Source organism: Oncorhynchus tshawytscha, linkage group LG20, assembly GCF_018296145.1.
Source record: "Oncorhynchus tshawytscha isolate Ot180627B linkage group LG20, Otsh_v2.0, whole genome shotgun sequence".
Classification (NCBI taxonomy): Eukaryota; Metazoa; Chordata; class Actinopteri; order Salmoniformes; family Salmonidae; genus Oncorhynchus; species Oncorhynchus tshawytscha.
This window is the reverse complement of record NC_056448.1, coordinates 30480347-30533653: the sequence shown is the minus strand read 5'-3', so window position 1 is coordinate 30533653 and position 53307 is coordinate 30480347. Positions and strand designations below refer to the sequence as shown.

Genomic DNA, 53307 nt, shown 5'->3' with positions numbered 1-53307 from the left:
GGCAGGATGTAACCTCACCCACTTTGCCAAAGCACAGCCAACACACCGCTAGATGGATATCAACAGACCACCAACTTACTACCCTGAGACAAGGCTGAGTACCGCCCGCGAAGATCTCCCCCACTGCACGACATGGCCTCTTTGTTGGCCGCTTTGTTGACCTGTTGAGTCGTCTCACCAACAGCACACATGCATAAACATTCTTCTGTAAGGGGAAGCTGGTTTGATGTTGTGTTTTCCTGTGTACAAATACACCAGATATATTTGTGGGGGAGGTCCGGGGGAGGTGCTGATTGGACGGCTACATGGAGCAGGCCTTTTGTGACACGCTGCTTCAGTACCAGCCCCTCGTGGTGCTGAGACAGCCTGGGTGGAGGTACAAGCTGGTGGTGCTGATATTTGGCAGTCTCGGCCACATACACAGGCTTGCAGTGCGTGGCCTCCAGATTGCAGGCCTGACAAAAACTAGGGCAAACCAATTGGCTAGGTACTGCTCTGTTTCAGCTGTCATGGGCAGCCTAGCTGTTTGGAGAAGGAGGTGCTTTCTGTATCCTTGAGTGCCATGTAGACAGGGACCTTTGAAATGTTTGGATCCTTTTTGTGTGTGTGTGTGTGTGTGTGTGTGTGTGTGTGTGTGTGTGTGTGTGTGCACAGAAATCTTCACTCTGTTAACTGTAACACGTACAAAGACTTTGCAAGAGATAAAGTCAAATCAAATCAAATGTATTTGTCACATACACATGGTTAGCAGATGTTAATGCGAGTGTAGCGAAATGCTTGTGCTTCTAGTTCCGACAATGCAGTAATAACCAACAAGTAATCTAACTAACAATTCCAAAACTTCTGTCTTATACACAGTGTAAGGGGATAAGAATATGTACATAAGGATATATGAATGAGTGATGGTACAGAGCAGCATAGGCAAGATACAGTAGATGATATTGAGTACAGTATATACATATGAGATGAGTATGTAAACAAAGTGGCATAGTTAAAGTGGCTAGTGATACATGTATTACATAAGGATGCAGTCGATGATATAGAGTACAGTATATACACGTATGCATATGAGATGAATAATGTAGGGTAAGTAACATTATATAAGGTAGCATTGTTTAAAGTGGCTAGTGATATATTTACATCATTTCCCATCAATTCCCATTATTAAAGTGGCTGGAGTTGAGTCAGTGTCATTGTCAGTGTGTTGGCAGCAGCCACTCAATGTTAGTGGTGGCTGTTTAACAGTCTGATGGCCTTGAGATAGAAGCTGTTTTTCAGTCTCTCGGTCCCAGCTTTGATGCACCTGTACTGACCTCGCCTTCTGGATGATAGCGGGGTGAACAGGCAGTGGCTCGGGTGGTTGATGTCCTTGATGATCTTTATGGCCTTCCTGTAACATCGGGTGGTGTAGGTGTCCTGGAGGGCAGGTAGTTTGCCCCCGGTGATGCGTTGTGCAGACCTCACTACCCTCTGGAGAGCCTTACGGTTGAGGGCGGAGCAGTTGCCGTACCAGGCAGTGATACAGCCCGCCAGGATGCTCTCGATTGTGCATCTGTAGAAGTTTGTGAGTGCTTTTGGTGACAAGCCGAATTTCTTCAGCCTCCTGAGGTTGAAGAGGCGCTGCTGCGCCTTCTTCACGATGCTGTCTGTGTGAGTGGACCAATTCAGTTTGTCTGTGATGTGTATGCCGAGGAACTTAAAACTTGCTACCCTCTCCACTACTGTTCCATCGATGCGGATAGGGGGTGTTCCCTCTGCTGTTTCCTGAAGTCCACAATCATCTCCTTAGTTTTGTTGACGTTGAGTGTGAGGTTATTTTCCTGACACCACACTCCGAGGGCCCTCACCTCCTCCCTGTAGGCCGTCTCGTCGTTGTTGGTAATCAAGCCTACCACTGTTGTGTCGTCCGCAAACTTGATGATTGAGTTGGAGGCGTGCGTGGCCACGCAGTCGTGGGTGAACAGGGAGTACAGGAGAGGGCTCAGAACGCACCCTTGTGGGGCCCCAGTGTTGAGGATCAGCGGGGAGGAGATGTTGTTGCCTACCCTCACCACCTGGGGGCGGCCCGTCAGGAAGTCCAGTACCCAGTTGCACAGGGCGGGGTCGAGACCCAGGGTCTCGAGCTTGATGACAAGCTTGGAGGGTACTATGGTGTTGAATGCCGAGCTGTAGTCGATGAACAGCATTCTCACATAGGTATTCCTCTTGTCCAGATGGGTTAGGGCAGTGTGCAGTGTGGTTGAGATTGCATCGTCTGTGGACCTATTTGGGCGGTAAGCAAATTGGAGTGGGTCAAGGGTGTCAGGTAGGGTGGAGGTGATATGGTCCTTGACTAGTCTCTCAAAGCACTTCATGATGACGGATGTGAGTGCTACGGGGCGGTAGTCGTTTAGCTCAGTTACCTTAGCTTTCTTGGGAACAGGAACAATGGTGGCCCTCTTGAAGCATGTGGGAACAGCAGACTGGTGTAGGGATTGATTGAATATGTCCGTAAACACACCGGCCAGCTGGTCTGCGCATGCTCTGAGGGCGCGGCTGGGGATGCCGTCTGGGCCTGCAGCCTTGCGAGGGTTAACACGTTTAAATGTCTTACTCACCTCGGCTGCAGTGAAGGAGAGACCGCATGTTTTCGTTGCAGGCCGTGTCAGTGGCACTGTGTTGTCCTCAAAGCGGGCAAAAAAGTTATTTAGTCTGCCTGGGAGCAAGACATCCTGGTCCGTGACTGGGCTGGATTTCTTCCTGTAGTCCGTGATTGACTGTAGACCCTGCCACATGCCTCTTGTGTCTGAGCCGTTGAATTGAGATTCTACTTTGTCTCTGTACTGACGCTTAGCTTGTTTGATAGCCTTGCGGAGGGAATAGCTGCACTGTTTGTATTCAGTCATGTTACCAGACACCTTGCCCTGATTAAAAGCAGTGGTTCGCGCTTTCAGTTTCACACGAATGCTGCCATCAATCCACGGTTTCTGGTTAGGGAATGTTTTAATCGTTGCTATGGGAACGACATCTTCAACGCACGTTCTAATGAACTCGCACACCGAATCAGCGTATTCGTCAATATTGTTATCTGACGCAATACGAAACATGTCCCAGTCCACGTGATGGAAGCAGTCTTGGAGTGTGGAATCAGCTTGGTCGGACCAGCGTTGGACAGAGTACAATATAAGCCATGAGGCTTTAGATGTGTTCGTGTGCATGCGAGTGTGTTTGCTTCGTGTGTGAAGTGTGTTCTTTTATTGATTTCTAACACACAGGAAGAGTTGCATCACAGACACAGTGAGAATCTCAGGGTGGTATGGTTGGTGTTATTTCATCGGGATGACTCCAGTGGTCAGCAGAACCACGATGACCATGGCAATGATAACGATCACCGCGGTCACTATGCCAACGATCAGCTTGATGTTCTTCCTGCGGTAGGAACGAGCCACCGCTTCACACTTCCTCTCAAAGAGCTTTGACTATAAACACACACCAGAGAGAAAGAGATCGGGGAGAAAAGAGAGAGATGTACAGTAGTCTATGGCATGTGCTGAACTCAGAGCAGCAACTGCTACCAGGTGGGGGTGAGGAGGGTGAGATGGAGGGGATGGAAATCTACTAACCGAGTCCTGGAGGTTTTCTGCTATGGAGGTCATGTGATCCCGTCTCTCTCCTCTGCAACATGTTCTCTGTGTTCTGTTTCAAGTTAAATTTAGTTGATTTTACTTCACACTGCTCTTATTTGCATGTTCAAAATACAATCTTATCTGCAAACAGTTGTGTAGTTGCAGGCTTTTGCTCCAGCTAAAGCAGTATCACCTAATCATAGTCTTCAAAAAATAAGATCTATAAGGGCTCTATTCAATTCGTAGCACTGAAGAGCCGCTTTATAGCCGATTGACAATTAAAAGGCAATGTTCCTGAGGTTGCGGACACTGCATTCAGGTCAACACTGCATATGTCAATTGGAAATGACCTTTAAGTTGTTCGCTGCTCTTCCTGGGATACTTCGGTGATGCTGATTGAATAGTGCCCCTCGTTGAATCAGCTGTGTAACTGTCTTGGCTTAATGTGAAAGCCTACATCTTCTCTGGTCCTCCCTCCTCACAGGGTAAAACACATTCAGGGTCGAATAAGAGAATACATGTTGAATACCATACACTATTCACACTCACCAGCTCATCTTCCATGACCAAAATGTCCAAACTCTCAGCGATCACCTAGAAAAATTCAAATTTGGTAGGAGTGATAGGGTACTCCATTGTTATAAATTGGTTTGGGATATTTAGTCAACATCTTCCTGATTATTCAGTCATCTCTTACAGTCTACTGTGTGTGTGTGTGTGTGTGTGTGTGTGTGTGTGTGTGTGTGTGTGTGTGTGTGTGTGTGTGTGTGTGTGTGTGTGTGTGTGTGTGTGTGTGTGTGTGTGTGTGTGTGTACGTGTGTGTGTGTGTGTGTGTGTGTGTGTTTTTTTCCGGGATGTGAGAGAAAGATTAGACAGTTTTAGTTTGGTCCACTAGATGGCATCAGAGTGAAACAGATGCTTGTTGTTGAAGAACAGAATCAGTCCTCATTCTCCTCTTCTTCCTCTCAAATGGATGTGACACCGAGGGCAGAGATGGCCTTAAACAAACCGATAATGGTCTGATTTCTTCCACTGAGAGAGAGAGAGGTGGAGTGAGAGGGTAGGGAGAAAGAGAGATGGAGAGAGAGGGCCTGGGTCTGGAAGACTATATAACAATGAACAAAAGATGAGCCAGCCTGAGAGGACAGGACAGAAGGGGACAAAAGATGAGCCAGCCTGAGAGGACAGGACAGAAGGGGACAAAAGATGAGCCAGCCTGAGAGGACAGGACAGAAGGGGACAAAAGATGAGCCAGCCTGAGAGGACAGGACAGAAGGGGACAAAAGATGAGCCAGCCTGAGAGGACAGGACAGAAGGGGACAAAAGATGAGCCAGCCTGAGAGTACAGGACAGAAGGGGACAAAAGAAAGAGGGATGTGGGAAAGAGAGCAAAACTGAATCAATTACAGATTCAGATATAGAAATGTAAAATTAACTTCCGATTGAGCCGACATTTGCAGCATTTACCATAAATGCAGTCTCCATTAACGTGGAAACATTGTTTAAAAGAAAGGAATGAAACAGGACAACAGTCAGCTAAACAAGCGAGGAAGGAATATATTAAAGCTGAGAGATCAGAAGAGAGAGAGCGGGAGGGAGAGAAAAATAATGTGGAAGAAAGAGGGGAGGAGTGAGTTGTCTGGTATCATTCAGAGCTGCTAAACCTTTGGCTAATCTGAGTGTCTGTCTGTCCCCTCTGTGTGCATGCAGGTGCATGTTTATGTGTGTACTTGCAGGTGTGTCTCTATGCAGGTGTGTGTTATTTGAACTTGCCCGCTTTCTGAACCCTTCATCCCTCCCTCCATATCACCCAGCTCTTCCACAGGCTTTAGAAGTGTGAACATCAGTTCTGAACAAACAGACACCTGCACCTGCACTCTTGAAGTGGGTGATACAGTAACTGTCTGAAAAAAACTAGAAAAGAAACTCTTGCGAAGAGATGTTTGTGTTTGCATCACACAGATGCCACAATCCCTGGTTTTCAGGTTATGCTATAAAATGCACTTGTAATTCACTAGCAACGCACATATCAACATGACGCATTGGACAGAGCGACAACAGAACAACTAATTTAGTGGACGTTTTCTCCAATGATCAAGTGTCTCCAGTATGGTGTCAACCAATGACGGACAGTATTTGCTTTAATGTATTCATGTGTGCATGTGTATGTGTTGCTGTTATATGTGGCACGTTGATATGAGAGCTACACTCAGTGGCCAGTTTATTAGGTACACCCATCTCGTTCTGTGTCGGACCCCCCATTGCCTCCTCCTACTGTATTCTTCAGGGCATAGAAACGTAGCTAATTTGGTATCAAGGGACCAAAAGTGTGCTATTCCCTACACCATTACACCACCAGCCTGTAGCTTTGACACCAGGCAGGATGGGGCCATGGACTCAAGCTGTTTGGCCAAATCCTGACTGGATTCGTCGGCAATATTTTTCTACTCTTCAATTGTCTAGTGTTGGTGATGGCGTGCCCACTGCAGCCGCTTCTGATCGGAGTGGAACCTGGTGTGGTCATCTGCTGCAATAGCCCATCCGTGACAAAGACAGATGAGTTGTGTGTTCCGAGATGCCGTTCTGCAGACCACTGTTGGACTGCGCCGTTATTTGCCTGTTTATGGCCCGCCTGTAAGCTTGCTTAACCCAGAACTGTCGTGCGTGAAAAGCCCAGGACGCCAACCGCTTCGGAGCTACTGGAATCGGCACGCCTGGCACCGACGATCATACCACACTCAAAGTCCCTTATGTCACTCATCTTGTCCATTCTAACATTTAGTCGAACAGTAACTGAATGCCTCGATGCCTATCTGCCTGCTTTATATAGTAAGCCACAACCACGTGACCATTGTGAACAGAGTGGTGTACCTAATAAACTGTCCACTGAGTATATTCAGCTATTGGCAGCTTCCTGTCTCTCTTGTCCTCCGACTCTGGATATCTATAGGAAATGACCTGCAATTTATACACAAGTACGTGTTCACACACTAAAGCAGATGGGTTCACATAGAGTACCTGTAACCATAACAACCTGGCCTAGCCAAACAGAAGACCCCCACCCGTTCTCAATACCAGCTCTGTCACACCGTCTGGTCGGAACACAGAGGAGCAGTAAAAGGATCTGTCATTATTGAATAATAACACAGGAGTAATGTCATATCTGTAGAAACAACCGGCCTGGTCTCCTCTTCATTTACACACCAACTGCCAACACAACATAACAGCTCCCAATCACTATCAGCTCCCAATCACTATCGTAACTCACACGAACGGACACACTCATCATGGCAGAACATGCAGTCACAGATGGTAAACAATAGCCTCATTTAATTTACAATCAATTGAAATGAAAATGTGCGCTCACTTAGACTGTTTGCTTTATCAGGAGTTTTAACTGCCATAAAATCAGTGGGACGGTTTAGAGTTAATAGCAACTGACTGAATTTTGGCAGACCTACAATGAGATCAGACTGGAGTTGTTGTTCCTGTGGAACAAGTTCTTCCAGACACCTGTTGACGTTCAGAGCTCGTCTCAGAGACCACCTGACAGACAGACAGATGGGCAGGCAGACAAGACAGACAGAGACAGACAGAGACAGACAGATGGGCAGGCAGACAAGACCAACACAGACAGTCAGATGGGCAGGCAGACAAGACAGACACAGACAGACAGATGGGCTGGCAGACAAGACAGACACAGACAGACAGATGGGCAGGCAGACAAGACAGACACAGACAGACAGATGGGCAGGCAGACAAGACAGACAGACAGACAGATGGGCAGGCAGACAAGACAGACACAGACAGACAGATGGGCAGGCAGACAAGACAGACACAGACAGACAGATGGGCAGGCAGACAAGACAGACAGACAGCCAGATGGGCAGGCAGACAAGACCAACACAGACAGACAGATGGGCTGGCAGACAAGACAGACACAGACAGACAGATGGGCAGGCAGACAAGACAGACAGATGGGCAGGCAGACACAGACAGATGGGCAGGCAGACAAGACAGACAAGACAGACAGATGGGCAGGCAGACAAGACAGATGGGCAGGCAGACAACAAGACAGACACAGACAGACAGATGGGCAGGCAGACAAGACAGACACAGACAGACAGATGGGCTGGCAGACAAGACAGACACAGACAGACAGATGGGCAGGCAGACAAGACAGACACAGACAGACAGATGGGCAGGCAGACAAGACAGACAGACAGACAGATGGGCAGGCAGACAAGACAGACACAGACAGACAGATGGGCAGGCAGACAAGACAGACAGACAGACAGATGGGCAGGCAGACAAGACAGACACAGACAGACAGATGGGCAGGCAGACAAGACAGACACAGACAGACAGATGGGCAGGCAGACAAGACAGACAGACAGACAGATGGGCAGGCAGACAAGACAGACACAGACAGACAGATGGGCAGGCAGACAAGACAGACACAGACAGACAGATGGGCAGGCAGACAAGACAGACAGACAGCCAGATGGGCAGGCAGACAAGACCAACACAGACAGACAGATGGGCAGGCAGACAAGACAGACACAGACAGACAGATGGGCACGCAGACAAGACGGACACAGACAGACAGATGGGCAGGCAGACAAGACGGACACAGACAGACAGATGGGCAGGCAGACAAGACAGAGACAGACAGACAGATGGGCAGGCAGACAAGACAGACAGACAGCCAGATGGGCAGGCAGACAAGACAGACACAGATAGACAGATGGGCAGGCAGACAAGACCAACACAGACAGACAGATGGGCAGGCAGACAAGACAGACACAGACAGACAGATGGGCAGGCAGACAAGACAGACACAGACAGACAGATGGGCAGGCAGACAAGACAGACACAGACAGACAGATGGGCAGGCAGACAAGACGGACACAGACAGACAGATGGGCTGGCAGACAAGACAGACAGACAGTCAGATGGGCAGGCAGACAAGACCAACACAGATAGACAGATGGGCAGACAGATGGGCAGGCAGATGGGCAGGCAGACAAGACAGACAGACAGCCAGATGGGCAGGCAGACAAGACAGACACAGATAGACAGATGGGCAGACAGATGGGCAGGCAGATGGGCAGGCAGACAAGACAGACAGACAGACAGATGGGCAGGCAGACAAGACAGACAGACAGCCAGATGGGCAGGCAGACAAGACAGACACAGATAGACAGATGGGCAGGCAGACAAGACCAACACAGACAGACAGATGGGCAGGCAGACAAGACAGACACAGACAGACAGATGGGCAGGCAGACAAGACAGACACAGACAGACAGATGGGCAGGCAGACAAGACAGACACAGACAGTCAGATGGGCAGGCAGACAAGACAGACAGACAGTCAGATGGGCAGGCAGACAAGACAGACACAGACAGACAGATGGGCAGGCAGACAAGACAGACACAGACAGACAGATGGGCAGGCAGACAAGACAGACAGACAGCCAGATGGGCAGGCAGACAAGACCAACACAGATAGACAGATGGGCTGGCAGACAAGACAGACAGACAGTCAGATGGGCAGGCAGACAAGACCAACACAGATAGACAGCTGGGCTGGCAGACAAGACAGACAGACAGTCAGATGGGCTGGCAGACAAGACAGACACAGACAGACAGATGGGCAGGCAGACAAGACAGACAGACAGCCAGATGGGCAGGCAGACAAGACCAACACAGATAGACAGATGGGCTGGCAGACAAGACAGACAGACAGTCAGATGGGCAGGCAGACAAGACCAACACAGATAGACAGATGGGCTGGCAGACAAGACAGACAGACAGCCAGATGGGCAGGCAGACAAGACCAACACAGATAGACAGATGGGCTGGCAGACAAGACAGACACAGACAGTCAGATGGGCAGGCAGACAAGACCAACACAGATAGACAGATGGGCTGGCAGACAAGACAGACAGACAGTCAGATGGGCAGGCAGACAAGACCAACACAGATAGACAGATGGGCTGGCAGACAAGACAGACAGACAGTCAGATGGGCTGGCAGACAAGACAGACAGACAGTCAGATGGGCTGGCAGACAAGACAGACACAGACAGACAGAGATTTGAATGGATTTACTAATCAGACGAATAGATGGGCTGTTCACAGCATCTCTCCATACAGACAGCCTGTCCTCCTGTGGAATGGATTGTCTGGGACTCACAGACAGTTAACTTTCCTCATGTTGTTGTCGTCAGGTCCCTTCCCCATATACTGCACTACTTTCCAGGTTTTCTGATCAGACTGATGGATATGCTGAACACAGACAGTATGTCCTCCTGTGGAATGGATTGTCCTAAAGTCTAGGATGTCTGTCAAGACAGCCATTTAGAGAACGTCAACATTCCAAGTTAACGTTCCTCATTTTATCTTGATATAATGTACTACTTTAGAAAGTTTTCTGTATCACAAATATGTTTATTTGTGGTGTATCAGCAGGATTCTTCAGATAATTCACAACTTTTACTATTTTGACAGAATGATGTCTAGCTACTGTTTGATACAGTAAATAATATGTAATCATACTTCAGTCAGGTAGAAAAATATAATGGTCTGTCACGACTTCCGCTGAAGTTGGCGCCTCTCCTTGTTCGGGCGGCGTTCGGCGGTCGTCGTCACCGGCTTTCTAGCTGCCACCGGCTCCCATGACCTCTTTGCTGAAGGGGGGACTGGTGCGACTGCAGTGGATAGCTGGGGCGAACAGAGCTTTTGTCAACTGAAGGCTCTGTTTACCTTGGCTCCTGTGTTGGCTCATCCTGATCCCTCCTTAGCATTCATAGTTGGGCTCACACGTCACCCTCCTCTGGTCATCCTGGCATCAGTCGGACACTGCTCTGTCTTAGTGGGAAGTACTGGTGGCCCACTTTAGCTAAGGACGTGAGGGTGTATGTTTCCTCCTGCTCGGTGTGCTCTCAGTGCAAGGCACCTAGACACCTACCCTGAGGGAAATTACAACCCCTACCCATTCCACAACGGCCGTGGTCCCACCTGTCGGTGGATTTAGTGACGGATCTTCCTCTGTCACAAGGGAACCACGATTCTGGTTGTTGTGGATCGGTTTTCTAAGTCCTGCCGTCTCATTCCTTTGCCCGGTCTCCCTACGGCCCTACAGACTGCGGAGGCCCTGTTGACACATGTCTTCCGGTACTACGGGGTGCCTGAGGATATAGTGTCTGATCGGGGTCCCCAGTTCACATCAATGGTCTGGAGGGCGTTCATGGAACATCTGGGGGTCTCGGTCAGTCTTACCTCAGGGTTTCACCCGAAAGTAATGGGCAGGTGGAGAGAGTTACCGCAGTAAGGCCCTGGTGTATGCACCGGGAGACCGGTTCTGGCTCTCTACCCGAAACCTGCCCCTTCGCCTGCCCTGCCGGAAGCTGGGTCCGCGGTTTGTGGGGCCATTTAAAGTCCTGAGGAGACTGAATGAGATATGTTATAGGTTACAACTTCCCCCAGATTACTGTATTAACCACTCGTTCCATGTGTCTCTCCTCAGGCCGGTGGTGGCTGGTCCGCTCCAGTAGTCCGAGGTGCGGGAGGTTCCTCCGCCCCTTCTGGACATCGAGGGGGCCCCGGCGTATACCGTACGAGCCATCATGGACTCTAGGCGTCGGGCGAGGGGCCTTCAGTACCTTGTGGAGTGGGAGGGGTATGGTCCGGAGGAGAGATGCTGGGTGCCGGTGGAGGAGAGATGCTGGGTGCCGGTGGAGGAGAGATGCTGGGTGCCGGTGGAGGAGAGATGCTGGGTGCCGGTGGAGGACATCCTGGACCCTTCCTTACTACAGGAATATCACCGTCTCCACCCGGATCGCCCTGCACCTCGTCCTCCGGGCCGTCCCCGAGGCCGGTGTCAGCGCGCTGCTGGAGCCGCTCATCAAGGTGGGGGTACTGTCACGACTTCCGCCGAAGTTGGTGCCTCTCCTTGTTCGGGCGGCGTTCGACAGTCGTTGTCACCAGCTTTCTAGCTGCCACCGATCCACATTTCTTTTTCCATGATGTTTTGTGCGTGATTGTTCCTGATTTGTGTTAGTCTTGTGTGTTAGGGTTTTTATCCCTACGTGGATTTATTGAACTGTTTATTTTTCCAGAGTAAAGTACGTTATTTTTACTCAGTTCTGTTTCCTGCGCTTGACTCCGTCCTCACCTATACACCACTGACATGGTCACAATGTCATTCAATACAACACGAACATGAAGACTGTAAAACTCTGGGCAACATATTTTGATGCACAACAAAACCAAAGATAGATACACCTGTATATTCAGTACAGAGTCACCATACCATAACACATTAAATTGTTTCACTTTTCATGTTAATTTATGTAAACACAGGACACACTCAATAAGAAGAAATAAAAATGACTATACTTTATAAAACATTGTGTGCCATGACAATCATGGAGGAAATAATATTCTCAGTTCAGGTAAATCAGTTGAAATAGTTTGTTTACCTTCTAAATTAAACGGTCACAGATATGTCCAGTTTTTTTGTGACAATCATGCATCAATCACACTGGCGCTTATCCTCATGCACAGATAGCTGAAACAAAGCATGACAATCAGTGTGTGTGTGTGTGTGTGTGTGTGTGTGTGTGTGTGTGTGTGTGTGTGTGTGTGTGTGTGTGTGTGTGTGTGTGTGTGTGTGTGTGTGTGCGTGCATCATTGTTCAGACACACACACACACATTGTAGGAAAGGAGCAGTTGGTGTACGCTCAGTCAGGTGTTCAAAGCAAGACACACACACACACACACACCTGGGCATTGAGTGACACTTGGCATGTCATACCTGGCTGTGATACGTCAGCCACCAGCTGTGGCAGTGATTTTAAGTACCAGTGTTTGTGTGAACCAAGCATGTATATAGAGAACATACGTACATTATACATACACATTCAATCCTAGACACATACTAAGTAACATACTAAGTAACATTCTAAATAACATACTAAGTAACATACTAAGTAACATTCTAAATAACATACTAAGTAGCATACTAAGTAACATACTAAGTAGCATACTAAGTAACATACTAAGTAACATTCTAAATACCATACTAAGTAACATTCTAAATACCATACTAAGTAACATTCTAAATACCATACTAAGTAACATTCTAAATAACATACTAAGTAACATTCTAAATAACATACTAAGTAGCATACTAGGTAACATACTAAGTAACATTCTAAATACCATACTAAGTAACATTCTAAATAACATACTAAGTAACATTCTAAATACCATACTAAGTAACATTCTAAATAACATACTAAGTAACATACTAAGTAACATTCTAAATACCATACTAAGTAACATACTAAATAACATACTAAGTAACATTCTAAATAACATACTAAGTAACATACTAAATACAATACTAAGTAACAGACCAAATAAAATACTAAGTAACATATCGACACACACACACACACACACACACACACACACACACACACACACACACACACACACACACACACACACACACACACACACACACACACACACACACACACACACACACACACACACCCCCCCATGGCCCTGCTCCATACTCTGTGTGTGAACAGATGAGGTAATACAGATAACTACATAAATATGAATATAATATAATACAGATGGGGGCTTAGAGAGGCGGAAGAGTATACTGTTTTTCCTCTACCTCTCCTCTCTTCCTACTGACACCTCTCACTCTGATCCCTCCTCTCTTCCTACTGATACCTCTCACTCTGATCCCTCCTCTCTTCCTACTGACACCTCTCACTCTGATCCCTCCTCTCTTCCTACTGACACCTCTCACTCTGATCCCTCCTCTCTTCCTACTGACACCTCTCACTCTGATCCCTCCTCTCTTCCTACTGACCACTCTCACTCTGATCCCTCCTCTCTTCCTACTGACACCTCTCACTCTGATCCCTCCTCTCTTCCTACTGACACCTCTCACTCTGATCCCTCCTCTCTTCCTACTGATACCTCTCACTCTGATCCCTCCTCTCTTCCTACTGACACCTCTCACTCTGATCCCTCCTCTCTTCCTACTGACACCTCTCACTCTGATCCCTCCTCTCTTCCTACTGACACCTCTCACTCTGATCCCTCCTCTCTTCCTACTGACCACTCTCACTCTGATCCCTCCTCTCTTCCTACTGACACCTCTCACTCTGATCCCTCCTCTCTTCCTACTGACACCTCTCACTCTGATCCCTCCTCTCTTCCTACTGACACCTCTCACTCTGATCCCTCCTCTCTTCCTACTGACACCTCTCACTCTGATCCCTCCTCTCTTCCTACTGACACCTCTCACTCTGATCCCTCCTCTCTTCCTACTGACCACTCTCACTCTGATCCCTCCTCTCTTCCTACTGACACCTCTCACTCTGATCCCTCCTCTCTTCCTACTGACCACTCTCACTCTGATCCCTCCTCTCTTCCTACTGACCACTCTCACTCTGATCCCTCCTCTCTTCCTACTGACACCTCTCACTCTGATCCCTCCTCTCTTCCTACTGACACCTCTCACTCTGATCCCTCCTCTCTTTTGAATGACCACTCTCACTCTGATCTCTCCTCTCTTTCAACTGACCCCTCTCACTCTGATCCCTCCTCTCTTCCTACTGACCCCTCTCACTCTGATCCCTCCTCTCTTTTGAATGACCACTCTCACTCTGATCCCTCCCCTCTTTCAACTGACCCCTGTCACTCTGATCCCTCCTCTCTTCCTACTGACCCCTCTCACTCTGATCCCTCCTCTCTTTTGAATGACCACTCTCACTCTGATCCCTCCTCTCTTTTGAATGACCACTCTCACACTGATCCCTCCTCTTTTCCTACTGACCACTCTCACACTGATCCCTCCTCTCTGTCAACTGACCCCTCTCACTCTGATCCCTCCTCTCTTTTGAATTACCACTCTCACACTGATCCCTCCTCTCTTTTGAATTACCACTCTCACACTGATCCCTCCTCTCTTTTGAATGACCACTCTCACACCGATCCCTCCTCTCTTCCTACTGACCCCTCTCACACGATCCCTCCTCTCTTTTTGAATGACCACTCACTCTGACCCCTCCTCTCTTCCTACTGACCCTTCTCACTCTGATCCCTCCTCTCTTCCTACTGACCCCTCTCACTCTGATCCCTCCTCTCTTTTGAATGACCACTCTCACTCTGACCCCTCCTCTCTTCCTACTGACCCCTCTCACTCTGATCCCTCCTCTCTTCCTACTGACCACTCTCACTCTGATCCCTCCTCTCTTCCTACTGACCCCTCTCACTCTGATCCCTCCTCTCTTCCTACTGACCCCTCTCACTCTGATCCCTCCTCTCTTCCTACTGACCCTTCTCACTCTGATCCCTCCTCTCTTTTGAATGACCACTCTCACTCTGATCCCTCCTCTCTTTCAACTGACCCCTCTCACTCTGATCCCTCCTCTCTTTTGAATGACCACTCTCACTCTGATCCCTCCTCTCTTCCTACTGACCACTCTCACTCCATTCCCTCCTCTCTTCCTACTGACCCCTCTCACTCTGATCCCTCCTCTCTTTTGAATGACCACTCTCACTCTGATCCCTCCTCTCTTCCTACTGATCCCTCCTCTCTTTCAACTGACCCGTCTCACTGTTTTCCCTCCTTTCTTTCTCTACTCTCCTCCCCCTCTTCTAGACTCTATTTGTGTCCCCCTCTTTCCTCTCCTGTCTATATATATCTGACCTTTGCCCTGACCAGGCAGACAGAGTACTGCTCCTCAAATTGTCGTCTCTGAGCAGTAATCCCTGACAACAGGTGCTGAACCAACACACATCACCTCCCGGAAAAAACACACACACACACACACACACACACACACACACACACACACACACACACACACACACACACACACACACACACACACACACACACACACACACACACACACACACACACACACACACACACACACACTTGCATGAAGAAATGAACACACACCCTGCCTGACTCTCACACAAAAACACTCACACAAAAACATCAGTGTTTTCTTAGGGAGAGCTGTGGCTGCCATTGATGCTAGCTGAAGCGATTTGGTGAGTGTTCCAAACACAGCCCTAATCAGCCCTAGGGTTCTGGAATGATGGAAAGAATCCTTATGAGCTGCCTGGTCAGATATATTAGACGAGAATAGAACACTACACTAGGTTCAAGGCCCCAAAACCATGTCTGTCTAAAGAAAAGCGCTAGACTCTAGCCCAGTTTGATATACACTGATTGTACAAAACATTTAGAACACCTGCTATTTTAAAGACATAGACTGACAAGATGAATCCAGGCAAAAGCTACGATCCCTTAATAATGACACTTATTAAATCCACTTCAATCAGTGGAGATGAAGGGGAGGAGACAGGTTAAATACTGATTTTTAAGCATTGAGACATGGATTGTGTATGTGTGCCATTCAGAAGGTTAATGGGTAAGACTAAATATTTAAGTGCCTTTGAACGAGGTATGGTAGTACAGTAGGTGCCAGGCACATCAGTTTGTGTCAAGAACTGCAACGCTGCTGAGTTTTTCACGCTCAATAGTTTCCCGTGTGTATCAAGAGTAGTCCACCACCCAAAGGACATCCAGACAACTTGACACAACTGTGGGAAGCATTGGAGTCAACATGGGCCAGCATCCCTGTGGAATGGTTTCGACACCTTGTAGAGTCCATCCCCCAACGAATTGAGGCAGCCCTAGCCGATGTTGTGTCGGCATTAGAATGTGTGAGAATAGAGCACTAGCCCAGGCTATAGTGCACTAAACCACGTATAATCTCCCGTGGACAGTACCTACAGTAAACATAACTGGTACAGTACACCTGTCGGCATAATATGGGATACGAGCAGCATTAGTTCTGGGGTTTGGGTTTTCATCACTGTTTATTTGGACATATCAGGATTGGGTGAAGGCGGTGCTTAAACTGCTTTATTCGGCGGATGATAACCACCAGTGAAAATATCAGAAGGTGGTGGGAGGGATTGACTGAGATTTTCCTTTTGTGAGAGTGGAGACAAAACATAAATCTCCATTTCTAACACACTTCCCCCTAGAACCTAATCGAGCAGCTGACCAAATGACGTAACATTTTAGTTCTGGGTTAAGTGAGATGAAACCACGACTAATCCAGTTAGGCGTTTGTTAGGCCACTAGTCCATGTTATGTCTGCCGTAGTAAGCAGGGCTGTCGGGGGGGTTGAGGGCTGATCGTGAGGCTGAGCCGTTGGAGGTGGAGGTGAGCTCCATGGTTGTCTGGGTGATAGGGGGGCTGGCTGGCTGCTCTGCCCCACAGCGCTCCTCCTCAGTGGGCTGCAGAACTGTTGACATACTGGTCTCCATCCGGCTGGCCCGGTACACACTCATCTGGAAACAGAGATAATTGGGACAGAACTTAAAAATACACACTCATACTAGTAACTGAAAGGTTGCAAGATCGAATCCCAGAGCTGTCGTTCTGTCCCTGAACAAGGCAGTTAACCCACTGTTCCTAGGCCGTCATTGAAAATAATAATTTGTTCTTAACTGACTTGCCTTGTTAAATAAACAATACACACACCCAGAAAGAAGAGGGAATCTATACACACCTGGGTCTGTAGGTAGCGGGTGGACTTGAGTTCCAGTCCCTCGTAGGAAGCGGCAGGAACACACGGACACCAACAGAACACCTGCTGAAAGCCTGCCCTGAATCTGAACAGAGAGAGGGTTGAGAGAGAAAGAGGGAGAGAGGGGGGAGTGAGAGAGAGAGTGAGAGAGAGATGGGGAGAGAGAAGGAGAGACTAATGGGTCAAATGGGTGTGTGTGTGTGTGTGTGTGTGTGTGTGTGTGTGTGTGTGTGTGTGTGTGTGTGTGTGTGTGTGTGTGTGTGTGTGTGTACATGCCTGTTGTGTTTGCGCTTGGTGTGTGTACCACAGGAGGCTGGTGAGGAGAGGACATATAATATTAATGGCTGGAATGGAGTGAATGGAATGGTATCAAAGACCATGTGTTTGATGTGTTTGGTACGACTCCTATCAATCCATTCTAGCCATTAGTATGAGCCCATCCTCCACAATGATGTGCCACCAGCCACCTGTGGTGTGTACAGTCACCTACCTGTCATTGAGACAGCAGTAGATGATAGGGTTGTACATGGTGGAGCTCATGGCCAACCACAGAACAGCCAGGTAGACCTGCTGGATGTAGCGCCACTCAAACAGCTGCATGGGGTCAGGGTGGAACTGCTGGAGCAGGAAGTAGATGTGGTAAGGCAGCCAGCACACTGCAAACGTACACACCACCACGATCATCATCTTCACGACCTAGAGAGAAGGAGGGGGGAGGGAGGGACAGTTGAAAGCAATTTAGGGATTTGCCTAAGAATATTCACTTAAGAGGTTCCCTGCTGTGTGTAAGCATGCATGAGTGTGTGTACATAAAGGTATTGTGTTCTGCCTGTGAGTTTGAGTGTGTGTGTGTGTGTGTGTGTGTGTGTGTGTGTGTGTGTGTGTGTGTGTGTGTGTGTGTGTGTGTGTGTGTGTGTGTGTGTGTGTGTGTGTGTGTGTGTACCTTGCGTTTGGCGATTAGCTGCTCTCGGTAACGGTGGGTGGAGTCTCCAGGGATAGTCCCCGCCCACAGGGACGAGCCCACCACCAGGTAGGCACATCCCATAATGCACAGCGGCAGGAAGTAGTACAGCAACACCACAGACACAGAGTACCTACACAGACAGAGACACACACACACACACACGCACTAATGAGATTGTTAGACTGGGGTCTCAGGTCTCGTCTAGTCAACCCTGTTCTGATTTGATTCCTTATCTCTGCCTCCAAACATACGTACACACACACAATGTCTGCTGATCCCTTATCAGTCTTGCTACAGGGAGTAGCGGCCCAGAAGATCAGCTCTCACTGAAAGATGTGAAATCAATTTACTGAGGAAGACAGAAGAGAGAGGCCTAAATCAAGCCCTAGCCCCTAACTCCTAACATCAGACGAACTACAGGGACTCAGCTGCTTATGGAAATTACTTAATTATATGGTGTATATGTATACAAGACAGGTATACAATTCTTATCTAAACATAAAAGAGCATACAGGAACAACAAGACCCAGAGTTCTGGGTGCAGAACAAATAATACAAAACACGACATACAAAACAAGGACACGTAGAAAGAAAGAGGGAAGATTTCCCCCCCCTTATCCACCCCCCCCCAACTGCTCGGGTAGCAGGGCCAGCACATGCTGCCCAAAGGTAGATTAAAATATTACAATTGAGAGTGCGTTAATAAGTACAAATTCACAGCGCCGACTCGTCCAAGTAGGAGAGGAAAGGCTGCCAGATTTGATCGAATGTTGATAATTTATTGTTCAGAATATATCGAATTCTTTCTAAGTGTACAGTGTTTGCCAATTCACTGAGCCATAATTTGGTAGAGGGCACTTCCCTCCTTTTCCAAAACAACACGATTAGTTTTTTTGCCGAGATGAGACCGTACGAGATTAGTTGTTTTGGGGGGTTGGTTAATCCGTTTAGGGACTCAGATACTCCCAGGATTATCAGAAGCGGGTCTGGATCTATTGAAGTCTCCAAAACTTCAGAGAGGATCCCAAAAATTCCACACCAATAACCATGCAAGCTAGAGCATAGGGCAAAGCAGTGGAGTAGTGTACCCTGCGTAGCCTGACATTTATCACATGTAGGGGATGTGTCAGGAAATATCCTATGCAGTTTAGTTTTGGAATAGTGTAATCTGTGTAATACCTTGAATTGTATGAGACGATGTCTGGAATTAATGGAGCATGTGTGGATATACTCCAAGCTCTCTTCCCAGTCTGCCACCGAGATGTCAGTCCCTAGTTCTTCCTCCCATTTTGCCTTGATGGCATCTGTAGAAGGTGTGCTAACAGATTGAAAAGCATCATATAGACGCGATATCAGTTTATCTGAGGTGGGGCATATTTTTATGCATCCGTCAAACATGGAAGGTTTAGCATTCCCAAATGTTGGGAGGTGTTTTCTAACGTAGTCTCTAATTTGTAGGTATCTGAAAAAATTACTTCTGGGAAGATTATAAATTTCCCTCAGCAACTCAAAGGAAGCAAAGGTCCCCTCTATGTATAAATCCCCTATGGTACTTATCCCCAACTCTCCCCATCGCTCAAAGGTGTTATCAAGGTTAGAAGGGGCAAAGGAGGGATTCCTGGCGACAGGGAGCATGAATGACATTGGTCTAAGCTCAAAGTGGACTTTAATTTGCTTCCAGATTCGGACTGTGCTATGTATAATAGGATTGTTACAATAAAGTGACATCTCCAGATTGACAGGCGACAAAATCACAGCGCCAATAGAGAAGGGGTGACACTCCTCACGTTCCATAGTAAGCCAGCTGGATGCCGGAAGTACGTTGTCCAACAGAAACGTAACAACGCGGAGGTTAGCGGCCCAGTAATAAAATATAAAATTTGGTAGAGACAATCCTCCTTCCATCTTGGATTTACAGAGGTGTTTTTTACCTATCCTGTGTGTTTTATAATCCCAGATGAAAGGATTGATAATTGAGTCCAGTTGTTTATGAAAGGATTTAGGTATGAATACTGGGATGTTGTGATATAGGTAGAGCAGTTGTGGGAGGAAGACCATTTTAATGGCATTAATTCTTCCGAGCAGAGAAATTGGTAGAGTTCTCCAAAATAGTATGTTTGCTTTGAGTTTTTGTATCAGAGAGGGGAAATTCTCTTTAAATAGTAAAGAGTATTGTTTGGTAACTACAATTCCTAGGTAGGTAAATTTTTCTGAAGATGTTCTAGCCAGGAGGTATTTTGCGACCGTATGGGCATTAATTCACTCTTGTTCCAATTTATTCTGTATCCCGAGAAGGTACCAAACAAATTGATCACATCAAGAATAGCTGGGATACTAGCCTGGGGTTCTGTTACATAGAGGAGGATGTCATCTGCGTATAGGGAGATCTTATTTAGCGTATCTTTAGTATTATAGCCGTGTATTGCTGCATGAGATCTAATCGTCTGAGCGAGCGGTTCGATAATTAGGGCGAAGAGCATAGGCGACAGCGCACAACCCTGCCTTGTCCCCCTATTGAGGTTAAATCGGGGCGACAATGATTGGTTAGTGAGTATTCTGGCACAGGGGTTCCTATATAAAAGCTGGATCCAATTTATGAACCTATCTCCAATATTACATTTCTGTAGGACCTTGAATAGATAGGGCCACTCAACTTGGTCAAAGGCCTTTTCGGCGTCAAGAGATATGACGGCAAGGTCCACGTTGGGTAACCTCTGAGAATACATAATATTGAAGAGGCGCCTGAGATTGAAGAATGAGTTTCTGTTAGGGATAAAGCCGGTCTGATCCGAATGGACCAATTTGCCAATTAAAGTGCTAAGCCTGTTAGCCAGAGTTTTTGCTAAAATCTTTTGGTCTGTATTAAGGAGAGATATTGGTCTGTATGACCCTACCTCTTCTGGATCTTTACCCTTCTTATGTATAACTGTAATGAACGCTTCGTCCAAAGTAGAAGGGAGAGCTCCATCCTCATTGGCATGAACCAACATTTTGTGCAGGTAGGGAGAGAGCATGTTGCTGAATGTTTTATAGAATTCACCAGGGTATCCATCTGGGCCCGGGGTCTTGCCACTCTTTAGAGATTTAATTGTTTCTCGAATTTCATCAAGAGATATTTCCTTATTCAGGAAGTTAGAATCTTTCTGGTTCAGGGCAGGAAGATTACAGTCCTCCAAAAATGTTTGCATAATTAAGGGGTTAGGATCCGCTTTAGATGTATATAGAGTCTCATAAAACTGCCGGAATCTGTCATTGATGTCTTTGGGGGAAGAGAGTAATTCCCCAGATGCAGATTTAACCCTGTGAATCATTCGGTCACTCACATTTTTTCGAAGTTGTCTGGCGAGTAATTTGTGTGGTTTGTCACCAAACTCAAAATATTTTTGCTTGGCATTGAGAAAAGATTTAGCAATTTTAGCTGAGAGAATCTGATTATATTCAAATTTTAAAGAGGTAATTTTTTTATGTTTCTCCATAGATGGCTGACTAGCATTCTCCCTATCCAGTAAGTGAATTTGTCCCTCCAGTTCTTCCAGTTTTCCTCTGTTTTGCCTACTCCTGGCAGCCTGAAAGGAGATGATACAGCCTCTCAGATAAGCCTTCAGTGTTTCCCACAATAATGCTGGGGAGGTCTCTGTGTTGTCGTTGGTATCAAAGAAAAATGTAATTTGGTCTTTAAGATATTCACAGAATGTTGGTTCTGTGAGGAGCTGAGGATTCAACCTCCAGACCCTCTCGTTTGGTACAATGTCACCCAATCTCAGGGAGAAGGTGAGTGGACTGTGGTCCGAGATTATAATATCATGATACCTCACATTACAGGTATAGGGGAGTAGTCTAGCAGTCACAACAAAAAGTAGTCAATTCGAGTGTAAACCTTGTGAACATGAGAGTAAAAGGAGTATTCCCTACCCGTAGGGTTAGCGATCCTCCATATATCAAATAAGTTTGAATTTTTTTATGTAGGTATTCAAGAATTCGCTTGAATAGGAGGTAGGGGATCGCCGGGTAGAGGATCTATCCAAATATTGGTTTAGCAACACAGTTAAGGTCCCCTCCAATGACCAGGTTAGTATGGGAGATATCTGGAATCAGGGCAAGGACTCTTTTGAAAAAAGAGGGGTTGTCAATGTTTGGCCCATAGATATTTAGTAGAGTTACTGAGGTAGAGTGGATTTCTCTTATTACGATCACATACCGACCCTCTTTATCCGCAATAGTGGTTTTATGTAGAAAGGGAATTCCTTTCCGTACCAGAATCGCTGTGCCTCTCGTTTTGGCAGAGAAGTTAGTGATACACTTGCCCCACCCACCTATACTTAAGTCTGCTATGAGAGTTATTCTTCAGATGGGTTTCTTGCAAAAATATAATATCAGACGAGAGTGCTTTCAAGTGGGCTAGGACCTTGCCCCTCTTAATTGGTTCATTTAAACCCTTGACATTCCAGGAAGTGAATGTAAGCCCCGCCCTCCTCTCGTTTGTAGTTCCTATGGTGGCCTGCATACCATGTAACTTGATAAAAAGGTAAGAAAGCGCACCAAACCATCACGATCAGCATATGTAGCACCTACACCCGAGCAGTATCCAATCCACCCCTCCTCCCCTGCAAGCACCTTTACTTCCCACCCTGTACCCCTAATTTCCCCAACACTTACCCCCCCCATCAACCCACATTTAACAGGCATGTACAAACAGGAGAAAAAAAAAGGAAAAATAAAAATAATAAACACATTGTCTGGCCGATGCCAAAAAAGCACGGCGCGACCTCGAACAAGAGGTAAAACAAAAATAAAATCCCAACTATACGTTCACCTCTCACTATCCTAGAACTTCTACTAACATATGAACTGAGGAGGCTCCCGCGAGTTAAGTGTTCAGTTAGCATCTAATAAACCTAAACCGAATAAGTTGCAACTTAAACATATTGTGCATTTAAGCGTCATCCTGGGTCAATCCCAGAGATAAGCAAGATATAGCCTCAAGATTATATTGCTAAGCACTGCCGGTCAAAAAATAAACCATCCGCAACCGACATAGTCAGCCGTACCTTTACATACTGTGGGTCAGGAGATCGGAACAAGGATTTGTTAAATTAAACGTTCCCCCCATAAAAAACATGTTTAATAAGAAAGAAAGAAAAATATATGCATACATATATATATACATATACATACACATACAAACATGTACACACATACATACATACATACATACATACATACATACATACATACATACATACATACATACATACATACATACATACATACATACATACATACATACATACATACATACATACATACATACATACATACATACATACATACATACATACATACATACATACATACATACATACATACATACATACATACATACATACATATACATACATATATATACATACACACACATACACACATGTACACACATACATACATATACATATATATATACATACACACACATACACACATATACATACATACACATACATACACACATATACATACATATATATACATACACACCTATATACATACATATACATGTATGTATACATACCCACACAAAAAAATCATATATAAAAATATATATTTAAAGAATATGTATATACATCCACATGCACACATACACATACACACATTCATACCCCAGAATAACAATCTACACTGATTTAAAATATACACATACATAATACTAAAATGCTAAGAGAAAATAGTAATAAAGTACAAATAGTAATTATATGTACGCACACCTACACAGACATAAGCACTGCAGAGGGCTGGTGGGACTCTAGTCGGGAGAGAGGCCCACGGCCAGACAAAGGCAGAACGGCACAGAACATCAACTTGCTAACCAGGTGTCTGCCCCCTCCCAACCATCACCCCCAGTCCCCTGCAAGCAATAAATAAATGGTATGGTAGTAAGAGTGATGTAAGGATTGTAAAATAAATAACGAAACAAAACAAAAGTGGGGGAATATAAGTATATCCGTCCGAAGGTGTCAGTGATCAAACCTGGAAGTAAAAAATATGCATCGCTCTGAGCACAGCCGGGATGAAAGTGAATTTAACGTTAAATGAGAGCTCTGACCGCCATTCATTGGTCTGCTCAGCGTCTTACATGTTCGGTAGCCCTTGTTGAGCCCGTTTAATACGTTTTCACCCAATATGGTATAGTATGGATTCGAGTCCTTGAGCAGACCCTAACACGCAATAACTAGGCACTCTAACCTGTACGGGGGATTGGTGTATATCCCCGGATAAACTTCTCTGCGTCCAAAACCGAGGAGAGCCAAATCTTCTCACCGGAAGGCGGGGTAATTCTTAGTCTTGCAGGGAAGAGTAAGGCTGGGTGCGAAGATGGAGTTTGTAGAGTTTGGTCATGACATCTCTGTAGTCGGCGCGATGCTTTGCCACATCGGGCGCATAATCCTCATAGACACGGAATGGATGCCCTTTATGTGACAGGTTGCCCCTCATTCGAGCTTCACGCAGGATAAGATCCTTGGTCTTGAAACTGTGACAACAGATGATTACTGGGCGAGGACGTTGGCCCGGTCCAGGCACTGGGACAAGGGAGCGATGTGCGCGGTCCAGCTGGGGATCCGAATCCAAAACATCCGATCCCATTGCATCCTTCAATAGCTTGGCGAAGAAGTTGGTGGGGCGAGAGCCCGCCTCTACCCCCTCTGCCAGACCAACAACGCGAAGGTTATTACGTCTGGATCGGCCCTCCACGTCCACCACTTTCACAGAAAGCCTCTGCAGAGTATCCTGCAATGACGTGCATAGCTTCTCTAACTCGTCGATCCTACCAGCGTTGAATTCAGAAGCTTTCTCAAGGTCCACAATACTCTGGCCATGCGAAGCGACCGTTCGAATGATGCTCTCGATTTTGGTGTCCAGTTCAGCAATAGTGGCCTTAAGATCCTCAGCTATAGCAACACGTAGCTCCCCCAAAAGCCCGGGTAAGTTCTGTAAGTGTCACGTTGTTGCATGTGCCTCCCGCCATGTCTGTCTCGTTGTTTAGTGGGGAGTAGGCCTCCGCTGTGGATTTATTGTCCTTTGGTCGCTTATTACTCGGCATTTTCATATAAAAAGTTACAATCTTGTATTAGAAAGAAACGTTTGTTGTAAAAAGTGCCATAAAGTAGGTTAAATTAGATTATTTCGCAAAAACGTTGCAGGAGCCTCTCACGCACAGCCGTTCACTCCAACATGCTAGCTCTGCCCCGGCATTACGACTTTTAAAGGGAATTTCAGATTGTGCAGCATATGCAATGTTTTCCTTGGAATGGGATCTCCACGAACGAGAGGAACATTGCCTTTAAAATTTGCTATGCTTATAACCTGCGATCAGATTGAATCCGGGCCTTAGAGAACTAGGAAAATGTCAGGACCATAACGACAAATAATTAGTAGGGCTGTTAAAAAAATTCAAATAATTAATTGAGTTAAAGGCATTAGTTAATTGCCCTAAATTTGGCCCTAAAGAAAAATATATATATTTAAAAAGTAGTGCATTGAGTTACAGGTATACTAAGCATTGAAGGGACACCAAATTATCTACATGAGAAAGTTTTAATAGCATTTTCACCATAAACAACATGCAAGACATGAATATAGCTACAGCTATTAATGCTCCTAATGCTTCAGTAGGCCTACTCCCTCTTATTAATGTTTCAGTAGTCTACTCCCTCTTATTAATGTTTCAGTAGGCCTACTCCCTCTTATCAATGTTTCAGTAGTCTACTCCCTCTTATTAATGCTTCAGTAGGCCTACTTCCCTCTTATCAATGTTTCAGTAGGCCTACTCCCTCTTATCAATGTTTCAGTAGTCTACTACCTCTTATTAATGTTTCAGTAGGTCTACTCCCTCTTATCAATGTTTCAGTAGTCTACTCCCTCTTATTAATGCTTCAGTAGGTCTACTCCCTCTTATTAATGTTTCAGTAGGCCTACTCCCTCTTATCAATGTTTCAGTAGACCTACTCCCTCTTATCAATGTTTCAGTAGTCTACTCCCTCTTATCAATGTTTCAGCAGCCCTACTCCCTCTTATCAATGTTTCAGTAGTCTACTCCCTCTTATCAATGTTTCAGCAGCCCTACTCCCTCTTATCAATGTTTCAGTAGGCCTGCTCCCTCTTATCAATGTTTCAGTAGTCTACTCCCTCTTATCAATGTTTCAGCAGCCCTACTCCCTCTTATCAATGTTTCAGTAGTCTACTCCCTCTTATCAATGTTTCAGTAGTCTACTCCCTCTTATCAATGTTTCAGTAGTCTACTCCCTCTTATCAATGTTTCAGCAGCCCTACTCCCTCTTATCAATGTTTCAGTAGTCTACTCCCTCTTATCAATGTTTCAGCAGCCCTACTCCCTCTTATCAATGTTTCAGCAGCCCTACTCCCTCTTATCAATGTTCTTGAAATTTAACAGCTGCGCCATAACCATGTCATAATATGTCATAAAAGCTGACATAACTTGTCATAACCTGTCATAATATGGTCATAAAACTGTCATGACCGACATACACCTGCAGTGACATATATTGCGTTATTTTATGGCTGTTTATGACACCTATATAAGAGTTTGGAAAGTTGCCAGTAAGAAAGGCATTTCACTGTACTAGTGCACATGCAGCAGTGTAAAGTACTACTTAGGTTGTTTTTTGGGGTATGTGTACTTTACTATTTATATTTTTGACAACTTTTACTTTTACTTCACTACAGAAAAGAATGTACTTTTTACTCCATTCATTTTTCCTGACACCAAAAGTACTCGTTACATTTGGAATGCTTAGCAGGACAGGATAATCGTCCAAATCACACAATTATCAAGAGAACATCCCTGGTCATCTCTACTGCCTCCGATCCTCTGGACTCACTAAACACAAATGCTTGGTTTGCAAATCATGTCTGAGGGTTGGAGTGTGCCCCAGGCTATCCGTAAATAAAACAATATGAAAATGGTGCCATCTGGTTTGCTTAATATAATGAATTTGAAATGATATGTACTTTTACTTTTTATTTTGATTCTTAAGTATATTTTAGCAATTACATTTACCTTTGATACTTATGTATATATAAAAGAAAATACTTTTAGACTTTTACTAAAGTAGTATTTCACTGGATGACTTTCACTTTTCCTTGATTCCTTTTCTATTAAGGTATCTTTACTTTTACTCAATTGGGTACTGTTCCACCCCTGTGCACGTGACAATTAAAAACTTGAAACACACATCCTCTCTCACACAATCATACACACCCCACTCTTGCAAATGCAGCCCACCTTTGAAGCATCTCTTTGAGGAGTCTATTCCTGTTCAGTTCGTCCTGTGCCATCTACATTTGTGCATAGCCTAGTCAGTGGTCATGTTATCAGGTTGCTAGCTAGCTAAACAATGTTGTTTGTTATCAAACCCCAAAAATAGCGGCTCGCGAGTAGTTAAAAACGACCCGTGACATACGCACCAATCCGTGGAAGGAAAAACAGACGCAATTCACGCCGCCAAAACAAATGTACACGTTAGCTTTGACAGCCATGAAAATGAGTAAAGTCAATTCTGAGTGAAGAACGTTTTAATAGCTAAACCGTCTAGTCTGTGTTTTTTAATTGCTGCATTGTTGACTAATTATATCAAACTGTTATCATTCATAGAGAACAACTTATATTTCACAGTTTGGAACATGGCTGTCTAGGAAGTCTAGACTCTTAAAGATGGTTATTCATCTCTTTAATATATCATTGATTTGAATTGTCTTGTTTTCTGTGTTATAAATAAAATGCTATATATATAGAGAGATGATCACACAGCATCACTAAACAACACAACAAAACAGAAAAACAATCATAACAATGCAATTCATGAAAGTCCTTGAAGTCCGAGGACCTCTGTCTAACAATGGTTATTCATAACAAATAACCCCCACAGACTGAACACCTGTTATCTGTTTGGTTCTAAATCAGTCTCCTGGCTAATAGAGGTTGGATAGATTCATGAATCATTCCACTAGGATGTTACATTACAAGGAGACAAACAGCAGAAAGACGCTCGGCCTATTCATCCAGAAGTTGTGAGACAGAAAAAGGATGTGAGTAGTGAATCAGATTCTACAGACAGAAAATAATTCAGTTTCTTCTCTAATGTGTAGTGAACCTCCTGAAGATTACGCTTCCTTCAAACACCTTTGTGTGTGTGTGTGTGTGTATGTGTTTGTCTCAGTACTCACATCTTTTTGAAGTCCATGGTTGTGTCATTGGTGTATTCAGGCCATTGGATGTAACAAACAGTCCTACCAGGCAGCTGGTCAGTAGCTGAATAGTAGTACTGGGGGAAGGCCAATAGTAGAGCTAACACCCAGATCCCTCCGATCACTACACGGGTCTCTGCTGAAGACAACCTCTGCCTCAGCGGGTGGATGATAGCCATGTACCTGGAACACACACAAAAACACACACAAAGTGACTAGTTATATACACACACACATGTGGGATAGGAATTTTTGCACTAACTCTCTTGCACTGACTTTATGCACAAACACGAGACTCTACCAACACACTCACACATACACCCCAAGACACACACACACATACACACACACACACACACGCACACACACACACACACGCACACACACACGCACACACACACACTCATACACACACACTCATACACACACACTCACACTCACATATGCTCTCTCTCTCACACACACTCACACACTCACTTTCCCGTCATTGTTACTCATTATTCACTGTGTATTTAATCCTCCTGTCACTATTTTGTTGTTGTATCTTTCTCTCTGCATTGTTGGGAAGGGCCCGTAAGTAAGCCTTTCACTGTTATTCTACACCTGTTGTTTATGAAGCATGCGACAAATACAATTTGATTTGATTTTAATTCGATTTTGACACACAGAGGTCAGTAATACACACACACACACACACACACACACTGTAATACACACACACAGATATCAGTACTACACACACACAGATCAGTAATATACACACACACAGAGAGATCAGTAACACACACACACACACACACACACACACACACACACACACACACACACACACACACACACACACACACACAGAGAGGTCAGTAATACACACAGATCAGTAATACACACACACATAGTAATCAGTTATACACACACGCACACTGTTATACACACACACGCACACACACACTGCTATACACACAGGCACATTACTGTAACACAGACACACATTTATATATACACACACGCTCACTACTGAGGGGACACCAGGGGATACAGACATGGCTCCGATTAGTTTTACATTCCACTGGTTTAATTTAATTGGCAATTACTGATAGTTCAACTTCTTTAGCACAACAGCTACATTCTGGTGACAGATGGAGAAGAGACACTGCACTGTGTGTGTGTTCCTCTAAGCTCTAATGAAAGGTAATCATGCAGAGTTGATGTGAGTGTATCTGATCCTTCTCCTCTCCTTCTCGCCTCCTCTACCCTCCTCTCCTCCTCTCCTCTCCTCCTCGCCTCCTCTACCCTCCTCTCCTCCTCTACCCTCCTCTCCTTCTTTCATCCTCTCCTCTCATTGTGTTGCTTCACTGATGTGATTTACTTTTCTAATCAAGAGAAGGAGATGGGGTGATGCCAAAACTATCATCTCCCTTCCTCTCTTTCTTCACCGTTTCTCTCTTCTTCTCCCTTCGCCCTTTCTCTCCTCAATCCCTTCCACCCCTTCTCCTCCTCTCTTCCTCTCTTCCCCTCTCCTTCCCTCTTGATTATCACACCTTCCCATTTGTTCTCTCCCCCTCCCTCTCACTCTCCCTATCCCTGCCTCCCTCTCTATCTCTCTCTTTCTCTGCCTGTTGAGGTAAAATCGATCCTCTTCAGACACAGCGGTTTACAAACACACCTGTTGTTAACACTCCCGGGGAGCCTGGGGTCATCTGGGGGAAGGGCTGCTCTCTTTCTCTCTCTACTTCACTAATGCAAGAATGTTCAGATTGTTCTGACACACTGAAGAAAGGGGATCTGTGTTCTGACAGTGAGCCCAGACTGATGGACAGTGTGGGAAGGATGGAAGGGAGAGGAGCAGGGATGATGTGAAGGAAAACGCAGCTCTCACACACTGAGGCTGTGGCGACACACTGATGACATTATATGAGAGAGAAGCAGGGTTGGAGAAGGGATCTCTACAGCATTTAGGGCCGCTTACCGGTTCCGAGCTATGGCAGTCATAGAGTAGATTCTAGTGAAAACAAACACACAGTAGAGTGCACCCATGCACGGACACACACACACACACACACACACACACACACACACACACACACACACAGCTCACCTTTCCAGTGCTATGGCGGTCATGGAGTATATGCTGGTGAAGACTGCTGCAATGGGGAAGAAGTTATGGAACCGACAGTAGCCCAAACCAAAGTACCACTCGTTATGGATGCTGTATGCAAAGTTTATCACTGTGTTGAAGGCAGACATAGATGCCTCTGCAAAGGCTAGGTTCACCTGGGAGGAGAAAAGAGGAATCAGACACAGACAAACGGACATACACACCAAGTTCACATTCACTGGTGATATTTTAAAAATAAAATACATTAATTTGGAAATGATTACATAACGTCTGTCCTAGCTCTCTCGTTCTTTATCATTTTACATGTGTTTGTTTACCAGGAAGTAGTTAGTCACGGTCCTCATGCGTTTGTGCGCGAGGATGATCCAGATGACCACCAGGTTACCGATCACCGAGACGCACACCATGCTGCAGTAAGCGATGGCCCAGAGAGCGATCTGCCAGATCGGCTGCACGAACTGGTTATATCCCTCTGTGTCGTTCAAACCGGAGCCGTTAGTGGCGTTAACGGAAAGGTAGTTATCCGTGGTGTTCAAAAACGAGTCCATCTTTAGATCTCGGAAATGTTGTGTTGAAAGAGTAATAATCCAAATAGTAATAGCTAAAATAATAAATATTATATTTGAAGAATAAATAGAGATATTCCCAGTAGCCTAACCTTGTGTGATCGTTTCACAACAAAACCATCTGCTGAGGTTTAGCTTTGATGCTGAGGGTTATAAACCCCCAAATATGTTGATAGTGACCGAAAAAGAAAGTGAATGGAATGTTGATCTGGGAGAATATCGCAGTAGTAAAAACAGTCTAGTTAATTTCTTCTGTTGACCGTCTCACTTGTCAGATTTACGCACTTCTCTCTCCCAAATGGACAAGAAAGTTTTGTCATTTCAGTTACAGGTGAAAAGCTTTGTGATTGAAATGGTCTTCGTTCTCCATATTCGTGTTTACTTTCCCGTTAACAGTAAACCTGGTTTTCTTGTTGCGCACAGGCTGGGAAGGACGCACACTATGCGCTCATCACAAAGCCAAGCATTTGACATACCCATGCCGCACACAGACACTCGAGTCAAATACGCACGCGCGTAAAAGCCACAGCCACACACACATACACACACACACACACACACACACACACACACACACACACACACACACAACGAGGAATATGTTTGAGGTGAAGTGTATATATAAGAATGGTTTATGTATTATTTTGTGATTTCCCTCAGTGAGCAAGGTAAGGTGTAGATTGAGTCAGATGGAAATCTCTGAAATGTCTCTCTTTCTCTCTCTGGAAGTAGTGTTTTCTGCATCTATGAAATAGCCTATGGTTGTCACGCCTTGGTCTTAGTATTTTGTGTTTTCTTTATTTATTTGGTCAAGCCAGGGTGTGACATGGGTTTATTTTGTGGTGTGTTTTTGTATTGGGGTTTTAGTAGGTATTGGGATTGTGGCTGAGTAGGGGTGTCTAGCATAGTCTATGGCTGCCTGAGGCGGTTCTCAATCAGAGTCAGGTGATTATCATTGTCTCTGATTGGGAACCATATTTAGGTAGCCCGGGTTTCACTGTGTGTTTGTGGGTGATTTTTTCCTGTCTCAGTGTTTTGTATTTCACCAGATAGGCTGTATAGGTTTTCACGGTCCGTTTGTTGTTTTGTATTGATCGTGTTTTATTCTACATTAAACATGTATCGAATTAACCACGCTGCATTTTGGTCCGACTCTCCTTCGACGGAGGAAAACCGTAACAGAATCACCCACCACAACTGGACCAAGCGGCGTGGTGTCAGGCATTGACAGCAACAGCAGCGAAAAGAGGAATGGACATGGGAGGACGTTATGGACAGCAGGAGTATGGACTATACTACTTGGGAGGAAATAGACAGGTGGGCGGTCGACCCAGAGAGAGTGCCGGAGCCCGCCTGGGATTCGCTGGAGCAGTGCGAGGAGGGCTATAGGAGAATGGAGTTTAAGAGAAAAGCACGGCGGCGCAGAAGGAAGCCCGAGAGTCAGCCCCAAAATTTATTGGGGGGCTCAGGGAGAGTGTGGCAGAGTCAGGGTTCAGACCTGAGCCAACTCCCCCTGTTTATCGTGAGGAGCAGCGATCACAGGACTTCTGGACTTGGGAGGAGATATTGGACGGAAAAGGACCCTGGGCACAGCCTGGAGAATATCGCCGCCCCAAAGAAGAACTGGAGGCGGCGAAAGCGGAGAGGCGCTGGTATGAAGAGGCAGCACGGCGACGCGGATGGAAGCCTGAGAGTCAGCCCCAAAAATTTATTGGGGGGGGGGCTCACAGGGAGTATGGCTACGCCAGGTAGGAGACCTGCGCTAACTTCCTGTGCTTACCGGGGGGCTAAAGAGACCGGGCAGGCACCGTGTTATGCTATGGAGCGCACGGTGTCTCCAGTGCGGGTGCATAGCCCGTTTCGGTACATACCAGCTCTTCGTATTGGCCGGGCTAGAGTGGGCATTGAGCCAGATAAGGTTGGGCAGGCTCGGTGCTCAAGAGCTCCAGTGCACCTGCACGGTCCGGTCTATCCAGTGCCACCTCCACACACCAGTCCTCCGGTGGCAGCTCCCCGCACCAGGCTTCCTGTGCGTGTCCTCGGCCCAGTACCACCAGTGCCAGCACCACGCACCAGGCCTTCAGTGCGCCTCGCCTGTTCAGCGCTGCCAGAGCCTTTCTCCTCTCCAGCGCCGTTGGAGTCTCCCGCCTGTTTAGCGCTGTCGGAGTCTCCCGCCTGTTTAACGCTGCCAGAGCCTTCCTCCTCTCCAGCGCTGCCGGAGTCTCCCGCCTGTTTAGCGCTGCCAGAGCCTTCCTCCTCTCCAGCGCTGCCGGAGTCTCCCGCCTGTCTAGCGCTATCAGAGCCTTCCTCCTCTCCAGCGCTGCCGGAGTCTCCCGCCTGTTTAGCGCTGCCAGAGCCTTCCTTCTCTCCAGCGTAGCCGGAGTCTCCTGCCTGTTCAGCGCAGCCAGAGCTGCTAATCTGCATGGAGAAGCCAGAGCTGCCAGTCTGCATGGAGCAGCCAGTCTGCATGGAGCAGCCAGAGCTGCCAGTCTGCATGGAGCAGCCAGAGCTGCCAGTCTGCATGGAGCAGCCAGAGCTGCCAGTCTGCATGGAGCAGCCAGAGCTGCCTGTCTGCATGGAGCAGCCAGTCAGCCAGGATCTTCCAGATCCACCAGTCAGCCAGGATCCGCCAGTCAGCCAGGATCTTCCAGATCCGCCATTCAGCCAGGATCCGCCACTCAGCCAGGACCTGCCAGTCAACCAAGATCTGCCGGAACCACCAGCTAGCCAGGATCTGCCAGAGCCTACTACCTGCCTGAGCTTCCTCTCACTACTGGGCTTCCCCTCAGTGCTGAGCTTCCCCTCAGTGCTGAGCTTCCCCTCAGTGCCGAGCTTCCCCTCAGTGCCGAGCTTCCCCTCAGTCCCGAGCTACCCTTCAGTCCCGAGCTACCCCTCAGTCCCGAGCTTCCACCTTAGTCCCGAGCTGCCCCTCAGTCCAGTGGGGTCTTTGGTGAGGGTTATTAGGCCAAGGTCGGCGGCGAGGGTCGCCAATCAAAGGACGCGTTACAGGGGGACTAAGACTTGGTTGGAGTGGGGTCCACGTCCCGAGCCGGAGCCGCCACCGTGAACAGACGCCCACCCGGACCCCCCCTATGGGTTTAGGTGTGCGGCCGGGAGGGGGGGGGGTCCTGTCACGCCTTGGTCTTAGTATTTTGTGTTTATATATTTATTTGGTCACGCCAGGGTGTGACATGGGTTTATTTTGTGGTGTGTTTTTGTATTGGGGTTTTAGTAGGTATTGGGATTGTGGCTGAGTAGGGTTGTCTAGCATAGTCTATGGCTGCCTGAGGCGGTTCTCAATCAGAGTCAGGTGATTATCGTTGTCTCTGATTGGGAACCATATTTAGGTAGCCCGGGTTTCACTGTGTGTTTGTGGGTGATTTTTTTCCTGTCTCAGTGTTTTGTATTTCACCAGATAGGCTGTATAGGTTTTCACGGTCCGTTTGTTGTTTTGTATTGATCGTGTTTTATTCTACATTAAACATGTATCGAATTAACCACACTGCATTTTGGTCCGACTCTCCTTCGACGGAAGAAAACCGTAACAATGGTCTTTTGAGTGGGTCACATTAATCGATGCCCTTATCTCCAGTCAGACATCTGGAGTTCAGTCTGCTATTTCAACTCTTTCTCTTAATTTCCTCTCTCCCTATGTTGCTCAATTTATCTCTCTGCAATGAACATGATGGGAGACAGAGAGCTGGTTTCAAGCACAGGGCGCAGCAGGTGTTTATTTGTAAAGGACCACAGGAGGAGGCAGGTAGCTGGGTCCAGGGGCAGGCAGAAGGTCATACACAGGGGGTCCAAAAAGGCAACAGTACAGGCAGGGAAACGGCTAGTAACGTCGTCTGGGAGATCAGGCAATGGGTAGATAACAGGAAATCCCATAAAGTACAGACAGGGAATAGGCTAAATGTGTCGTTAGTGAGGCGGGCAAAAACTATCATACAAGGGAGGATTCAATTACGGGAAGAACAGCGCTCCAAATAGAAGTGTGTCACAAAACAAACAATAGCTCACAATGATGGGGTGCAAAGAACTGAACTAAATAGTGTGTGATAATGACATACAGGTGTGTGAGAATTCAGGTGATTGTGATCTGGAGAGGGAGCTGCGTTCAGGGGATCTACGTGTTTGAGAGTGCGAGTTGGAAGCAGAAGTTACACTCTCATCCTCCCTCCAATCATTCTCCTCCTCTTTACCAGAGAGAGTAAGCATCATTAGGAAGAGTGGTCTGTGTAAGTTCCCTACATAAATATTCTGATGTCTGGATATCAAGGCTGGGGAGATGTCAAGCCTCATTTACAAGACAGGGGCTGCATTACTATTATATAGTAACATTACTCTATTCTGTCTCTATCTATCCTCTCCCTGCTCACTCTCTATCCTCATTTCCTGTCACTCAGTCAGCACTCAGTCGGCTCTGTCGTCTCTCTCTCTCTCTCTCTCTCTCTCTCTCTCTCTCTCTCTCTCTCTCTCTCTCTCTCTCTCTCTTCTTTCTTACACCAAAACAGAGTTATCATCAGAATGTACAGCAGGGAAATGGAAGCCAATTTCACCTACTGCTACTCAACTACTCAGAACTACAACACAATCCACCTTGAGAGAGGGGAGGTGAGGAGAGAGGGATGAGGAGAGTGGGATGAGGAGAGGAGGGAAGTGTAGGAGGGGAGTAGACTGGAGGAGAAGAAAGGAGTGGAGGGGTAGATGAGGGCAGTGGATGAGAAGAAGATGTAGGATCTTAATTTGATCACCCTGTTGCAGGAGAACTTTCCTGTAATGTAGAACATTTAAACACCAGTGTATTTGAGGTTTAACAAAAGGCTTCTGAAGTTTGTAAAAAAATAAAATATTTTCCACAAATTTCAGACATGATTTTTATTTGATTTTTTCTTTCGAAAAATGTATCAAACTCTACAAAAATGTCCATTAATCATAATCCACATAGTAATCCACATTTCATGTCGCTGCTGGATTACTTCACTACTCTATTAAGATCGTACATCTGTAGCAAGGAGAGGGAGAAAGAGAGAAGAAGTGAAGAGCAGGAAAGTTACAAAGAGAGGGTTTTAATCTATGTGGGATAGATAACACAACATTTTTCATCTTCCTGACAAATCCTCGACACACAGGTCCTCAATCTGAATGTACGAAAGGGATGAAGAAAGACATCTGAATGTGAGAAACAGCGATAGAGAGAGGTAGAGGATGGAGGAATGGAGTGAATGCATAAGTACCTGAAACCTTGGGCTAGTCTCTCAGCCTCCCAGTCACACATAGGTGATTCAATCTAACAGCCCGATAAATAGATAGAATGAAAAGGGGGGGAGGGAGAGCGAGAGAGAGAGAGAGAGAGGGAATAATGAGGAGGGAAGGAGAAAGGAATAGAATCTTGTTCAAAGAGGTTTGATTTGATATACTCAGGCATTTTTTTTAATTTTTTTTTATTTCACCTTTATTTAACCAGGTAGGCTAGTTGAGAACAAGTTCTCATTTACAACTGCGACCTGGCCAAGATAAAGCATAGCAGTGTGAGCAGACAACACAGAGTTACACATGGAATAAACAAATTAACAAGTCAATAACACAGTAGAAAACAAAGGGGGAGTCTATATACAATGTACAATGTGTGCAAAAGGCATGAGGAGGTAGACGAATAGTTACAATTTTGCAGATTAACACTGGAGTGATATATGATCAGATGGTCATATACAGGTAGAGATATTGGTGTGCAAAAGAGCAGAAAAGTAAATAAATAAAAACAGTATGGGGATGAGGTAGGTGAAAATGGGTGGGCTATTTACCAATAGACTATGTACAGCTGCAGCGATCGGTTAGCTGCTCAGATAGCTGATGTTTGAAGTTGGTGAGGGAGATAAAAGTCTCCAACTTCAGCGATTTTTGCAATTCGTTCCAGTCACAGGCAGCAGAGTACTGGAACGAAAGGCGGCCAAATGAGGTGTTGGCTTTAGGGATGATCAGTGAGATACACCTGCTGGAGCGCGTGCTACGGATGGGTGTTGCCATCGTGACCAGTGAACTGAGATAAGGCGGAGCTTTACCTAGCATGGACTTGTAGATGACCTGGAGCCAGTGGGTCTGGCGACGAATATGTAGCGAGGGCCAGCCGACTAGAGCATACAAGTCGCAGTGGTGGGTGGTATAAGGTGCTTTAGTGACAAAACGGATGGCACTGTGATATACTGCATCCAGTTTGCTGAGTAGAGTGTTGCATAATTAGAATAGAATGTTCCTCTAATAGTGTGTGAGATTAAGACAGAGAAACAACAACCATTCCTCACGCAGAGAATAAGAAATATGTACAGATTCTGTCAGTGGATTTTTGCACAAAAGCACAAACATTTAATGCAACCACACAGCCTGGAGTGGAGCTGAGTGCTCAGGGACCTCTTATCCAGCTGTGCTCTGGCACACTTACCTGGAGAGAGAGACAAAGAGGCTTGGGGACAAAATGGGGGAAAGAAAGAGTGCATTAGTGAAAGAGAAGCCTACATGATGAGTGATGAGTTTGTGTGATGAGTGTTTGTTGAGAGAGCATACCCATGTCCAGTTAGACCCCAGTTTTAAACCCCATGTTCAGTTAAACCCCAGCTTTAAACTCCATGTTCAGTTAAACCCCAGCTTTAAACCCCATGTTCAGTTAAACCTCAGCTTTAAACCCCATGTTCAGTTAAACCCCATGTTCAGTTAAACCCCATGTTCAGTTAAACCCCATGTTCAGTTAAACCCCATGTTCAGTTAAACTCCATGTTCAGTTAAACCCCAGCTTTAAACTCCATGTTCAGTTAAACCCCATGTTCAGTTAAACCCCAGCTTTAAACTCCATGTTCAGTTAAACCCCATGTTCAGTTAAACCCCAGCTTTAAACCCCAGCTTTAAACTCCATGTTCAGTTAAACCCCAGCTTTAAACTCCATGTTCAGTTAAACCTCAGCTTTAAACCCCATGTTCAGTTAAACCCCATGTTCAGTTAAACCCCAGCTTTAAACCCCATGTTCAGTTAAACCTCAGCTTTAAACCCCATGTTCAGTTAAACCCCATGTTCAGTTAAACCCCAGCTTTAAACCCCATGTTCAGTTAAACCTCAGCTTTAAACCCCATGTTCAGTTAAACCCAAGCTTTAAACACCATGTCTAGTTAGATCCCATCATTAGATCCCATGTCCCCTATAGGGTCCCTCCTCCCCTCAGACAGACACTATAGGGTCCCTCCTCCCCTCAGACAGACACTATAGGGTCCCTCCTCCCCTCAGACAGACTCTACAGGGTCCCTCCTCCCCTCAGACAGACTCTACAGGGTCCCTCCTCCCCTCAGACAGACTCTACAGGGTCCCTCCTCCCCTCAGACAGACACTATAGGGGCCCTCCTCCCCTCAGACAGACACTATAGGGGCCCTCCTCCCCTCAGACAGACACTATAGGGGCCCTCCTCCCCTCACACAGACTCTATAGGGTCCCTCCTCCCCTCAGACAGACTCTATAGGGTCTCTCCTCCCCTCAGACAGACACTATAGGGGACCTCCTCCCCTCACACAGAATCTATGGGTCCCTCCTCCCCTCAGACAGACACTATAGGGTCCCTCCTCCCCTCAGACAGACACTATAGGGGCCCTCCACCCCTCAGACAGACACTATACGGTCCCTCCTCCCCTCAGACAGACTCTACAGGGTCCCTCCTCCCCTCAGACAGACTCTACAGGGTCCCTCCTCCCCTCAGACAGACTCTACAGCGTCCCTCCTCCCCTCAGACAGACACTATAGGGGCCCTCCTCCCCTCAGACAGACACTATAGGGGCCCTCCTCCCCTCACACAGACTCTATAGGGTCCCTCCTCCCCTCAGACAGACTCTATAGGGTCTCTCCTCCCCTCAGACAGACACTATAGGGGCCCTCCTCCCCTCAGACAGACACTATAGGGTCTCTCCTCCCCTCAGACAGACACTATAGGGTCCCTCCTCCCCTCAGACAGACACTATAGGGGCCCTCCTCCCCTCACACAGAATCTATAGGGTCCCTCCTCCCCCCAGACACACTCTACAGGGTCCCTCCTCCCCTCAGACAGAATCTATAGGGTCCCTCCTCCCCCCAGACAGACACTATAGGGTCCTTACATGTAAGCTGAACAGGTATAATAAGAACTCCTTCATGTCTAAATCCATCAAATACCTAAACAGCAATAAATAAAGCTGAGCTGGGTACTATAAGGGTCATGTGCAATGTGTGTTTGAGTGTAATGGACAGTGTTGTATACAGCAGTACTGTGTGTCGAAGAAAGATGTGTGTTCAACAGAAAGATGTTAAAGGTGTTCAACAGAAAGATGTTAAAGGTGTTTAACAGAAAGATGTTAAAGGTGTTCAACTGAAAGATGTTAAAGGTGTTTAATAACAGAAAGATGTTAAAGGTGTTCAACAGAAAGATGTTAAAGGTGTTTAATAACAGAAAGATGTTAAAGGTGTTCAACAGAAAGATGTTAAAGGTGTTTAATAACAGAAAGATGTTAAAGGTGTTCAACAGAAAGATGTTAAAGGTGTTTAATAACAGAAAGATGTTAAAGGTGTTTAACAGAAAGATGTTAAAGGTGTTTAACAGAAAGATGTTAAAGGTGTTCAACAGAAAGATGTGTGTTCAACAGAAAGATGTTAAAGGTGTTCAACAGAAAGATGTTAAAGGTGTTTAATAACAGAAAGATGTTAAAGGTGTTTAATAACAGAAAGATGTTAAAGGTGTTTAATAACAGAAAGATGTTAAAGGTGTTTAATAACAGAAAGATGTTAAAGGTGTTTAATAACAGAAAGATGTTAAAGATGTTCAACAGAAAGATGTTAAAGGTGTTTAATAACAGAAAGATGTTAAAGGTGTTTAATAACAGAAAGATGTTAAAGGTGTTCAACAGAAAGATGTTAAAGGTGTTTAATAACAGAAAGATGTTAAAGGTGTTTAACAGAAAGATGTTAAAGGTGTTCAACAGAAAGATGTTAAAGGTGTTTAATAACAGAAAGATGTTAAAGGTGTTTAATAACATAAAGATTTTAAAGGTGTTCAACAGAAAGATGTTAAAGGTGTTCAACAGAAAGATGTTAAAGGTGTTTAATAACAGAAAGATGTTAAAGGTGTTCAACAGAAAGATGTTAAAGGTGTTCAACAGAAAGATGTTAAAGGTGTTCAACAGAAAGATGTTAAAGGTGTTTAATAACAGAAAGATTTTAAAGGTGTTCAACAGAAAGATGTTAAAGGTGTTTAACAGAAAGATGTTAAAGGTGTTCAACAGAAAGATGTTAAAGGTGTTTAATAACAGAAAGATGTTAAAGGTGTTCAACAGAAAGATGTTAAAGGTGTTCAACAGAAAGATGTTAAAGGTGTTTAACAGAAAGATGTTAAAGGTGTTCAACAGAAAGATGTTAAAGGTGTTTAATAACAGAAAGATGTTAAAGGTGTTCAACAGAAAGATGTTAAAGGTGTTTAATAACAGAAAGATGTTAAAGGTGTTCAACAGAAAGATGTTAAAGGTGTTTAATAACAGAAAGATGTTAAAGGTGTTTAACAGAAAGATGTTAAAGGTGTTTAACAGAAAGATGTTAAAGGTGTTCAACAGAAAGATGTGTGTTCAACAGAAAGATGTTAAAGGTGTTCAACAGAAAGATGTTAAAGGTGTTTAATAACAGAAAGATGTTAAAGGTGTTTAATAACAGAAAGATGTTAAAGGTGTTTAATAACAGAAAGATGTTAAAGGTGTTTAATAACAGAAAGATGTTAAAGGTGTTTAATAACAGAAAGATGTTAAAGATGTTCAACAGAAAGATGTTAAAGGTGTTTAATAACAGAAAGATGTTAAAGGTGTTTAATAACAGAAAGATGTTAAAGGTGTTCAACAGAAAGATGTTAAAGGTGTTTAATAACAGAAAGATGTTAAAGGTGTTTAACAGAAAGATGTTAAAGGTGTTCAACAGAAAGATGTTAAAGGTGTTTAATAACAGAAAGATGTTAAAGGTGTTCAACAGAAAGATGTTAAAGGTGTTCAACAGAAAGATGTTAAAGGTGTTCAACAGAAAGATGTTAAAGGTGTTTAATAACAGAAAGATGTTAAAGGTGTTTAATAACAGAAAGATTTTAAAGGTGTTCAACAGAAAGATGTTAAAGGTGTTTAACAGAAAGATGTTAAAGGTGTTCAACAGAAAGATGTTAAAGGTGTTTAATAACAAAGATGTTAAAGGTGTTCAACTGTTAAAGGTGTTCAACAGAAGATGTTAAAGGTGTTTAACAGAAAGATGTTAAAGGTGTTCAACAGAAAGATGTTAAAGGTGTTCAACAGAAAGATGTGTGTTCAACAGAAAGATGTTAAAGGTGTTCAACAGAAAGATGTTAAAGGTGTTTAATAACAGAAAGATGTTAAAGGTGTTTAACAGAAAGATGTTAAAGGTGTTTAACAGAAAGATGTTAAAGGTGTTTAACAGAAAGATGTTAAAGGTGTTTAATAACAGAAAGATGTTAAAGGTGTTTAATAACAGAAAGATGTTAAAGATGTTCAACAGAAAGATGTTAAAGATGTTTAACAGAAAGATGTTAAAGGTGTTTAATAACAGAAAGATGTTAAAGGTGTTTAACAGAAAGATGTTAAAGGTGTTTAATAACAGAAAGATGTTAAAGGTGTTTAATAACAGAAAGATGTTAAAGATGTTCAACAGAAAGATGTTAAAGATGTTTAACAGAAAGATGTTAAAGGTGTTTAATAACAGAAAGATGTTAAAGTTGTTTAATAACAGAAAGATGTTAAAGGTGTTTAATAACAGAAAGATGTTAAAGGTGTTTAATAACAGAAAGATGTTAAAGGTGTTTAATAACAGAAAGATGTTAAAGGTGTTTAATAACAGAAAGATGTTAAAGGTGTTTAACAGAAAGATGTTAAAGGTGTTCAACAGAAAGATGTTAAAGATGTTTAACAGAAAGATGTTAAAGGTGTTCAACAGAAAGATGTTAAAGGTGTTTAATAACAGAAAGATGTTAAAGATGTTTAACAGAAAGATGTTAAAGGTGTTCAACAGAAAGATGTTAAAGATGTTTAACAGAAAGATGTTAAAGGTGTTTAACAGAAAGATGTTAAAGGTGTTCAACAGAAAGATGTTAAAGGTGTTCAACAGAAAGATGTTAAAGGTTTTAAGAAGAAGAGAGAGACAGAGATGAGGGGGGGACAGAAAGTGGAAATGGGAAATGGGATAGAGAGACAGAGGGAGGGACTCCTGTAAATAAGACACTCATCTGTTGTAGCTGTATAATTAACACACGATTATGAAGTTCTGCTTCATGATTATCTGATTAGATTCCAGTGCCTTTCATTCCTGTTCAGTCAATCCCACAAGAAGATTACTGTTGATATACCTGGCCTGCTCCGTGACCATGCATCTATCACCTCATCATCACTCTCTCTCTGTCTCTCCTGTAATTCAATTATGTGACTGACATGTGTAATGTCAGCTCTGCCCTCAGGTGTGTCAGTATTATAGGGTATCAAACACACAAAGGTGTGTCAGGATACTTGTGAGTACAGTACCACTTCCTCCTGATTTGGTCGGCGCCACAAGTTAGGTGGAGCAAGTGGTGACACTTCAGGCTGAGGAGTAGGTTTCCCACATCCCCATGTGACACACACACACACACACACACACACCCCTACAGCATCAATCAATTAATCAAATTATCCAGGGTCCCGTGCTGAAAAACTCCTATTTTTCATGTCACATCCCCCCTCTCTCCTCTCCTTGTACCCCCTCTAGTAATCCCTCTCTGTTCGTGGGACTCTTGGGCATACACAATGGCAGAGTATGAATTAATAATGGTTCTCACCCAGCCGTGTGTGTGTGTGTGTGTGTGTCAAGCTGTTTAATGTACTCTTTGTCATCAGCATTAACAACAGGAAGGATCAAGGAAGCTTGTAGACACTTGAAGTGAAGGGTGACACAAACACAAGAGAAAGATAAGATGTCTGTTAGGCGACACCGCAATTAAAGCAGTAAGATGTGTGACCCGTTGCCATGTAAACAGGGCAACCAGAGGAGCACAAACAACATTGTGAATACAAGCAATATTCATCAGTTTACTTATCTTCACCTACTATTCATACTACAACTATTTTCACATTGTTAAAAACACTATACATAGCTGATAATAGAACATTTGAAAAGTCCTTATAGCTTTGAAACCTTTGCGTGCAATATTTAATGTACATTTCTTGTTTCTTCTCACTTTTGTTTATTGTTTATTTCACTTTCACTTTGGCCATGTACACATGTGTTTCCTATGCCAATAAAACCCCTTTGAATTGAATTGATAGAGGGAGAGAGATATAAGAGAGAGAGAGATGAGAGAGTGAGAAGAGGAAGAGAGAGATATGAGAGAGAGAGAGAGAGAGAGAGAGAGGGGGGGAGAGAGAGAGTGAGAATAGGGAGAGAGTGAGAAGAGAGAGAGATGTGAGAGTGAGAAGAGGGAGAGAGAGAGATGAGAAGAGGGAGAGAGATGAGAGAGTGAGAAGAGGGAGAGAGAGAGATGAGAAGAGGGAGAGAGATGAGAAGAGGAGAAGAGGGAGAGAAGAGAGATATAAGAGAGAGAGTGAGAAGAGGGAGAGAGAGATATAAGAGAGAGAGTGAGAAGAGGGAGAGAGAGAGTGAGAAGAGGGAGAGAGAGATGAGAAGAGGGAGAGAGAGAGTGATAAGAGGGAGAGATGAGAGAGTGAGAAGAGGGAGAGAGAGATGAGAAGAGGGAGAGAGAGAGATGAGAGATGAGAGAGTGAGAAGAGGGAGAGAGAGAGATGAGAAGAGAGAGAGAGAGAGAGATGAGAAGAGGGAGAGAGATGAGAGAGTGAGAAGAGGGAGAGAGAGATATAAGAGAGAGAGTGAGAAGAGGGAGAGAGATATATAAGAGAGTGAGAAGAGAGAGAGATGAGGGAGAGAGATATAAGAGAGAGAGTGAGAAGAGGGAGAGAGAGATATAAGAGAGAGAGAGTGAGAAGAGAGCAAGAGATGAGAGAGTGAGAAGAGGGAGAGAGTGTGAGAAGAGGGAGAGAGAGAGATGAGAGTGAGAGAGAGAGAGAGACGAGAGTCAGAAGAGGGAGAGAGATGAGAGAGTGAGAAGAAGGAGAGATATAAGAGGGTTTGTGAGAGATAAGAGGGTGTGTGTGTATATACACTGCTCAAAAAAATAAAGGGAAACACTTAAACAACACAATGTAACTCTTCTGTGAAATCAAACTGTCCACTTAGGAAGCAACACTGATTGACAATAAATTTCACATGCTGTTGTGCAAATGGAATAGACAACAGGTGGAAATTATAGGCAATTAGCAAGACACCCCCAATAAAGGAGTGGTTCTGCAGGTGGTAACCACAGACCACTTCTCAGGTCCTATGCTTCCTGGCTGATGTTTTGGTCACTTTTGAATGCTGGCGGTGCTTTCACTCTAGTGGTAGCATGAGACGGAGTCTACAACCCACACAAGTGGCTCAGGTAGTGCAGAACATCCAGGATGGCACATCAATGCGAGTTGTGGCAAGAAGGTTTGCTGTGTCTGTCAGCGTAGTGTCCAGAGCATGGAGGCGCTACCAGGAGACAGGCCAGTACATCAGGAGATGTGGAGGAGGCCGTAGGAGGGCAACAACCCAGCAGCAGGACCGCTACCTCCGCCTTTGTGCAAGGAGGAGCAGGAGGAGCACTGCCAGAGCCCTGCAAAATGACCTCCAGCAGGCCACAAATGTACATGTGTCTGCTCAAACGGTCAGAAACAGACTCCATGAGGGTGGTATGAGGGCCCGACGTCCACAGGTGGGGGTTGTGCTTACAGCCCAACACCGTGCAGGACGTTTGGCATTTGCCAGAGAACACCAAGATTGGCAAATTCGCCACTGGCGCCCTGTGCTCTTCACAGATGAAAGCAGGTTCACACTGAGCACATGTGACAGACGTGACAGAGTCTGGAGACGCCGTGGAGAACGTTCTGCCTGCAACATCCTCCAGCATGACCGGTTTGGCGGTGGGTCAGTCATGGTGTGTCATCGCCAGAGGTAGCCTGACTGCCATTAGGTACCGAGATGAGATCCTCAGACCCCTTGTGAGACCATATACTGGTGCGGTTGGCCCTGGGTTCCTCCTAATGCAAGACAATGCTAGACCTCATGTGGCTGGAGTGTGTCAGCAGTTCCTGCAAGAGGAAGGCATTGATGCTATGGACCGCCCATTCCCCAGACCTGAATCCAATTGAGCACATCTGGGACATCATGTCTCGCTCCATCCACCAACGCCACGTTGCACCACAAACTGTCCAGGAGTTGGCAGATGCTTTAGTCCAGGTCTTGGAGGAGATCCCTCAGGAGACCATCCGCCACCTCATCAGGAGCATGCCCAGGCGTTGTAGGGAGGTCATACAGGCACGTGGAGGCGACACACACTACTGAGCCTCATTTTGACTTGCTTTAAGGACATTACATCAAAGTTGGATCAGCCTGTAGTGTGGTTTTCCACTTTAATTTTGAGTGTGACTCCAAATCCAGACCTCCGTGGGTTGATAAATTTGATTTCCATTGATAATTTTTTTGTGATTTTGTTGTCAGCACATTCAACTATGTAAAGAAAAAAACTATTTAATAAGAATATTTCATTCATTCAGATCTAGGATGTGTTATTTTAGTGTTCCCTTTATTTTTGAGCAGTTGTTTGACAACTGACAGATCATGACCCTGTGAATCACTCTATTCAATTTCTATCATGATTACAGCAGCAAATCCTTATCATATCTGTTATCATCTTGACATTTTCTCCAGGGTCCCCATCCTAAAATATCCTGCTTTTCATCTGTCACACTCCCCCTCTTCTCTAGTCTCTCTTCATGTACCCCCTCTAGGAATCCCTCTCTCCTCCTCCCGCTGTTCGTGGGACTCTTGGGCATACACAATGGCAGAGTATGAATTAATAATGGGTGTCCCCCAGCCATGTGTGTGTCTGTGTCTTTCAAGCAGTCTCATGTTTGATGTAATCTTTGTCATCATTTCCAGAACACAGTGTTAACAACAGGAAGGATTAAGGAAGCTTATAGACACTTAAACTGAAGGACGGCACAAACACAGGAGAGAGATAAGAGGGAAAGAGAGATGAGGGTGAGAGAGAGAGAGAGATGAGGAAGAGAGATGTGGAAGAGAGAGAGAGATGAGGGAGAGAAAGAGAGAGAAGACGGAGAGAGAGAGAGAGAGAGCGAGAGCCCTCACCTACAGAGAGATAAACCTGGAAAGGGTCCCCTCCGCCAACTAGTACGGGGGATCTGTTCACAAACACAAACAGACCCCACAGAGCCCGAGGACAGCAACACATTCAGACCCAACCAAATCATGAGAAAACAAAAAGAGAATTACTTGACACATTGGAAATAATCAACAAAACATCCAAGAACTGGGATGTTATTTGCCCCTAAACAGAGGAATGTACAGTAGCAGAATACTTGACCACTGTGACTGCTTTGACTATGTACAGACTCAGTGAGCATAGACTTGCTATTGAGAAAGGCCACCGTAGGCAGACCTGGCTCTCGAGAGAAGGGCACACTGCCCACAAAATGAGGTAGAAACTGAGCCGTATTTCCTAACCTCCAGCCAAATGTATGACCATATTAGAGACACAGACTGTATTTCCCTCAGATTACACAGATCCACAAAGAATTTGAAAACAATTCCAATCTTGATAAACTCCCCTATCTACTGGGTGAAATACCACAGTGTGCCACCACAGCAGCAAGATTTGTGATCTGTTGCCACAAGAAAAGGGCAATCAGTGGAGAACAAACATCATTGTAAATATCACCACTACTTATGCTTATTTAACTATTTGCACATTGCTGAAACACAGTACATAGCTGATAATATAAAACTTGAATTGTCTTTTTGAAACCTTTGTTTACTGTTAAATTCTAATCTTTTTTTTGTTAAAATGTTGACGTTTGTTTATTGTTTATTTGACTTGGTTTAGCAATATAAAGATATGTGTCTCATGTCAGTAAAGCCCCTTGGAATTGAACTGAATTGATATATGTTTGTATTTTAACTATTTACACAATGTTACAACACTGTATATAGACATAATATGACATGTGAAATGTCTCTATTCCTTTGGAACTTTTGTGAGTGTAATGTTTACTGTACATTTTTTGATTTCATCTACTTCACTTGCTTTGGCAAAGTAACATCTGTTTCCCATGCCAATAAAGCCCCTTGAATTGAATTGAGAAAAAGAGAGGGAGAAAAGGAGAGAGAGAGAGAAGGGGAGGTAGAGTAGTAGGTCTACAGTAGTAGAATACAGTATACAGTAGTAGAATACAGTATACAGTAGTAGAATACAGTATACAGTAGTCAGGGTAAAGTTCTTGGTTATTTTCCCTGGAGGAATATTGATTTTCATTATTAATATATTCAATTATATCAGAAAGAGATACATAAGAGGCTATATTCTGGGAATTATTCCTCTTCACTTTACAAACAAGTTGCTTACGTAGATAAAGGTACAACACACACACATGCGCATGCAAGCACACATACAGTATACACTGTGCATTCGGAAAGTATTCAGACCCCTTGACCTTTTCCACATTTTGTTACATTACAGCCTTATTCTAAAATGGATTTAATTCAATGTTTTCCTCATCCATCTTCACACAATACCCCATAATGACAAAGCAAAACCAGCTTTTTAGAAATGTATGCAAATGTATTAAAGTATTCAGACCCTTTGCTATGAGACTTGAAATTGAGCTCAGGTGCATCCTGTTTCCACTGATCGTCCTTGAGATGTTTCTACAACTTGATTGGTGTCCACTCATGGTAAATTCAATTGATTGGACTTGATTTGGAAAGGCACACACCTGTCTCTATAAGGTTCCACAGTTGACAGTGCATGTCAGAGCAAAAACCAAGCCATGAGGTCGAAGGAATTGTCCTTAGAGAGGATTGTGTTGAGGCACAGATCTGGTGAAGGCTACCAAAAAATGTCTGCAGCATTGAAGGTGCCCAAGAACACAGTGGCCTCCATCATTCTTAAATGGAAGTAGTTTGGAACCACCAAGACTCTTCCTAGAGCTGCTACACTGAGCAATTGGGGAGAAAGGCCTTGGTCAGGGAGGTTACCAAGAACCCAATGGTCACTCTGACAGAGCTCCAGAGTTCCTCTGTGGAGATGGGAGAACGTTCCAGAAGGACAACCATCTCTACAGCAATCCACCAATCAGGCCTTTATGGTAGAGTGGCCAGACGGAAGCCACTCCTCAGTAAAATGCACATGGCAGCCCCCTTGGAGTTTGAAAAGGCACCTAAAGGACTCTCAGACCATGAGAAACAAGATTCTCTGGTCTGTTGAAACCAAGATTTAACTATTTGGCCTGAATGCCAATCGTCACGTCTGGAGAAAACCTGGTGAAGCATGGTGGTGGCAGCATCATGCTCTGGGGATGTTTTTCAGTGGCAGGGACTGGGAGTATAGTCAGGATCAAGGGAAAGATGAATGGAGCAAAGTACAGAGCGATCATTGATGAAAACCTGCTCCAGAGCTCTCAGGACCTTAGACCTTAGACTGGGGCAAAGGTTCACCTTCCAGCAGGACAATGACCATAAGCACACAGCTAGGGCAACGCAGTAGTGGCTTCGAGTCTCTGAATGTCCTTGAGTGGCCCAGCCAGAGCCTGGACTTAAACCCGATCGAACATCTCTGGAGAGATCTAATAGCTGTGCAACGATGCTCCCTATCCAAACTGACAGATTTTGAGAGGATCTGCAGAGAAGAATGGGAGAAACTCAGGTGTTCCAAGCTTGTAGCGTCATACCCAAGAAAACTTGAGGCTGTAATCGCAGCCAAAGGTGCTTCAATAAAGTACTGAGTAAAGGGTCTGAATACTTACAGTATGTAAATGTGATATTTCAGTTGTTTATTTTATTTGCAAACATTTCTAAAAACATTTATTTGCTTTTTCATTATGAGGGATTGTGTGTAGATTGATGAGAAGAAAAAAAACAGTGTAATCCATTTTAGAATAAGGCTGTAATGTACCAAAATGTGGAAAAAGTCAAGGGGGCTAAATCATTTTTGAATGTACTGATTGCAGTGTATAGTAATACTACCATATGATGTGAACTAGAAAACTGTGTCTAATCTGTCTCCTCTCTGGCGTGTGTGTGTGTGTGTGTGTGTGTGTGTGTGTGTGTGTGTGTGTGTGTGTGTGTGTGTGTGTGTGTGTGTGTGTGTGTGTGTGTGTGTGTGTGTGTGTGTGTGGCGAAGCCCTCAGGTCTGTGTCCCCTTCATATCTTGCCCTCTCGTCAGACATGAAAGACTGAGCCGTGTGTGTGTGTGTGTGTGTGTGTGTGTGTGTGTGTGTGTGTGTGTGTGTGAGTGCAGGATTAGGGTAATCTAAAGGACTGGATCCTCTTGATAATAGATATGCAAATTAACCCCTATTAATTAAGCTATGAATATTAATGAAAAAGATAAGGAAGAGATAACAGTGTGTGTGTGTGTGTGTGTGTGTGTGTGTGTGTGTGTGTGTGTGTGTGTGTGTGTGTGTGTGTGTGTGTGTGTGTGTGTGTGTGTGTATGTATGTGTGTGTGTGTGTGCGCCTGTATAAGGAGAGAGGGACCAAAGAGAGAGGAGAGGGAGAACTATAGAGATTGTTTTATTTTATACCTTAGAGAGCAGAATGTGTGTGTTCTTTCTTTCTAGCTTTATACGTTCTATGATTTACAGATTGTTTATGTACTCTTTTATTTGGAAAGGCTATTATAACCTTGATTTGCATTATATCATTATAGTAATATCATTGTCATATTAAACTGAACAAAAATATAAACGCAACATGTGTAGTGTTGATCCGATGTTTCATGAGCTGAAATAAAAGATCTCGGAAATGTTCCATTCACACAAAAAGCTTATTTTGGCTAAATTTTGTGCACAAATGTGTTTACATCCCTGTTAGTGAGCCTTTCTTCTTTGCAAATATCATCTATCCACCTGACAGGTGTGGCATATCAAAAACCTGATTAAACAGCGTGATCATTACACAGGTGCACCTTGTGCTGGGGACAATAAAAGGACAGTCTAAAATGTGCAGTTTTGTCACACAACACAATGCCACAGATGTCTCAAGTTTTGAGGGTGCGTACAATTGGCTTGCTGACTGCAAGAATGTTCACCAGAGCTGTTGCCAGAGAATTAAATGTTAATTTCTCTGCAATAAACCACCTCCAATGTTGTTTTAAAGAATTTGTCAGTATGTCTAACCAGCCTCACAACCAAGTGTAACCACACCAGCCTAGGACCTCCACATCCGTCTTCACCTACGGTATCGCCTGAGACCAGCCACCTGGAATCAACTTCAGTGTGCAAATGTTCACCTTCGGCGGCCACTGGCACGCTGGAGAAGTGTGCTCTTCACGGATGAATCTAGCTTTCAACTGTACTGGGCAAAGGGCAGACAATGTGTATTGACGTCCTGTGGGCGAGCGGTTTGCTGATGTCAACGTTGTGAACAGAGTGCCCCATGGTGGCGCTGGGGTTATGGTACGGGCAGACATGAGCTACGGACAACGAACACAATTGCATTTTATCAATGGCAATTTGAATTCACAGAGATACTGTGACGAGATCCTGACGCCGATTGTCATGCCATTCATCCGCCACCATCACCTCATGTTTCAGCATGATAATGCACAGCCCCGTATCGCAAAGATCTTTACACAATTCCTGGAAACGGACATGTTTTTTCCATGGCCTGCATACTCACCAGACATGTCATCATTGAGCAGGTTTGGGATGCTTTGGATCAACGTGTACGACAGTGTGTTCCAGTTCCCGTTAATATCCAGCCACTTCACACAGCCATTGAAGAGGAGTGGAACAACATTCCACAGGACACAATCAACAGCCTGATCAACTCTATGTGAAGGAGATGTGAAACGCTGCATGAGGCAAATTGTGGTCACCAGATACTTACTGACTGGTTTTCTGATCCACGCCCCTACCTTTTTTTTAAGGTATCTGTGACCAACAGATGCATGTCTGTATTCACAGTCATGTGACTTCCATTGTTTAGGGCCTAATGAATTTATTTCAATGAACTGATTCCGTTTTACTGAAAATTTAACTGAAAATTTAACTGAAAATCTTTGAATTTGTTGCATGTTGTATTTATATTTTTGTTCAGTGATTGAGAGGATATAACTGAGAGAAGATGGTTATCTGTAAGCTATTATTTTCTCCTGTTTATGGAGAGTAATGTAACTTGATGTACAAGTACACCCCCTGGACAGGATGCTAGTCCGTCGCAGGGCCTTACCCCCAATCTCCTTAATGCTGAGCGCCAAGCAGAGACTCATCTGGTCCCATTTTTGTTTTTTGGTATGACTCCCAACCGTACAATCTCAGGGTGGATACTAACCACAACGCCACTGAGTTGGACACTGAGTTGGATTATCGAACCCGATAATCTCAGGCAAATTACTTTGATCGCTCACTCCGGAACATGCTTGACAATCTCTCACCTCACTCCTCCTCCCATTCCCTTCTCCATCACTCCTCCTCACTCACTAACATGCTACTATCACTCTCCCTTTTTACTTAGCTTACTGTATACCTCTCTTTTCTCCCTCTCTGTTTCTATTATATTAAATCTAATCTGTAGGAAGTTAACAGAGCAGCTCTATGCACCGGTCACATCCTGCTGCGGCTGAAAGGCCATGTCTTAAAGCCCAAGTGCAGTCAAAAATTTGATTTTCATGTGTTTCATATATATTTCCACACTGTAGGTTTTCAATTCAACCCCAGTTGTAACTAACTTTGATTCAATTTATCAACCAGCTAATTATTAGAATCAGGTGTGCGAGATTACGGTTGGAACGAAAACCTACTGGATGGTAGCTCTCCAGGAACTGGGTTACAGAGCCATGATCTAGCTAATATTTAGCTTCATACTTCGGCTACACATCACAAGCCTCTCTCTTCTAGCTGTTCCTGGGTCGTAACTGGCTTTATAAGAAGGGTAGGCAATCCCACTTCATGTTTTTGATTTAATCAACCTGGAAGACCAGGTTAATTAAATTTAGCCAATCATTGAACTGATCAATTAGCTCAGTTGGTCTGGTGTGGTACCTAGTTGGAACAAAGTCCTGCAGTACCAGCGGCACTCTAGGAACAGGGCTACCTACTCCTGGCAGTGTTGCCAACTTAGCGACTTTGTCGCTATATTTAGCGAGTATTCATACCCCTCTAGCGACACATTTTCAAAAAAGCGACTAGCGACAAATCTAGCGACTTTTTCTGGTGTTACTGGAGACTTTTGGAGAATCTGGCACGTATCGTTCTTACTCTTCTCAACGAGCAGCGGATGCTGCCGTGGGCCTCACACCCGTCCCAAAGCACTCACAGGCAGTCCAGGCCTCGTGCAGCAGTCCCTCCCAGCTGCAGTCAGAGCAGGAGATGTTCACCCCTCCGGGTCCAGACTGCAAATGAATCGTGCATGTGGGAAGCTGCCGCTGGCTGATCCCGCCCTGGCCTACGTAAAAAAAAAAACATTTAACCTGAATTAGGGCCAGACTAGTTACCATCATTTTCTCACATTGCCATTGACAGTTTTTTTTATTGTCTCTTTTTGGTCCATTTAGATTGTTAATGTAGATTGTATACAAAATAAAATAAAAATGTTATGGTTAAAGATTTTCATTTTTACTGTGTTTTACTGTGATTTGTTGTTGGCTCCTAAATGGACCATAAGGTTAAAACTCAAACCAAATTAAGCAAACTAAACAAAAAAACAAAAAAATAAGTGTGTGTCTCTTTTGGGTCACTTTTGCCGGTCCCAAGCCCGGATAAAGGAGGACGGTTGGAATTGTGACATAAAAAAAACAAGAATCGACAGAAGAAAGTTCATTTGTAGTTCTAAACATATTTATGGTGTTTTTTTACTCACTTTTTGTCTCTCCCACAATGTTATTCCTCTCTCCTACAGCATCCATCACAATTACATGCACATTATGCAATTAGGACAGCCAATAGCAGCCAATTATGCAAATTAGGACAGCCAATAGCTACTTTCCTTACTGAGGGGTTGGCAACACT

At 44.7% G+C, this 53307-nt stretch overlaps 1 protein-coding gene across 1 annotated transcript; it reads right to left on the bottom strand.

Annotated features, from left to right (window-relative positions):
• Positions 1 to 16281: 16281 nt before the first annotated feature.
• On the bottom strand, positions 16282 to 31147 carry LOC112219922 (substance-P receptor-like). The gene is made up of 7 exons (XM_042302035.1): positions 30917 to 31147; positions 30579 to 30754; positions 28463 to 28666; positions 18203 to 18353; positions 17750 to 17955; positions 17242 to 17344; positions 16282 to 17020 (listed from the first exon to the last, which is right to left on the bottom strand). The coding sequence occupies exons 1-7, from the start codon at positions 31145 to 31147 to the stop codon at positions 16808 to 16810; spliced, it is 1284 nt and encodes a 427-aa protein (XP_042157969.1). The 3' UTR covers positions 16282 to 16807.
• Positions 31148 to 53307: the final 22160 nt, after the last annotated feature.

What these genes read in the sequence shown, in the direction of transcription:
- LOC112219922 (XM_042302035.1), bottom strand. Translation starts at nt 31,147, where the DNA reads ATGGACTCGTTTTTGAACACCACGGATAACTACCTTTCCGTTAACGCC. An exon ending in CCGTGACTAACTACTTCCTG is followed by an intron (nt 30,755 to 30,916) that starts GTAAACAAACAC and finishes TTCTCCTCCCAG; the next exon opens with GTGAACCTAGCCTTTGCAGA. An exon ending in ACCGCCATAGCACTGGAAAG is followed by an intron (nt 28,667 to 30,578) that starts GTGAGCTGTGTG and finishes TGTGTGTTCCAG; the next exon opens with GTACATGGCTATCATCCACC.